Source organism: Apodemus sylvaticus, chromosome 6 (genome assembly GCF_947179515.1).
Source record: "Apodemus sylvaticus chromosome 6, mApoSyl1.1, whole genome shotgun sequence".
NCBI lineage: Eukaryota > Metazoa > Chordata > Mammalia > Rodentia > Muridae > Apodemus > Apodemus sylvaticus.
In genome coordinates this window covers 75924148-75996236 of record NC_067477.1, presented here as the reverse complement: position 1 = coordinate 75996236, position 72089 = coordinate 75924148, and the positions used below count along the sequence as shown (strand labels likewise).

General features: G+C 35.9%; 1 pseudogene; it reads left to right on the top strand.

Moving 5' to 3' along the window:
- The first annotated feature begins 36642 nt into the window (after window positions 1-36642).
- LOC127687943 (60S ribosomal protein L19-like) lies at window positions 36643-37271 on the top strand (annotated as a pseudogene).
- The last annotated feature ends 34818 nt before the right edge of the window (window positions 37272-72089 follow it).

The window sequence follows — 72089 nt, the reverse complement described above, 5'->3', positions numbered from 1 at the left end:
CTTTCTATTACTCTGTAATGTTGCAGTTGACTTGATAGGAAATCATTACTCAACAATGCATAAAACCCACCATTATATTTTCTAATAAACTTTTATACTATTTAAGTAAGTGAAATTGGGTTCCAAATATAATATGCAGGGTATAATTGTTTTGCAAAACTTACATTAAAATGTTTTCTCTATTAATTATACAATATTTCAATTTGATAAAGTAATTCCTTCTTTGAAAAAATACTATTCTCTTACAAATATTTTGAATACTTGCAAATTTTGAGTAAAATAACTAAGGTGAAAATAGTAATTTTTAACTCATCCTTTATGTGACAACATTATGTTTGTTATTTTTTTATTACCATTACTAAATATATTTTCTGGACTTTTTTTGTGCTCTCGTAGCTTATCTGAGATTGATTCTAGTGTGTGACTGGTTCCAAAGGCAATTTCATTTCATTTTGAATTTCATGAACTCTGAGGAGTCTAACCTTCAGTATCTTTGGTTTAGAAAGAATATATTTGCATAAGTGTATTAAATCTTATTTTACTCTTCTCTGAAAGCAAATGTTTCTACATTCCGTTCAGTTTGACAGTAAAGCTGCAAATCGAAATCTCTAAATAAAGGACTCTTCCTTCCTGGTTAAAGTGAAAAATATGGTTTCTTGTTTACTTAATATTGTCAATGATAGAATGACTCTTTTAATGTTTCTTTTTTCACAAGTTGTATCTCACAAGAAGCTAGGCATGATGAGTCACATAACAAAGTATCTTGATTAAGAGTCAAGATGACATTGAATATCATACTTATCTCTGATTTTTCAAGACTCTATTTTTTGGTATTTTTAGTCCCCCAGAATCTATGTCAACAAGACAAATTTTATATCTTTTGTGCTTATAGATAATTGAGATATCCTTATATTTTGGTTACCATTGAAAAGTGTTTTCCAGCTTTTATTTTGGCAATGCTGGCTAATATTGAAAAAATCAAAAATAATTTAAGCAGATTAGGTGATATATATCTATAATCTCAGCATGCACCAAGCTGATGAAGGTGAGTTCCAAATTCAAAGCCAGACTAGCTAATCTACCGTGACCACCTGTTCCCAAGATTAAAGTAAGGAAACGATGTAAAATGCCTCTTGAAACTAGTGTAAAAAAGTAAACTAGTGTAAACAGTGTCCAAAGGGCGATCATGAGTCTGGGTCTTATTTCAAGACCCACCAAAAGCAGAGACATTGAAAGCTTCAAGTGTGACTTGTCACTGCGTCAAAGCTAAAAGCAGTAACTATGTTAGTCATTTAACACTACCAAATATATACATTTAATTTTCTTTCCAATATATGTCAGCACAAAATCTATATGTTATACTTTCCTTTCCAACTTTTGCTTTGGTTTTCATACAATTATATTAACCATGTGTAGCAGGCGATGCTCATTTGCAATACAGATAGCAGTTAAATCAAGATTTCTCATTAGGTTTGATGAATACTCTAGAAACTAGGATTCATACTCTCTTTGTTGGTTTCTTCTCCAATTTAATTGTTGACAAATCATCATAGAGTAAGGTGTACAAATCATCCTGGGGTGGTCATATAGATGTTGACCTGATGTTTCAATATTTGAATTGTGATTTTTTTTGACTGCCTAGTGTGACCAGTGCATGTAACCTTTATACATTTCCTATCAACATCTCATTCCCATAAAGTGAAAACTCATTTTTGATAATCCTCAGCAGTAATTCTTAGTTTGCGATTCTACAGATTTTAACACATAATTATTATGGTTTGTGCTTTTGTTCCTGTTGTACTTGTCTATATTTATCATATTCTCTGCTCCTGAGTAAATAGATTGTGTATGTGCTAAACATTGAAAATAGCGCAATTTCTTCAGAATTTCATATATCTGTAAATCTAATCAGCGACTAATGAATTGCTTTTTTTTTTAAATGCAAGCGTTATTTTCTATTTTCTGTTTCCATCCAGGAATTACGGCTATGCACTGAATGTAATATTAAGATATTTTCCAGTTCTATGATTTCCTGAATTGTTAATTGACAACTGTGTATAAGAACAAGATGATTTGTCCTGATTTCTCTTTTACTTCCTTCTTACTTCTATTTCTCACAGGAAAACCATATTTCTTTCCCATATGACGACATCTTGTTTTCAGAATCAAGAGCATTCAAGGGCTGAGTGACCCTGACTGCCACTGACTATCAAGGCTCCCAAAGAAATTTCACTGAGTTTGAAGGCTTATACAGATTCTTATTCTATTTCTCCTTTAAACAACACCAACAGGGTAATTATGAGCATGGAGTGAATATGTAGGCTTTGTTCAAAATTCCTTTCAATGCTCATTAATTAGTCTGTGAATTTTGATGAAACAACCAAAAGTTTTCTGAAAACTTTAGAATTATGTATTTTTCTTCCTGTTGTAAAAGCAAGGTCTTATGTAGAGGAACAATTTTATTTAGTATATTAGTCTTAGTACTTTTAGTGAGAAAAACACACTTTTCTTAGAGTAGCTATATCCTTACCTTTTAAAGGCAGAAGAATCATAAATTCAAATAAGGTTCCTGGAATTTTATTAAAATTTAATGTTTATATCTTTCAAATTATTATGGATCCTTTTCTCAAGGAAATAAGATTTTTGCTAGAGTTAGGGTAATGGGACATAATTGTCTGTGGTGACACAGGGACCATGTAAGAAAGTAAGGCAAAAAAAAAAAAAAAAGAAAAGAAAGAAAGAAAGAAAAAAGAAAAAAGAAAGTAAGGCAACTAAGCACAGCATTTTGAAAGTGCTCTGTGCTCTTAACTATTGGATTTCCATTTCTAGAAGACAATGGCTCATTTGATTCTTTATTTTAAAAAAAAATCTTCTAATTTTACAAAATATGTTTTCTTCCTGAAAAACATTCTTCCATCAGATTTTGAAAATTTAATATTAGGTCTCATCTTCTTTTATTTAAAATAAATAAAATGACTTGAAAATAAGAGTTTTGAAAGCCATTGCTGTTTCCTGCTTCATTTATATATATGAATCTCTCTCTCTCTCTCTCTCTCTCTCTCTCTCTCTCTCTATATATATATATATATATATATATCAATAGATAGACAGATAGATAGAAAGATAGATAGATCATTATTGCCATGTGGTCAGGTCAGGAAGAGGGAAAACAAAGGTGGGGCTGGGTAATGTACCAGAAAACAGCAAGAAGAAATCTGCATTCTGCATTTCTCAGGGTATAGGGAAGAAACCAAATGGGAAAAATATATGAATAAATACAATTTACACTGAATCCTAAAATCTCATTACAGTTTACAATATTTATCTCTAGAAATACAATTCATTTGCCAAAAGCTTGTAATTGCAAAACTTACCAAATTAAAAGATCTAATTCTCCTTTCTGCTGATTCTCATTTCCTAACAAATATAATTAGCAATCACACATAAGACATAAGAAACAAAAATACTCCTAATCAGTAGCCATTTTCTACAATGGTTATTGGACTGCTTGTTGTTGTTAATGTTGTTGTTTTACTATGGCTGCAAGTTTTTTTCTTTCCTTCATGTAAACTTCTTATGTTCTATTTTTATCTTTATCAAAGCATCCAGCACCTGATGTATCCCTAAATGCAAATGATAGCATCGTGATTCTATTATCTATGCTTCTTATTAGTTTTGGAAAGTAGCACATAACATCATCCCTTTCCCTACAGATGAAAGAGAAATAAATAAGTAAATTAAATGACTGAGTTACTTAGAATAGACCCAGACGTCCTTCTAAAAACAAAACCTATTAAGAAGTGGAAGTCATAAAATGAAATCTCAAATTCTAATGAAATTAGCTGATTTCCCCATTCCTGATTGACTATGTGTTTACTTATTCTTCAGAAGCAATAGTACCTTCTCACACTAACTTAATAGTAAAATCTAAGGACAAGAGTAAATGATCTTTAAAAGTCTTAGACGAGGCTGTGAATTTGTCATAAAATAAAGGACTTATTTAGGACTTAGTTCCAGGCTCAGTGGGGCACTATCACCTTAACACTTTTACAGAAATTATATAATTATCACCAGAAAATCCAGTAAACCCAATGCTTTTGTTAGCTGGATGTTACAGGAAAACTGAGGTTTAAGGATTCATGTATCTTGTATAAATTATACATGCTTTTCAAACATGAGAATTTAGCTTATAATTTAACCCTTCCTGCCTCAGTCTGTCAGCTTAAAGGCTTGGCTTTGTGCATTATTCCTCCCATGTTCTTCCTATGCCAATCAGAACCTGCAAGTCAGAGATATGTAAATATATTTTGTCAGATATTTTTGCCCATTAAAAAGTGGTTGTTTGTCCATTAGGTCAGTCTACATTGTGCTACAATGGGTCATTGTTGCTCATTGGCTAATGTGTTTTACCTTTGCTACTCCTTCAGCTGTTATCAGGGAAAGTATATCTTCTAAAATGATACAGTTTCCCAAAGGCTGTGCATAGAGTCAATGAGCATGGATGAAAGGGGGGCAGGGTTCATGGAAATCATAAATATAATTCAAGGGAAATTTTTTTGTGGTAAAATTATAGGAATTTCTCTTCAGGTCAAAGTCAAAGTAAGGAGGAATTAACTCCCAAAGCAATTTCAAAAAGGTGAAATTCAATGATATTGCAGTTGTTGGACCAGGTGTTAAAATGTTATTGGGTGTTAATTTAATTTTCATCCTGTCAACATTCATCTGAACTGTAACAGCTGCTAAACACTGTTCCACTAGAGCAAACCATTCTAACAGCAGAAGCAGATGCCTAATCAATAGGGCCAATAGAATTGTATGGCTTAGCTAGGCAACCACATGACAGGGAGTGAATCCCACAGGACTCTGTCTAACCTGAATGGTAAAGAACTTTAATGATAGTGTGTCCGTTCAAGCATAAAGAACAAGAGGCTGAGAGTGCTGGACTGGTTTCCTATTCATTCCCTTTCTGTTTTTTTCTTTTTAATAATTATGCATGACCTTGTGATGGGCAGCAACCAGGCTCTGTTCCTCCGAGCTTTGTGAGGTATTGTAGAAGCTAGTTCAAGGCTTTTGCTATTTTTACTCCTCCTCTCATCTCGTGGGACTTTTACAAATCATGTTAAAAATCAAGTTTTTAAAATGGTATTTGCATCCATATCGTTTCTAATGTTATGAGATATTAATGATGATGCATAATTATTAATACTAATAAGGATCACCATTATAAAACAGGTGGATGCTAGCCAATGACATCACAGCTAACAAAGAACAATTCGTGATATGACTAGTTTCTTCATATCAAGAACCTAAGATCTATAACAGCTTAATACTACATGTACAGGCCTGAAAAAATTTATGGGAGTCATAAAAATGATCAGAGAGTTAGAAAATCCTAGATTCTAACATGGTCAGAAGATTTGAGATTTTAAGTAGAGGAAAACATCTATGTATTTACACAAGTAGAATACAAATATGGCACAAGTGTTAAAATAATGTACATTTCAAAAAATTAAATGCTTAGGTAGGATACAGACCCCTTTACTCATACAATATTATTTGGCAATTTTGCTTTTGCAGATCATCAAGGTACAGGTGGCAGTGGTTGCTTGTCTAGAATGTTATGCTGGAGAATATGGCCTTCCTGTTTGCATACTTTCGAAGAAAATCCAACGAGTCAAAACTGAACATGACAACCATGCAGATGGAATCTCAACATCTTCAGCATAGAGTTTCAGTGTCCTTTTCTGTTTGCATACCTACTGAAAGTATATCATTTAGTGAGTAGATAAACTTGTGACCATAAGACTGTCACCACACTTCAGAAAAGTCTACATTAAAGATGGCAAAAGGAGTGGCAACCAGGCTTAGTATTAGTTCAGAATACTAGAATTCATACTTTCAGGTTCATATTGGTTTGTTTACAGCAGGAAAATCTCATCCAAAGCAACAATGCCAATGGGAACAAGAAGAAAATCTAAGCTATGCATTAAAGAAAACAGCTATCTAAGAGTATCATGTTTGATGAGTCACATGATACTGCATAAAGTAAATAGGAAGTTCTTTAGCCTTTGGAAACGGAGGCAAGAACTATTATTGGCTATGTTAAGCATTACAACATATAAGATAGGTCCTGTTTTGTGTCAAATATTTGTGATTGTGGGGCAGACAATATGATTAGGAATTCCTTCTTTCTCCTCACTGTCCTCTAGTTCTGCTCCCCCTCCCCCATTGCTTTATTTTTCTCATCATTAGAAACTAAATGCAGAAGACATTTGGTGAATGGATTTTGAGCAGTTGCAGAGAAGAAGTATGGGCTTACAGGTTAAATTGGGTTTCTCAGTGTGTTAACACATTATCAGGCTCATTTATAACCCTCTTTCTTATGGATGCAAATGAGTTTCATTATATAATTTATATAAAAGATAATAGATTAATGAATGTTATTATTTTTTTACTTTCACTAATTAGGTTATTACTACATAAGATTAGTTAAATTGTGAAGCTTTTAATGGAAAATTAATGCAGCTATTCTGAGTCCTGAAAATCCTATTTTTTGTTCTTTTACTGGAGTACATGTAGAGTACGTGTGTGTGCACATGTGCGTCTGTGTATGTGTGTGTGTACAAATGTCTATTCATTCATCACAAAAACATATTTAAATTAAATTAGTGAAAAATTAGTAAGATCATCATTTTTTATAATTTATGCATTTAGAATAATACAGCTAATAGAGAAAATTGAGAAAACTATGGCTCATTTTTCTTCACACTAGATAACTCTCTAGGGAGAAGACAGTTTTTATCTCTTTATTGAGCCTTGAGGAAGGACTTAAGTACAGCACAGAGCGACGGCAGGTCCTTCTTTATCTTGATGATTATAGTAACTAGTAATGTTGATTGAGGAAGGAAAATAAGGTATGCAAAAATTACAGAGCAAAGGGGGTGGGGATATTACTCACCTATTCTCCAACCATAGACAGAGCTATTTTCTAAATCTGACACTTTATGGTTCAGTTAATGATGCAGTGTCAAGTCCCTTGATGGCCATTCTGATGTTACATAAATGGGATTAAGGATTGTTGTGAGTTCTTTGATAATATGTTATAATAATATGACCTACATGATTGTTGTCATATATCAGCTTGTTGTCTTTCTCCCAAGGAACCTTAAAAATACAAGTATGTCAGTTCTTTCTTTAACCTGTTCTTCTCCTTAATATTGATGGCTAGCCTTTAGAATGTTCTGTCTTTCCTATTGTTAGAAGTTGACCTTCACTTTGTAACAAGTGAAATGAATTGTTTAGTATTTGCCATTCTCAATACACCTTTATACCTATAAATTGCAGTAAATTCCTGTAAATTGAACAGAATTTTATAGATAATCTTTCATATTTAATTAAAAATAAATCCACATTTGCTAGTTGGGAAGAAACGAACACAAAGAGATTAAGATTTTCTCACGATCTCATGATCTCTTGAAACTTCAGAATCCTCATTTACTGAGTTTTATTCTAATACTCTTCTGAAGGTAATACTATAATCCTTAAACCTAAGTGTAGCCGATGGCTAGTGAAAACTGTGACACACATCTAAGCATGAGTCTAGCATTTTAAAATATTGTATCTTTTGTTAATCCTATTACTAACAAGTTCAGAAAAGTTACTCATCTAAGTGTGAATAAAAATGATCTCTACGAAAATTGATTTTTATTTTGTAATTCTAATACATTATACTAAAGTTAAAGTATATTCTTAAGACATATGGTATAATGTGGATACATACATTGTATAATAACATACATTGCTTTGCCTTCAAGCAGTTTGAGATAATATGTGTACATGTGTACATGCATGAGTGTCTTGCTGATGTATAAATTTTTATTTGTAATGATTGATGCATTCAACATGGAAATTCTATGAATGCATGGAATGTTGGATTTCTTCTCTTTTCCCTGATGTGTTCCACCTTTTACAATAGAGCCTGGAGCAGCAATGGGATGTCAAAAGATTGAATTGATGAATGAGGTAAGGAATGATTAAGAACAACTCATAGCGTAGTCATGGTCCTTGGGCAACCAACACCTACCTTACATGACTCTGTTGAGTACCTTGAAAAATAACTTTGGGTAATTTTTCTGAAAGTATCCTCATTTGGCTTTTTCTTTATTTCTTTTACTTAACCTATTATCCAAATATGTTAACTGAATAAGCGTGTGGTGTCTTAGCACTAATGTAACTCTCTTCCACTGTTGCTGTGGCATTATAGATTGTGGTTTTTTTTATTTTGCTTTTAAGAAATAATTTTTAGGACAAACAGATCAAGCATTACAATTTACTAATGTTCTGTGCACAAATTCAAGGATTTGTCTTCAAAGATTTTACTAGTCAATTGTACTTCAATACTCATAACTAAAATGGTTCAAGCAAACTACTCTTGAAATAAAATAGTAGTGTGTTTTTACTAACTGATTTCTGGGAGAAAGGAATTGCTTTTGTATAACAAATACTCAATTATAAATGATCTAGCTCATCCTTTGTTATAAGAACTACTCATCAGTATCATAGGATTTCTATACTAAATTCCAAATCTCAGTACCCTGCTCAAAGCACATCTTTCAACTACCTTACAGGCCTTTTTTCCCTAAAACATAAGACGTTTTTCCAACACGCAAATACTGAATATACTTTACTAGGCCAAATTGTGAGATTCTAATGTCTATGTTTTCAAAGATCATAAGAGTCACATAACTGGATGCATTCATAAATCATTTATAAATAGGTTTTATTGAACAAATTTATTCATAGCATATGACTCCTCCGTAAAGTTTGGACCACAGGAGGAGAATGTGCATTAGTTTTCTGATTGATGCAAAGGAGAAGAACAAAAAAACTCACTGCTATGTGTTGCTAATGATAAGTTTCTAAAGGGCTAGTAGGTTTAAAAAATTCATATAAACTGCCCATGATTTATACACATTTCTGAGATCCATTTAGAACACAGCCATTGATTTAAAATTTTGATTTGAAAAGGCAAAAGATGCCAATTTTCCTGCTAATAAATGAAGAAAAGAATATTGACTTAAGGAAAACTCCTTATCCACTGAGAAATCAAAAGCAATGAGACTTTGGGAAGTGAATCAACTATCTATTCAGATAAGAATTTTCTGTATACTTTCTTATAACTTTTAAAATTAATTATTTTATTTACTTATAGCCCAAATGTTGCAGACCTCTCCCAATCTCCACTCAATGAGTTCTTGGGCCATCCCTTTACCTCTTCACCTCTGGGAGGGTGCTATTCCTGGTTTCACCCCACCCTAGGAGATAACTCTCTTCAGGATTAGGCTCATCCTCTCCCACTGAGGCCAGATAAGGCATCCATCCAAGACATATGTATGTGCAGGGGTGGGGAGGGGGGGCTCCGACCAGCCATGTAAGCTTTATGGTTGGCAACTCAATCTCTGGGAAAGCCCAGGGGTCAAGGTTAGTTGTAATTGTTGGTCTTCCTACAGGGGTAGCAATCACTTTAGTGCCTTCAATCCTTGCTCTAACTCTGTCACGGGGCTCCTTGACCTCCATCCCATGCTTGGCTGTAAGTATATACCATTTGTTTCAGTCAGCTGCTGGGTAAAGCCTCTCAGAAGACAGCCATGTCAGACTCCTATCTGCAAATACAATATAGCCTCAGTAATAGTGTCAGGGTTTGGTCCTGCCTGTGGAACCCATATTGGACCAGTTATTGATTGGCCATTCCTTTAGTCTCTGCCTTTTCTTTTTCTTCCATGAATTTCTTTTACAGAAGGAATTTTGAGTCGCAAATTTTCAGGTGTATTGATATCCCTATCTCTCCACTTGGGGATCTGTCTGGCTACTGAAGGAGGACTCTTCAGGTTTCATATCCTCACTATTGGGCATTTCAGCTAAGGTCACCTGCATTGATTGCTGGGAGACTCCCCAGACCTCTGGGACTTCTTGGAGAATCCTCCCACTCCCATAGCTGTATATTTTCATTCACTCTCTTGGCCCTCAGGGCCATATCCACTGTCTTTCCACATACATGATTCTGACACCTTTTCCATTTTCTTCTTCCACCCAGGCCCCTCCCTTTTTGCCTCCCATCACTATTTTGCTTTTCCTTCTAAATAGGATTAAGAATCTTCACTTGAGCCTTCCTTCTTCTTTAACTTCTTTGGGTCTGTGGGGTATATCATTGGTATTCTGTTATTTTAGGCTCACATCCACTTATCAGTGAGTATATGCCATGTAGTTCCTTTTGGGTCTGGGTTACCTCAGTCAGGATGATATTTTCAAGTTCTACCCATTTGCCTGCAAACTTCATGATGTTCCTGTTTTTAATAAATGAATAGTATTCCATTGTGTAAATGACCTACATTTTCGGTATCCACTGTTTAGTTGAGGGGTACCTAGGTTGCTTCCAGTTTCTGGCTATTATAAATAAGGAAGCTATGATTATGGTAGAGTCCATGTCTGTGGTATGGTGAAGTGTCTTTTAGGTATACACCCAGGAGCAGTATAGCTGGATCTTCACCTAGTACTATTTTCTTTTCCTGAGAAACAGCCAGATTAATTTCCAGAGCAGTTGTACAAGTTTTCAATCCCCTGAGAAATGGAGGAGTATTCTTCTTTCTCCACATCCTCTTCAGCATGTCCTGTCCTTTGAGATTTTGACTTTAGTCATTCTGATTGGTGTAAGGTGAAATCTATGCATCATTTTTACTACATTTCCCTGATGACTAAGGAAGTTGAACACTTCTTTAAGTGCTTCTCAGCCATTACAGATTCCTCTATTTAGAATTCTCTGTTTAGCTCTGTACCCCATTTTTAAAGGCTTATTTATTTATTATATGGAAGTACACTATAGCTGTCTTCAGAGACTCCAGAAGTGGACATCAAATGTTGTTATGAATGGTTGTGAGCCACCATGTAGTTGCTGGGATTTGAACTCAGGACCTCCATAGAACAGTCAGTACTCTTAACTGCTGAGCCATCTCTCCAGCCACTGTACCCAATTTTTAATTTGGGTTATGTGGTTGTTGGAGTTTAACATCTTGAGTTCTTTATATATTTTGAGTATTAGCCCTCTGCTGAATATATTAATGAAGATCTGCTGTTTATTCCTATTGACAGTGTCCTTTGCCTTACAGAAGCTTTTCATTTTCAAGAGTTCCCATTTATCAATTGTTGATGTTAAAACCTCAGCCTTTGGAGTTGTATTTAGAAATTTTTCTCTAGTATAAGGAGTTCAAGGCTAAAAGAGATACTGTCTATATTTATTGTTGATGTTTGTTCCTTGTGTGAAACATAATGCTGGATACTGTTTATATATCTAGTTTATTAGTCTGTGTTCTTTTATAGGTAAATTGAGTCCATTGATGTTGAGACATATTAATAATCAATGATTGTTGCTTCCTTTTATCTTTTTGTTGGATGTTATGGTGTGTGTGTGTGTGTGTGTGTGTGTGTGTGGTTCTTGGGTTTTGGGTTTGTTGTGAGATCACTAAGTTCTTGTATTTTCTTGGGTATTACTCTCCTGGTGTTGGTGTTTTCCAACTAGAATCCTCTGTAGGGCTGGATTAGTAGATGTGTAGATAGATATTGTTTAACTTAGGTTTTGTTATGGGATATCATGGTTTCTCCAACTCTGGTAATTAAGAATTTTGCTGGGTACAGTGATTTGGGTTGGCATTTTTGATCTCTTAGTGTCTGCAAAACATCTGTCCATATTCTTCTGGCCTTTAGAGTGTCTATTGAAAAGTCAAGTGCAATTCTGATAGGTCTGCCTTTATATACACTTGAACCTTTTCCCTTGCAGCTTTTAATGTTCTTTGTTCTGTGTATTTAGTGCTTTGACTATTATGTAGTACGAAGATTTTCTTTTCTGGGCAATCTCTTTGGTATTGTATATTCATGTATCTCTTTCTTTAGGTTAGAGAAGTTGTTTATGATTTTGTTGCTGGTGTTTCTGGCCCTTTTAACTGGGAAACTTCACCTTCTATTCCTACCATTACTAATACATTTGGTCTTTCCATTGTGTTGCAAATTTCATGGATGTTTTGGGTTAGGAACTTTTTATACTTGGCATTGTAGTTGTCCAGTAAGAAGCCTTTGTCAAACTGGGCACCAGAAAAGGAAGCTGGGAATGAAAAAGGATGGGCAGGCTAGAGAAGAATGAAGCCAAGACGAAAGATTCTGATCAAGGCTCAAAGTTTAGTAGTCAGCACTGCATTTATATAGGGAAAGCCCACAGACCCCATTCTTTGATAGCTGGATTGAGCTGCAAAGCAAGATAGTGGACAGTCTATACCTATAGGAAATTGATTCCAGCTGGGTCATTAAGGTCCAACTGTGGCAAACTCTTAAGGTCTATTCAGCCTGCTCTAGGCTGAGGGAAGTGCATAATTTCCCGTTTTTTATTCTTTAAAGATGAGCTGGACAAGGGTGTGGGGGCTGTGGTGGTGCCTGTCTTTTGTCCGTTTCCTTTAACTATCAATTTATTCTATTGTACCTTTTATGCCTGAGATTCTCTCTTTCATCACTTGTATTCTGTTGGTGATGATCTGCAGTTTCAGTTTGCTTTTCTAGGTTTTTCTATTTCTGGGGCTGCCTCCATTTGTGTTTTATTTATTACTTTTATTTCTACTTTTAGATCTTGGACCTTTTTGTTCATTTCCTTCACCTGTTTGTATTTTCCTGTATTTCTTTTATTTTTGTCTCTTTACATGCTTCTACCTGTTTGACTAAGTTTTTCGGTATTACTTAAGTGAACTATTTATATCCTCTTTAAAGGCCTATATCATTGTCATAAGATGGGAATTAGAATCTTGCTCTTCAGGTATGTTTGGATAGCCAGGGCTTGCGGTAGAAGAAGAGCTGTATTCTGATGATATTATATTCTGTTAACCTCTGTTGATTATGTTCTTGTCCTTGCCTTTCACATCTGATTATCTCTTGTGTTAGCTGGCTGGGGTGTTGAGGACTAAAACAGGCCTCTCAGGAGGTAGATGGATCTGTGTGTCCTAGATTAGAGGAAGCTCCTGGGAGACAGGCAAGTGGTGTCTCTGATTCCAGTAGGACTCTTGTGTCCTTGGTTAAAGCAGGCCCCCTGGGAGATAGGAAAGATGTTTGTGGGGATGGGAGTGGGGAAGTATCTCTCTGAGGCAAGTGAAGGTTGAGGTAATGTCTGAAATGAGTTGTGTCTCTGGCAGGTAGGACAGATCCTATGTCTGTTGTGCTCTGTGGGGTCCCATCTGCTATTGGGACTGAGTCAGATGTCTCCCTTGTATCCCAGATTAGAGCAGTCTTCCTGGGAAACAGGCAGGGATGGGGGCATGTCAATCCCCAATGAGTAATTATTTGAACCCTTTCTGGAATGTATACATTTTCACCAGCAATAAAATTGTTGTTTTATAAGAAATCTATGTCAGAACATAAAGGGGACACATTACAATTCTGAACAGTACACATTGTGTTTTCAGAGACCACAGAAATACAGGCTTCTCCCCCAAAACCATTTAACTAAATGTTTCTATGTTAGTATATTTAATTTTGATCCAGGGATGCATGTTCCTCAATGACTAGCTTCAACACAGTAGAGACGGCATCACTTTCTCATCTAAGAAGAATAACCATATTTTCACAGATCATTGTGACACATGCTTGCAATTGTGTCACTTGAGGAGAAATGGAGGAAGAATCCAGAGTGTGATGTTATCTTTGGCTATAGATTTGAGTCCAGCCTGGCCTCTGTCCGATCCTGTCTTGGAAAAATAGCTAACAATTACCAACTTGTCACACTTAAAATTTTGGAGACAGAAAATAAACATGCTTTTAACATAAATAAGACAACAGAATGATATTGTAAGCAGATTGACTTGAAGAAATATGAAATTTATTCCATGTTTCAAGGTTATTTATTTTTGTGTATGAAGTAATTGTTGGAAAATAATGTTAATGGGGAAAATTCTGATAATAGCATCAGTTAGGTCTCAGGTATGTAAGAGATCATTCTTTTTAGCAGTCATAAATTTTTACAGATCTAAGATCACTGCTTTGCTGTTCAAGATAGTAATTCAGAGGGCTTAGAGTAAATACATGTATAATATGACTCCACGTTTCTTACATTCAAATTAATGACATACTCTTTTCTCTGAAATCTTATGAAGAAATGGATAAAATGGGCTTGAGGTAGAGAATAAGTCGCTCTTATACACTTTTAATTTACCTTGGGTTTTACTGAGTACTTCTGTGCCAGGCTGCAGTGAATTGTTGCAAACTGCACTTATTTGTTTTTTAACTCCCAAAGAGGTTATGAACCAACCAATATTGTGATCAATAATTATAACATAATCTCACAGTCATCCATCCTCCCTCCCTCTCTCCATTCTACTATTCCTCTATCTTTTCTCCCTTCTTTCTTTTCATTTCATCCTTCCTTTTCTTCTTTTCTTTTCTAGATCAAGGAAGATTTTATTAGAATTTAAAGAAGAGGAAGAGGAAGAGGAAGAAGAAGAAGAAGAGGAAGAAGAAGAAAAAGGAGAAGAAGAAGAAGAAGAAGAAGAAGAAGAAGAAGAAGAAGAAGAAGAAGAAGAAGAAGAAGAAGAACAAGAGGAAGAAGAACAAGAGGAAGGAGGAGGAGGAGGAAAACTCTTCAAGGCTAGAAATCCATAGCTAGGCAGCTGCCTATAGAATATAGGAGGAAAGGAGAAAAACACACAACTTGAATTACTATGGAGGGTCTTCCACATGACAGAAGAAGCCACAGGGTGGGGACTGAGATTTCAGGAAAAAGTAAGGAATCCTTCAGTATCATGAAAGGTATACATAAGATCTTGCCAGGATCCAAAAGGATAATGTGGAAAAAGCAAAAGGACAAGTTGTCCCTTGCTAAAAGCTTAGAACCTCATGGTTACTTGTACATGTAGGGGGCAATATCTGGAAAGTAAAGGTATAGTATCAGATCAAAGGAATGATTGTTTCACCAATCTGAATACAGCTTCCTAAGAGTAGCCCTTCCTTCCTAAAGGGTACTCCCTTAGCCAGGTGAATAACTGGCCCAACTAGACTATTAAGTCTCCACTCAAGACACGGACTATTTTCTTACTTAGAACACCTTTTTTTCCTAATAGGCCGGAGATTCTATTCTCTTGACTGAAAGGATATTTTTTCCACTAATGGGCCTTTATTGTTCCAGCATTTCTCTAAAGAGATATTGAGAAAATACCAAATTTTATCTCTAACTGACACTGGAAAATAAAATCACCATTTGCATAAAATATTTTTAATTTTTCTTAATTGTGATTGTAAATAACAAATATAATTATGAATGTTTTGGATTTCATTATTACAAAAGTGTCATTTATTTTGACTGAGATATTTGTATCCTAGAAATTAGTTTTGTAAAGAAATTAAGATATTTTCACCCACCCAATATCAGATCATGTTTCCTTCTACCCACATCCATCCACTTTTCCTCCAAGGTCTCTCCTTTCCTGTCCCTTTGTGGTTGCTTTCTTCTCCCTCCCAAGTGGAACTGAAGCACCCTCACTTGGGCTGTTAAGCTTGTTGTCCTTTTTGAGTTCTGTAGACTGTACCTTTGGTATTCTATCCTTTTTTTGGCTAATATCCACTTATTAGTGAGTACTTATCATGAATATCCTTTTGGGTCTGAGTTACCTCACTCAGGGAAGCCCCGAGGGCCAGAAGAAAGAATGGAAACAGGCAATCTCGGGAGGTAGGAGGTTAGTGGGACCCTTCAGAATGTACCAGAGACCTGGGAGGTGAGAGACTCTCAGTACTCAAAGGGAGAGACCTTAGATGGAATGCCCTACAGAAAATGCTGGAGAGGATGTGGAATAAGAGGAACACTCCTTCATTGCTTGTAGGATTACAAGCTGGTAAAACCAGTCTAGAAATCAGTCTGGAGGTGCCTCAGAAAATTGGACATAGCACTACCTGAAGACCCAGATAGGGCATATACCCAGAAGATGCTCCAACATATAATAAGGACACATGTTCCAATATGTTCATAGCAGCCTTATTTATAATAGCCAGAAGCTGGGAAGAAGCCAGATGTCCCTCAACAGAGGAATGGATACAAAAAATGTGGGAAGAGGGAACTTGTAGAGCCCACCTCACGTGAGGGATGGGCTTACCATTCTAAAGTGAAAACTCTGACCCATAATTGTTCCTGTCTGAAAGAACTGCAGGGATGGAAATGGAGAAGGCCCTAAAAAAAGAAGATCCAGTGATAGGCCCAAAGTGGAACCCAAATCAATGGGAGACCCCAAGGCCTGACACTATTACTGAGGCTGTGGAGTGCTAACTAAAAGAGATCTATCATGACTTCTCTCTGAAAGACCCAACAAGCAGCTGAAAGAGTCAGATGCAAATATTTGCACCCAACCAATGGACAGAACCTGCTGACCCCTGTGGTTCAATTAGAGGAAGGCTGGAAGAAGGGCAGGAGGAGTGTGGCCCTGTAGGAGGAAGGCAGTCTCAATTAACCTGGATCCCTGAGATATCTCAGATACTGGACCACCAACCAGGCAGCATACATCAGGGCCCTGATATAAGGGCCCCAACACATAAAGCAGAGGACTGCTGGGTCTAGGGTTAGTCAAAGAAGATGTGCCTAACCTTCAAGAGACTGGAGGCCCCAGGGAGTTTAGAGGTCTGGTGAGGTGGACAGTGCGGAGTGGAAACATGCTTGTGGAGACAGGGGGTTGGGGAGGACGAGGACGTATGGGATGTGAAAGTCAGAGGTTGGACCAGGAGTTGAATGAAATCCGGAGTTTAAACTAACTAACTAACTAACTAACTAACTAACTAACTAAATAAATAAATAAATAAATAAATAAATAATAAAAAATAAATAATAAATAAATTTAAAAAAAGAAAAGAAAATACGATTCATGAATAATTATATGACCTAATTATAAAGACAGTAAATACAAAGGTAAGATGTTAACTGTTGTCAACAAAATATATTGCCAATGTGTTCTCGAGTTTTGCTAAATGATTTCCGGATAAGCTTCTGCTTCAGCTTTCCTTTCCACCCGTGAATTCTTAGCAACAATCATCATAATACTACTCTTTGTCTCTCTATGATAAAGAATAGGTAGTTTTTCCCATTAACATTATATCATATGAGCTTGAAGAAGGCATAAGTACAGGAAAGCATTGGAGAGTCTGCTTATGGAAGATAGAGATCGCTCAAAATTTTTCTCTAAAATAAGTTAGTTCTTAACCTTATCATCTATTCTCATCTTGTGGTTTTTATATAACTCTAGATGAAAGCAGTGAATATTTACACCAGCAGTAGCCAGGGAAAGAAATGTTACATGTGCTGTAATATGCAGTATAATTTATTTCTGAAGCATTTTCAAAACGAAAATGACTACTATACAACACATTGCACTTTATGACCTAGATAGCAATATATTTGTTCTAGGAGTTTAATTAATGTATATATATATATGCATATATACATTATATATATATATATTACATATATATATATAAATTATATATATTACATATATATATAAATTATATATATTATATATATATATATACATTATGTATATATTATATATATATAAATTTTAAAAATTTGAGCGGTGTCATATTAAGCATGCACTAAAATTATAATTGTCTTTTCTCAATATATCTTTTTATAAATTATAATTTTGTATAATTTTAAGCAAAATATAATAATGATATTTTTATCATGTTTTCTTAATACCTGGACATTAATTCATCCAAGTATTTACCCAACTCTATACCTTTATTTTGTAATATTTTTATTTTTTTTATTTAAATTTTCTTCGATATATTTTTTATTTACATTTCAAATGATTTCCCCTTTTCTGGTCCCCCACTCCCCAAAACTCACATAAGCCCCCTTCCCTCCCCCTGTTCCCCCATCCATCCCTTCCCATTTCCCTGTTCTGGTTTTGTCTTATACTGCTACACTGAGTCTTTCCAGAACCAGGGGCCACTCCTCCGTTCTTATTGTACCTCATTTGATGTGTGGATTATGTTTTGGGTATTCCAGTTTTCCAGGCTAATATCCACTTATTAATGAGTGCATACCATGATTGATCTTTTGAGACTGAGTTATCTCACTTAGTATGATGTTCTCCAGCTCCATCCATTTGCCTAAGAATTTCATGAATTGATTGTTTCTAATGGCTGAATAGTACTCCATTGTGTATATATACCACATTTTTTTGCATCCATTCTTCTGTTGAGGGATACCTGGGTTCTTAGTCTACCTAAGTGACCCAAAAAACTCCATTAGAGAACTCCTACAGCTGATAAACAACTTCAGCAAAGTGGCAGGTTTTAAAATCAACTCAAGCAAATCAGTAGCCTTCCTATACTCAAAGGATAAGCAGGCTGAGAAAGAAATTAGGGAAATTACACCCTTCACAATAGCCATAAACAGTATAAAGTACCTTGGGGTGACTCTTACCAAACATGTGAAAGATCTGTATGACAAGAACTTCAAGACTCTGAAGAAGGAAATAGAGGAAGACCTCAAAAAAATGGAAAAACCTCTCATGCTCATGGATCGGCAGGATTAATATAGTTAAAATGGCCATTTTGCCAAAAGCAATATACAGATTCAACGCAATACCCATTAAAATCCCAACTCAATTCTTCATAGAGTTAGAAAGAGCAATTCTCAAATTCATCTGGAATAACAAAAAACCCAGGATAGCTAAAACTATTCTCAAAAACAAAAGAACTTCTGGGGGAATCAGTATCCCTGACCTCAAGCAATATTATCGAGCAATAGTGTTAAAAACTGCATGGTATTGGTACAGTGACAGGCAGGAGGATCAATGGAACAGTATTGAAGATCCAGAAATGAACCCACACACCTATGGCCACTTGATTCTCCACAAAAGGGCTGCAAACATCCAATGGAAAAAAGATAGCCTTTTCAACAAATGGTGCTGGTTCAACTGGAGGTCAGCATGCAGAAGAATGGGAATTGATCCATCCTTGTCTCCTTGTACTAAGCTCAACTCCAAATGGATCAAGGACCACCACATAAAGCCAGACACTCTGAAGCTAATAGAAAAAAAAACTGGGGAAGACCCTTGAGGACATTGGTACAGGGGGAAAGTTCCTGAACAGAACACCAATAGCTTATGCTCTAAGATCCAGAATTGACAAATGGGATCTCATAAAATTACAAAGTTACTGTAAAACAAAGGACACCATCAAAAGGACAAATCGGCAACCAACAAATTGGGAAAAGATCTTCACCAGCCCTACATCAGATAGAGGGCTAATATCTAATATATACAAAGAACTCAAGAAGTTAGACCCCAGAAAACCAAATAACCCTATTAAAAATGGGGTACAGAGTTAAACAAAAAATTCTCACCTGAAGAACTTCGGATGGCAGAGAAACATCTTAAAAAATGCTCAACTTCATTAGTCATCAGGGAAATGCAAATCAAAACAACCCTGAGATTTCACCTTACACCAGTTAGAATGGCTAAGATTAAAAACTCAGGAGACTACAGGTGTTGGTGAGGATGTGGAGAAAGAGGAACACTCCTTCTCTACTGGTGGGGTGGCAAATTAGTACAACCACTCTGGGAATCAGTCTGGGGTTCCTCAGAAAACTGGGCATGTCACTTCTGAAAGATCCTGCTATACCACTCCTGGGCATATACCCAGATGATTCCCCAGCATGTAATATTTTTTTAAAAAAATGTATTTATTTGTTTACCTGGTTAATTAAGATAAATATATTTTATTTTTATTTATGCTTGCTTTTGTGTGTGTATATTTTTGTATGTGTTTGTATGCCTGCTTATGTGTCTGTGTATATGTGTACATATGTCTGTGTATGCGTTTGTATGGGTGTGTGAGTGTCTGATTCCTGAATGCGGTTGAGAGAAAGCTAGAAAAGAACACTGAATCCCTTGGAGATGGAATTATAGGCAATTAAGAGCTATTTGGTTCTCTGGGCTCTACCATCTTGAGTTCTTTGTATATATTAGATATTAGCCCTCTGTCGGATTTAGGGTTCGTGAAGATCATTTCCCAATCTATTGGTTGCCGTTTTGTCCTTTGAGAGTATCCTTTGCCTTACAGAAACTTTGTAATTTTATGAGGTCCCATTTGTCAATTATTGATCTTAGAGCATAAGCTATTGGTGCTCTGTTCAGGAACTTTTCCCCTGGGCCCATATCCTCAAGGGTCTTCCCCAGTTTCTTTTCTATTAGTTTCAGTGTGTCAGGTTTTATGTGGAGGTCCTTGATCCACTTGGAGTTGAGCTTAGTACAAGGAGATAAGAATGGATTAATTTGCATTCTTCTGCATACTGACCTCCAATTGAACCAGCACTATTTGTTGAAAAGGATTTCTTTTTTCCACTGGATGTTTTCAGCTCCTTTGTCGAAGAGCAAGTGAACATAAGTGTGTGGGTTCATTTCTGGGTCTTCAATCCTATTCCATTGATCCACTAGCCTGACATTGTATCAATAGGGGTACAGAGCTAAACAAAGAATTTTCACATGAAGAACTTCGGATGGCTGAGAAGCACCTTAAGAAATGTTCAACATCATTAGTCATTAGGGAAATGCAAATCAAAACAACCCTGAGATTTTACCTCACACCAGTCAGAATGGGTAAGGTTGAAAACTCAGGAGACAGCAGGTATTGGCATGGATGTGGAGAAAGAGGAACACTCCTCCATTGGGATTGCAAGATGGTACAACCACTTTGGGAATCAGTCTGGCGGTTCCTCAGAAATCTGGGCATGACACTTCCAGAGGACCCTGCTATACTACTCCTGGGCATATACCCAGATGATTCCCTGGCATGCAATAGGGACACATGCTCTACTATGTTCATAGCAGCCCTGTTTGTAATAGCCAGAAGCTGGAAAAAAACCCAGGTGTCCCCCAATGGATGAATGGATACAAAAAATATGGTATATTTACACAATAGAGTACTATTCATCCATCAGAAACAATGAATTCATGAAATTCTTAGACAAAAGGATGGAGCTGGAGAACATCATGCTAAGTGAGGCAACCCAGTCTCAAAAGATCAATCATGGTATGCACTCCCTGATAAGTGGATATTAGCCTAGAAACGTGGAATACACAAGACATAATCCACATATTAAATGATGTCCAAGAGGAATGGAAGAGTGGCCCCTGGTTCTGGAAAGACTCAGTGCAGCAGTATAGGGGAATACCAGAACAGGGAAGGGGGAAGCGGTGGATGGGGGAATAGAGGGAGGGAAGTAAGCTTATGGGACTTTAGGGAGTGGAGAGCCAGAAAAGGGGACATCATTTGAAATTTAAATAAAAAGTATAACGAATAAAAAAAGTTATTTGACATGGTGCTGGGCACCAAACTTGTATCCTTTTGAAAAGCAGCAAGTACTTTCATTATTTTCAGATTTTCTCTGCTTCGATCATAAATGTTTTAGTTAAATTTTATGTATATGGATTTTTATATTTTCATAGTGATTTTCCATTTTGTAAGGTATCAACGTGTATGCAAGATCCTGAGTTCTGTAGATTTGTTTTAAAACTATATTCCTTGCTAAACCCTCTTATTCATTTTAGTGAACTGGATGTGGCTAAATTCATCTTAAGTCTTTGTGTGCTCTCAGGGCTGCTTCTGATTGCCAAGTGTGCTTTTCTCCAGCAGGCATCTCAAGCTGTATCCATTTGCAATATCTGATTTTAACCACACACTCTTCATCCTATTGACCCAGAGTGAAAATTGATACTCTTATCTGAAGGACTGTTCCCTTGAGTATATTTAAACCAGACCAATCTCTGTATTTAATCTAGGTTCATCAGGAACCATTAGCTTTGATTGGTTTGTTTTTCTCCCCCTCCATTTCTAGACTTGATTTTATTGAGTTAACAACTATTTTCCCCTGAGAATATCTACTACTAGACTGTCCAAAGTAATTCTAGTATCTTGCTTATAGAAACTGAACTCATCTTCCCCCCTTTCGTTCTATTTGAATATCTGTTAAAAATTAAACAGTTACTTGTATCTGTATCACTTTAGCATTTTTATCGAATATCTCCTTCATTTTTGTATTACAATCCAATTAAAAAGAATAAACATCATTTATTTAAAATGTACATGTTTTTCTTCAATTAGTTCTCATCAATTATAATTTGGCTACCATGATTTATGATATTTCAAGAAAAAAGTATTTGTTAACATGTTCAAAATACCAAAAAATAGATTAGTAATCATTTTAGTATGTAAATAAGACTGGAAAGAATTATTAAGAACTGAGTATAACTCTGAAAATATATACAAGCTTACATTAGTCTGGAAGTGATGAGCTATTAAACGCTGGAAAATTTCAATCTATGAGACTTTTGTAATTGTTATAAGAATGGTGAGTTGTGCTACAGGCACCTACATTTTGTCTTTCTGTAAGGTGAAAGATCTCATTCATATTTTGCTGTTGTAATTTTGAAGTTATTAGCAAACAGAAAACTCTAAAGTTATTATTCATAATACACACTCCTAGTTCTTTAGGAGTCTGTGACTTATGACTTCAAGTAAATAGTGTACCTCTTCTGAGTCTAATATTTTATCTCTTCAAGGAAAATCCATCACTCAGTGCTTCAGAGAGTGACTTTTAAGATTCAGGTAAGCTTGAATCTGGGAGCTACCTTGGAAACTATAAGTCAATTTATTTATTATGTAGTGGGCTGCTCTTATTATAAATTCACAGGATGATTTTGTTCTTAGTTTCAAATTTCTTATGGCAAGGAACATACTACCTTTTTCTAGCTTGTAAAATCATAATTGCTGTAAAATGGCACTGATAATGACCTTGGCTACATTTATTCTGAATAATCTTAAATTTCAGTTTAACTGTAATTAATAAATGGTTATGCACTCATAAATAGTACCAATATTATGGAAAAATAATAAAATTTATGATAAGGATTATTAATACCGTTATAAGATACCATGCCCAAAAGCAACTTGGGCAGGAAAGTGTTTGTTGAGCTTACATTTCCAGAGTCCCTCAGTCCTGAGTGAAACCAAGGCAGGATCTCAAAAAGGGCAGATACCTGTAGGGAGCTGATGCAGATGCCATGGAGGAGTTTTCCTAATGGTTACCTTTCATGGCTTACTCAGCCAGCTTTCTTACAGCACCCATGTCCACCATGCCAGCTGTGGTCCAGCTCACAATATATTGGGCCATTCCACATCAAACAATAGTTAAGAAAAATTTCTGTGAGTTTGCTTATAGCTGGATTTTACAGAGGTGATTTCTCAATTGAAATTCTCTCCTCTCAGATTACTCTAGCTTGTGTCAAGCTGACATAAAACTATCCAGTACAATTTCTTGTTTAAATCCCAACCCTTCAATATTCTGTAAATTAAACCACTTAGCTAGAGTTGAGACTGAATTCTGAGATGGCCCCACTTATGCCTTCACCATTACAGCTCAAGCTACAGTTGTAACATAGGTTTATTTAGTTGAGTATTTTATATGAACATAGGAACATGAAGGAAAGTTAAGCTACATCATTTTATGATATTTGTAGTAAAGACTAATAGGAATAAGTTTAGATTAAGTTTAGGGAAGTATCCTATTAACAGTAATGAACACCAAATATTTAAAGTGCTAAATACTAAGACAAGAAGAGTCAAGAATATAAGTAGATGACCAGACAATAGTAATTATTACTCTGAACTCTCTAGGCTACCTGAGAAGAGGATTCTGCAATAAAGATTTTAATGGGTTTTTCTCATCTCTTCTTTTTCATTTGACTTAAGTATAAACTGTTGGGAAGTAGAATCTCATGATGATATAAGGAATCTGTCATTAAATAAACCATGTGATTTCAATATCATGTCTTTTTCTTAAGGGACAATAACAATGAAATATCTAAATCACTGCTACATGTATCAGCAAAACATGGAGAAAAGTATCATACTCTTTGGAAAAGGTTATCATACAGGCCTGCAGTAACGTATATGGCAAGGGTTACATGATAAGAGAGCACATAAGAATTTGATACTCCAAATTATATTATGTCATCACTAATTAGATTGGAGCCTCTCTCTTAGCTGATATCACAATGGACAGAGATAAAGGACAAAATGTTGCCAACTCCCTTTTCCTTCCCCTTCAATTGCCTTGATATTTGTGTGCAAGGTAGGAGGAATACCAAGTCAAATGTAGTTTTTACCTACTTGGAACCAGACATTGATGTTCTTACTCTTGTGTGAAGAATGGAATTAGGACTGGAGTTATTTCATGTTATAGAAATCAGAGAAAATTAAGAATTTTTTGTTACAAAATTTAAAAATACTATACCTGCTATACTAGTCTTCATCATAGTAGTATGCATCCTGACCTGCATCTAAATATTCTCCTGAGTTAGCATTCTCATTGTTGCAATTTCAGGCATGTATTACCAGGCCTGGCTCACATTACCTCATTTTGATTAATGTAAAATACATAGAGAGAAATATAAGGAACTTGAGAAATTCAATTACCATATTATTTTCTCTTACATTTTGGGGATAAATATTGTTAGTATGCAAGGATTGTATTTAATACTGTGTAATTTATTTAAAACTTTATTTAATATTCATGCATATATTGTTTTTGGATACAATTCACTTCACTTCCCTTTCCTGCAATTGTTCCACATCCCCAATGTTTATTCTCCTAACAACATGGTCTCTCTCTCTCTCTTTCAAAATTTAATGCCCACCAAATTTATTCAGTGGTGCCAAATGTGCACGGAATATAGGACTATCTTTTAGAACATTTATGATTAACCTCTCAGGGTCTTCATACTTAAAAAGTGATTCTTGTCCCTGTAGGCCTTAATTACTATAGTTCCTCAGAAAGGAGTATGGCTTCATGGGCCGTTTCTTGCTCAATGCTGAGATTTTGACTGGCTTGATCTTGGGCATGAAGTTACTGCCATTGAAAGTTCACATATGCGATTCACTGCCTGCCAGAACAGAAGAGCATCACTAGGTACTGTATCACCCTGAGCTTTAGATCCCTGGGGGTGCAAACCTCCAGGGGTCTGCCTGCACTCAGGAACAGAGCACATAGGCAGTTCTTCTGCCAGACCTCCAGGCGTAGGGCCTGTGTCCTGCCTGGAGACCAGCAGAGGGAGAGAATCCCCGCTGCCATATTCGCTGCCTGCCAGAGCAGAAGAGCATCACTAGGTACTGTATCACAGAGAGCTTTAGATCTCTGGGGGTGCAAACTGCCAGAGGTCTGTCTGTGCCCAGGACCTGAGCACACAGGTGGTTCATCTCCCAGTTGGTAGGTCATGGGGCCTGTGTCCTGCATGGAGAACAGCAGAGGGAGCAACTCCCCGTGGCCATCTTCTTGGCCTGCAGGGGCAGAAAAACATCCCTAGGTACTGTATTATCCTGAGCTTAAGATCTCTGGGGGTGCAAATCTCCAGGGGTCTGTCTGCGCTCAGGACCTGAGAACATAGGCGGGTTATCTGCAAGCCGGTCGGTTGTGGGGCCTGTACCCTACCTGAGAATCAACAGAGGGAGTGACCTTCCCCCTCCTCCATCTTTGCTCTCTGACAGAGCAGTCTGGGAACACCTGGTTCACCTTGACAACCCAAGTATAGCATTGCTTGAGGCAAGACTGAGCTGGGCTCCAAAGGCATAAAAGAGGAAAGCAGCATAGCAGCAATCTGTGCCAGAGGAAACCCAGTCATCCAGTGTCACAGAAATAGCCCTAAAGGTCCACAATAGGTTGAAGCACCAGCCAGTGACAATAACACCATCTAACACCAGTGAGAACTAGAAGGCTAAAGGCAAGTGTAGGAACATTACTAACAGAAACCAAGGCATTATGGCAGCTTCTGAACCCAATTCTCCAACAATAGCAAGTCCTGGATACCCCAACACACCAGAAAAACAAGAGTTGGATTTAAAAGCACTGGTAAGGATACTGTTAGAGGAACACAGGAAGAACATAAATAAATCTCTTAAAGAAATTCAGGAGAAAAATGATTAAAAGCTAGAAACCCTTACAAGGGAAACACAAAAATCACTTAAAGAAATTCAGGACATTATGGGTCAAAAGTTTGTAGCCAATAAGGAGGATATGCAAAAATCACTTAAAAGAATACAAGAGAACTTTGATCAACAGGCAGAAGTCATGAAAGAGGAAATACAAAAATTTCTCAAAGAATTAGAGGAAAACACAAAGAAGCAAATGACAGAACTGAGCAAAAACTTCCAGGATCTGAAAACAGAAGTAGAAACAACCAAGAAAGCACAAAGGGAGACAACTTTGGAGATAGAAAACCTTGGGAAGAAATCAGGGACCACAGATGCAAATATCAACAACAGAACACAAGAGATAGAAGAAAGAATCTCAGATGTCAAAGATACCATAGAAACCATGGACTCAACAGTCAAAGAAAATGCAAAATGCAAAAAGCTTGTTACCCAAAACATTCAGGAAATCCAGGACACAATGAGAAAGCCAAATCTAAGGATTATAGGCATTGATGAGAGTAAAGATTTACAACTTAAAGGGCCATCAAATATCTTCAACAAAATTATGGAAGAAAACTTCCCTAACCTAAAGAGAAAGATGCCTATGAATATACAAGAAGCCTACAGAACTCATAACAGACTGGACCAGAACAGAACTACCTCCCGTCACATAATAATCAAAACCCCAAATGTACTAAACAAAAAGAGAATACTTTGGGCAGTATGAGAAAAAGGGCAAGTAACATATAAAGGCAGACCTATCAGAATTACACCAGATTTCTCACCAGAGACCATGAAAGCTAGAAGATCCTGGGCAGAGCTCATGCAGATTCTAACAGAACACAAATGCCAGCCAAGACTACTATACCCAGCGAAACTCTCAATCACTATAGATGGAGAAACCAAGATATTCCATGACAAAACCAAATTTGCACAATATCTTTCCACAAACCCAGCCCTACAAAGGATAATAGGGGGAAAACACCATTACAACGAGGGAAAACTATACCCTGGAAAAAGCAGGATATTAAGTTTTTTTTCATCAAACCCAAAAGAAGATAACCACACAAGTATAAAATTAACATCAAAAATGATAGGAAGCAATAACCACTACTCCTTAATATCTCTTAACATCAATGGACTCAATTCCCCAATAAAAAGACATAGACTAACAGACTGGTTACGTAAACAGGACCCTACATTTAGCTGCATACAGGAAAAAAACCTCAGTGTCAAACACAAAAACTACCTTAGAGTGAAAGGCTTGAAAACAATTCTACAAGCAAATGGTCTCAGGAAACAAGCAGGAGTTGCCATTCTAATATCAGATAAAATTGACTTTCAACTTAATGACATCAAAAGAGACATGGAAGGTCACTTCTTGCTGGTCAAAGGAAAAATCCAAGAAGAAGAACTCTCAATCCTGAACATCTATGCTACAAATACAAGGGCAGCCTCATTCATAAAAGAAACTTTACTAAAGCTCAAAGCACACATTGCACCTAACACAATAATTGTAGGTGATTTCAACACTCCACTCTCATCAATGGACCGATCAGGAAAACAGAAACTAAATAGGGAGACAGTGAAACTAATTGAAGCTTTGGACCAATTGGATTAAACACACACACACACACACACACACACACACACACACACACACACACACACATATATATATATATGTGTGTGTGTGTGTGTGTGTGTGTATAAAACTTTTCATCCCAAAGCAAAAGAATATACCTTTTTCTCAGCACCTCATGGTACCTTCTCCAAAATTGATCATATGGTTGGTCACAAGACAGACCTCAGCAATATAAGAAGATTGAAATAATCCCATGCCTCCTATCAGATCACTATGGAGTAAAAGTAGTATTTAATAACAATAAAAACAACAGAAAGCCCACATACACATGGAAACTGAACAATAGTCTACTCAATGATACTTTGGTCAAGGAAGAAATAAAGAAAGAAATCAAAGATTTTTTAGAATTTAACGAAAGTGAAGGCACAACATACACAAATCTATGGGACACAATGAAAGCAGTGCTAAGAGGAAAATTCATAGCTTTGAGTGCCTCCAAAAAGAAATTTGAGTGAGCATACACTAGAATATTAACAGAGCAACTGAAAGCCCTGGAACAAAAAGAAGCTAATTCACCCAGGAGGAGGAGAAGACAAGAGATCATCAATTTCAGGGCTGAGATCAATCAAGTGGAAACAAAGAGAACCATACAAAGAATCAACAAAACCAGGAGCTGGTTCTTTGAAAAAATCAACAAGATAGATAAACCCTTAGTCAGACTAACCAAAGGGCACAGAAAAAGTATACAAATTAACAAAATTAGAAATGAAAAGGGAGATGTTACAACAGAAACTGAGGAAATTCAAAATATCATTAGATCCTACTACAAAAGCCTGTACTCAATACAACTGGAGAATCTGGAGGAAATGGACAATTTCTTAGACAGATACCAAATACCAAAATTAAACAGGATCAAATAGATCATCTAAACAGACCCATAACCCCTAAAGAAATAGAAGGGGTCAGAGCAAGTCTTCCAACCAAAAAAAAGCATAGGACCAGATGGTTTCAGTGCAGAATTCTATCAGAACTTCACAGAAGACTTAACACCACTACTCTTCAAACTTCCACCAAATAGAAACACAAGGAACACTACCCAACTCCTTCTATGAAGCCAAAATTACGCTGATACCAAAACCGCACAAAGATCCAACTAAGAAAGAGAATTTCAGGGCAATTTCCTTTATGAATATCGATGCAAAAATACTCAATAAAATTCTTACCCACCGAATCCAAGAACACATCAAAACGATCATCTATCAGGATCAAGTAGGCTTCATTCTAGGGATGCAGGGATGGTTCAATATAAGGAAATCCATCAATGCAATCCACTACATAAACAAAATAAAAAAAAAAACCAAAAAACCACATGATCATTTCATTAGATGCTGAAAAAGCATTTGACAAAATTCAGCATCCTTTCATGCTAAAAGTGTTGGAAAGGACAGGAATTCAAGGCCCATATCTAAACATAGTATAAGAAATATATAGCAAACCAGTAGCCAACATCAAACTAAATGGAGAGAAACTTGAAGCAATCCCACTAAAATTAGGGACTAGCAAGGCTGCCCTCTCTCTCCATATCTTTTCTATATAGTTCTTGAAGTCCTAGCTAGAGCAATTAGACAGCATAAGGAGGTCAAAGGGATACAAATTGGAAAGGAAGAAGTCAAACTATCACTATTTGCAGATGATATGATAGTATATTTAAGTGACCCAAAAAAAACCTCTACTAGAGAACTCCTACAGCTGATAAACAACTTCAGCAAAGTTGCTGGCTACAAAATCAATTCAAGCAAATCAGTAGCCTTTATATACTCAAAGGATAAGCAGACTGAGAAAGAAATTAGGGAAATGACACCCTTCACAATAGCCACAAACAGCATCAAATATCTTGGTGTGACTCTAACCAAACAAGTGAAAGACCTGTATGACAAGAACTTCAGATCTCCGAATAAGGAAATCAAAGAAGATCTCAGAAAATGGAAAAATCTTCCATGCTCATGGATTGGCAGGATTAATATAGTTAAAATGGTCATCTTGCCAAAGGCAATCTACAGATTCAATGTAATTCCCATCAAAATCCCAGCCCAGTTCTTCATAGAGGTAGAAAGAGCAATGCTCTAATTCATCTGGAATAACAAAAAGCCCAGGATAGCTAAAACTATTCTCAACAGTAAAAGAACTTCAGGAGGATTCAGTATCACAGACCTCAAACTTTACTACAGAGCTATAGTGATAAAAACTGCATGGAATCAGTAGAATGTCAGGCTACCGGATCAATGGAATAGGATTGAAGACTCAGAATTGAACCCACACACCTCTGGTCACTTGATCTTTGACAAAGGAGCTGAAAGCATCCAGTGGAAAAAGATAGTCTTTTCAACAAATGGTGCTGGTTCAATTGGAGGTCAGCATGCAGAAGAATCCAAATAGATCCATTCTTATCTCCTTGTACTAAGGTCAACTCCAAATGCATCAAGGACCTCCACATAAAACCTGACACACTGAAACTAATAGAAAAGAAACTGGGGAAGACCCTTGAGGACATGGTCACAGGGGAAAAGTTCCTGAATAGAACACCAATAGCTTATGCTCTAAGATCAAGAATTGACAAATGGCACCTCATAAAACTACAGGGTTTCTGTAAGGCAAAGGACACTGTCAAAAGGACAAAACGTCAGCCAACAGATTGGGAAATGTTCTTCATCAACCCAAAATCTGACAAAGGGCTAATATCTAATATATACAAAGAACTCAAGAAGGTCGAACCCAGAGAACCAAATAACCCCATTAAAAGTGGGATACCGAGCTAAACAAAGAATTTTCGCCTGAAGAAATTCAGATGACGGAGAAGCACCTTAAGAAATGCTCAACATCATTAGCCATTAGGGAAATGCAGATCAAAACAACCCTGAGATTTCACCTCACACCAGTCAGAATGACTAAGGTCAAAAACTCAGGAGACAGCAGGTGCTGCAGAAGATGTGGAGAAAGAGGAACCCTCCTCCACTGCTGGTAGGATTGTAAGATGCTGCAACCACTTTGGAAATCAATCTGGAGGTTCCTCTGAAACCTGGGCATGGCATTTCCTGAGGACCCTGCTATACCACTCCTGGACATATACCCAGAGGATTCCCCAGCATGTAATAAGGACACATGTTCCACTATGTTCATAGCAGCCCTATTTGTAGTAGCCAGAAGCTGGAAAGGACCCAGGTGTCACTCAACAGAGGAATGGATACAAAAAAATGTGGTATATTTACACAATGGAGTACTATTCAGCCATTAGAAACAACGAATTCATGAAATTCGTAGACAAATGGATGGAGCTGGAGAACATCATACTAAGTGAGGTAACCAGGTCTCAAAAGATCAGTCATGTTATGCACTCACTGATAAGTGGATATTAACCTAGAAACTTGGAATACCCAAGAAATAATCCACATATTAAATGATGTCCAAAAAGAATGGAGGAGTGGCCCCTGGTTCTAGAAAGACTCAATGCAACAGTATACGGGAATACCAGAACAGGGAAGTGGGAAGGAGTAGATGGAGGAACAGGGGGAGGAAAGAGGGCTTATGGGACTTGTGAGGAGTGGGGACCCAGAAAAGGGGAAATCATTTGAAATGTAAATAAAGAATACATCGAATAAAAAAATTTTAAAAAAAGGCCATAGCACATTATCAGTGGAGACCAAATAGTGAATAAACATATTCTATTCTTGCTTGAAAAGTAAAAAGAAAGTTCACATATGCAAATATGAATCCTAGAAAATATTGTTGTGATATAGAAATTTACACTCTCAGCTTCTAAAATCCCTTTGTTGCAGTCGCCCCCAAATAATTCCTGAGCCTCAGAAAATAAAGGTTTGGAAATAGTAATAAAATTCCCCCTAAGTTCCTATCTTCATACCAGGTGCATTATTAAAGCTCTTGACCCTGTTTTTATAGTATATAATAGTTAACTCAGAAACAAACATTTTGTCAAGTTAATAAATGCATAAGACATTGAGGAACAGTGACAGACACAATGAAGACACTTCGAAGAATGTCAAAAAATAAGGTTTTCATTTTTTATATGAGGCACTTACAACTCAAAATTAAATTTTGAAAGGGAAAGAGAACATATTGTTGTGAAGAATAAAAGATTGTTGCAGTTCTAAATGGGACACCTCATTTCATGCTTTGATGCTACCAGAAATATATTAATCACCCTACCCACACTGACATGTCTGTTGGTATCATCCTTGTTCAGATCCTGCCTAAGGAGCCTTGTTGTTGGGTCTCTACAGGTGTAGATTTTGAGATTGTTAGAAGACAAACCTCACAGCTAGTTCTCTAATCCTCCAAACCTTAAAATAGTGTTGTCTCTTATGCTACAGTGATTCCTAAGGAGTTATATATATATGTATCCATTCTTGCTGGGCTCTCTAACTCTGATTTTTGATTGGTTGTGGTGTTTTGTAGGTATTCATCTGTTGCAAAGAAAGACTTTCTTGATAAAGTATGAAGGCATAAAAAAAAACATTTCACTAGTCTTTTTTTTTCTTATTACTTTGACAAAGATTTGAGAGGCATTTCTGCACTCAATTATGTTCGTTTATGTGATGACTTTCTAGTTACAAAAACCCTTTAACTGTTAGCAACTCTTAAATTTCTATAAGCAACAGCTTGCCAAGGGGTAATTTGGCAGAAGGTGGTAGAAGCTGTTGCCACTGTAATGGTAGCACAGTAAAGGACATAGTCAAAGTGACATGGATAAGCAGACATGCCTGCAGATTTGGTCATGTGATTTTCATTCTCAGTTATTGTTTGTTTCCATATACTTATTGCTTGTATAGATCTGTCAATTCTTCACCAAATATGGTTATGGATTTGATTGTGATGTTGATTTTCAGTGTGCTTATGCTGATGAATAAGCTAATTAATAATAACCATATAAAACTAATTATACATGTTTAAAATGGGCTTAAGTTATAAAATCATCAAATAAGAAATGAATGCCATATCTTTTTATATTCTTCAAAGTGTCTTTATTGTGTTTCTCACTGTTCCTCAGTGTCTTGTGCATTTATTAATTGAGTCCACACACCTCCTTTTTCAATTAATTAAGGCCAATTATTAATACATTTAATGGGAAGATTTCCTTTCTGTACTAAAGATCTAAATCTTGGCTATGGATATATAGTAGAACTCATGAACCACATGACCTAATAAAACTGATTTAATCTTGTCAATGAAAATATGATGATTTTAGTTAAAGTACTATAAAGTGTATTAGTGCATAGAATCAAGACTGGCCACTGTCACATGAATCAAATACATAACAAGGAAAGGGCAAAGTTTGAAAATTAAAGTTTATTTCCCTTATGAATATTGATGCAAAAATATTCAATAAAATTCTTGCCAACTGAATCCAAGAACACATCAAAACGATCATCCACCACGATCAAGTGGTCTTCATTCCAAGGATGCAGGGATGGTTCAATATACGGAAATCCATCTATGCAATCCACTACATAAAAAAAACTCAAAGAAAAAAAAGCATATGATCATTTCATTAGTTGCTGAAAAAGCATTTGACAAAATTCAGCATCCTTTCATGCCAAAATTTTTGTAAAGAACAGGAATTCAAGGCCCATACCTAAACGTAATTAAAGCAATATACAGCAAACCGGTAGCCAACATCAAACTAAATGAAGAGAAACTTGAAGCAATCCCACTAAAATCAGGGACTATACAAGGCTGCCCTCTCTCTCCATATCTTTTCAATATAGTACTTCAAGTCCTAGCTAGAGCAATTAGAGAACATAAGGAGGTCAAAGGGATACAAATTGGAAAGGAAGAAGTCAAATTATAACTATTTGCAGATGACATGATAGTATACTTAAGTGACCAAAAAACTCCACCAGAGAACTCCTACAGCTGATAAACAACTTCAGCAAAGTGGCAGGTTATAAAATCAATTCAAGCAAATCAGTTGCCTTCCTATACTCAAAGGATAAGCAGGCTGAGAAAGAAGTTAGGGAAATGACACCCTGCACAATAGCTACAATAATATAATGTATCTTGTGTGACTCTAAACAAACAAGTGAAAGATGTTTACGACAAAAACTTCAGGTTTCTGAAGAAGGAAATCGAAGAACTCAGAAAATGGAAAAATCTGCCATGCTCATGGATTGGCAGGGTTAATATAGTTAAAATGGCCATCTTGCCAAAAGCAATATACAGATTCAATGCAATCCTCATCAAAATCCCAACTCAGTTCTTCACAGAGTTGGAAAAAGCAATTCTCAAATTTATCTGGAATAACAAAAAACCCAGGATAGCTAAAACTATTCTCAACAGTAAAAGAACTTCTGAGGGTATTAGTATTCCAGACCTCAAGCAATACTACAGAGCAATAGTGTTAAAAACTACATGGTATTGGCACAGGGACAGGCAAGTGGACCAATGGAATAGAATTGAAGACCCAGAAATGAATCCACACACCTATGGTCACTTGATCTTCGACAATGGAGCTGAAAACATCCAGTGGAAAAAAGATAGCCTTTTCAACAAATGGTGCTGGCTCAACTGGAGGTCAGCATGCAGGTGAATGTGAATTGATCCATTCTTATCTCCATGTACTAAGCTCAACTCCAAGTGGATCAAGGATCTCCACATAAAACCAGACACACTGAAATCAATAGAAAAGAAACTGGGGAAAACCCTTGAGGACATAGGCACAGGGGCAAGTTCCTGTACAGAACACCAATAGCTTGTGCTCTAAGATCAAGAATTGACAAATGGGATCTCATAAAATTACAAAGTTTCAGTAAGGCAAAGGACACCATCAAAAGGACAAATTGGGAAAAGATCTTCACCAACCCACGTCTGATAGAGGGCTAATATCCAATATATACAAAGAACTCAAGAAGTTAGACCCCCAGGGAACCAAATAACTCTATTAAAAATGGGGTAGAAACCTAAACAAAGAATTTTCGCCTGAAGAAATTCGGATGGCCGAGAAGCACGTTAAGAAATGCTCAATATCATTAGCCATTAGGGAAATGCAGATCAAAACAACCCTGAGATTTCACCTCACACCAGTCAGAATGGCTAAGGTTAAAAACTCAGGAGACAGCAGGTGTTGGCGAGGATGTGGAGAAAGAGGAACACTCCTTCACTGCTGGTGGGATTATAAAATGGTACAACCACTCTGGAAATCAGTCTGGCGGTTCCTAAGAAAACTGGCCATGACACTTCTGGAGGACCCTGCTATACCTCTCCTGGGCATATACCCAGAGGATTCCCCAGCATGCAGTAAGGACACATGCTCCACTATGATCGTAGTAGCCTTATTTATAATAGCCAGAAGCTAGAAAGAACCCAGATATCCCTCAATGGAGGAATGGATACAGAAAATGTGGTATATATACACAATGGAGTACTATCCAGCAATTAAAAACAATGAATTCATGAATTATTTAGGCAAATGGATGTTACTGGAAAATATCGTCCTAAGCAAGGTAATGCAATCACAAAAGAATACACATGGAATACAGTCATTGATAAGTGGATATTAATTAGCCCTGAAGCTCTGAATACTGAAGATACAATTAGCATATCAAATGATTCCCATGAAGAAGGAAGAAGAGGGCCCTAATCCTGGAAAGGCTTGATCCAGCATTGTAGGGGAGTACCAGGACAGAGAAAAGGGAGGGGGAAAGACAGGAGAATGGATGGAGAGGAGAGGACTTATGGAACATATGTGGGGGGGACTGGGAAAGGGGAAGGCTTTTAGAATGTAAACAAAGAATATAGAAAATAAATAAAAAAATTAAAAAAATAAATTAAAAAAATTAAAGATATACATGTAAAAGAATTGTCTCCACAAAGCGTTTATATCCTTAAAGAATGAGTAGATGGAAGACAGCAAGATAAAAAAAAATAGGCAAAATTGTGACAAGAATTTTGAAAATATCAGCAGGATATAGACATGGAAACATTGCAATGGGGAAACTTTGAAAGTAAAGGAAATACTACATGAACAGAAAATGTACCATGCTGACTGAGAGAATCATGTTCAGAGAGTATGGGTAGACATGGGTACAGATATTAGGGAAATCAACATGATTCCAGAATCCATGTGTACCTACTTTAAGAACGTAAGTTGATTCGTTTGATGGGTGAAACATATTGTCCTTTTCATGCAATAATATCAAAGCTTACATAATATGTCTGAAATGTATTCAAGAAACATCTGGGGAAGTAGAGACTAATGATTTACTGAAAGAAGATTTTCTATGTCTGAAAACTGAAGTCAGGTATATAAAATCAGTTATACTGTGGCCTCTACTGTATTTACTTGAAGGAATTCATAATATACATGTTTAAAAATATAAATTATTATTTCATCTGCTCTAAAAAGCAATCTGGTAGTCAGAGTTCGATCAGTAATACTCACAGCATACCCTGCTAAACAGTCATAGGTCAGGAATATAGATCAGCAAATAGTGGCATTTATAACAAGGCAAAGCCATGCCAGTGAGCTGCAGAGTAGAGAGGGCACTGGAAATCATACATCCTCTGATAGTTTTTATGAGAGGTTTCAATAGTCTTGAGCATTTGAACACTCGAGAACCACCACTGCATTCCTCAACTAAGAGCACTGTTTGGAAGGCTTAGTCAGTGTGCCATTGTTGGAGGAGGGTTAAACGTGGAGGCAAACTTTGAGAGTTTAAACTAGCATGATTTTTGAGATTTTTTCCATCTATTTGTCTGTCTTGTCTGTCTGCCTGCTTGCCTGCCTGCTTATCTATTTACCATTTATCATATATCTTACGTATCTATGTCTGTCCGTCACTCTGTCTATCAATCTATCTATCTATCTATCTATCTATCTATCTATCTGTCTGTCTGTCTGTCTGTCTATCTTCTTCATCATCATCAATAATCATCATCATCACCATCAATTTTTTATTTATTTCTGTCCTCTCTTTTCTTTTTCTGCTTCATAATTGAAGTTCAAGATGTGGATCTCGCCTTTTCTTTTCGCTGCGGCATCTGCAGCATTGAGTACGCTCAGGCAACAGAAGAAGCTTGCCTCTAGTGTCCTCCACTGTGGGAAAAAGAATGTCTGGTTGGACCCCAATGAGACCAACGAAATCGCCAATGCCCACTCCAGTGAGCAGATCAGGAAGCTGATCGAAGATGGGCTGGTCACCTGGAAGCCTGTGACTGACCATTCCAGGGCTTGCTGCCGGAAAAACACCTTGGCCCGACAGAAGAGGGCAGGCATGTGGGCATAGGGAAGAGGAAGGGTACCGCCAACATTTAGATGCCCAAGAAAGTGACCTGGATGAGGATTCTATGCTGGCTTCTCAGGAGATAACGGGGATCTAAGAAGACTGACCGCCATATTTATCAGAGCCTATACCTGAAGGTCAAAGGAAAAGTATTCAAAAACAAGCGGATTCTCAAGGAGCACATCCACAAACTGAAGGCAGACAAGGACGCAAGAAGCTACTGGCTGACCAGGCTGAGGCTCCCAGGTCTAAGACCAAGGAAGCCTGAAAGCAAGTGTCGGGAGGAGCGCCGCCAGGCCAAGAAGGAAGAGATCATCTAGACTCTGTCCAAGGAGGAAGAAGCCAAGAAATAAAGCTTCCCTCATGTCTGTACATAGTGGCTCAGCTGTGGCCTCACGGGGATCAGTCATTAAAATAAAACAAGCCTTTGTCTGTTAAAAAATAAAATAAAATAAAATAAAATAAAATAAAATAAATAAAATAAAATAAAATAAAATAAAATAAGATGTGGATCTCAATTTCTTGGTCCATCTCACATACCTGCTACCTGTGAGCTACCATCATGGACTTTAATATTCTAAAACCGCAAGCTTTTTCTGTTTTAACTTTCTGTTTTAAGTTACATTGGTTAAGGTGTTTTGTCACAGTAACAGAAAAGTAGCTAGTAGAAATTCCTTTCTGTGTTTAATAGGATGAGACACACCTTTCCACCTGGGGCGATCGAGAACCATCACTGTGTTTGAGAATCTCGAGTTTGGTGAAGGATTGGTGATTTGGAAGGGGTGTGTGTTCCCTTTGCTCCCCTCCATCGTGTTTCTGTATGTGCAGAACTCACTTTGGATACATGGATGTCTTTAATGATAGCGTGTGAGAAAACTGAAATTTTCTATATCAGAGCAAAAACTTTAAGCATGTACCCTCATGCTTGAGTTCATGTTCTTTCTGCTCCACGGTAAAGTTAGATGTCACAATGATCTATTTCCCAAACCTGAGGTCTGACATTGTCAAACACCTGAGGCTAAGCGACACTGGCCAATTACATCAGTTGAGGCACTCCAGTAGAAAGCATAAGAACTAAGTGTTCCTGCCATGGTTGACTGAGAAAGGGGTGAATCGAATGTTAAAGAACTGGTCTTTTTTATTGTAATTAGGTCATGGATCTAGGTGAGCTGGTGAGGTTTAGATGAGGATATAGGTGAGGAGGTTGGTATGCTTCAATTGCTTTTAGGTTCAGTAATGGGATCAACACAATGACATAAAAATGGCAATGGAAGCTTCCCAGTTCCCTATCTTCTTGGATGTTTTTTCGTAAATGAGCAATTATTAGTTTCTATAATTTTTAGGCGAGTTTTATTTCAAAACTTATAAAATGAGTACTTTAAATCATTATTAGAATTTGTTTCCTTGATTATATGCTAATTTAAAAGATATCAAAAGTCTGAATCAAATTGTTTTGTTTATCTGAGAAATATAACCTGTTAATCTAATAGTTCTCACTTCTTTTTTTTTTTTTATTTTCAACTTCTAACAATGAAATAGAAAATGGAGAAAGTTATCATTTGGAATAAGTTCATCTCTCCTTTAAAAAAAATAAGTAACTTGCTTTAAGACATAATGAGTGTAGATTGCATTGTTTCTTGGTTTAAATTTCTACCACAAAATGTATTAAGCTTTACTTTAATTAGATGAAATAAGGCATTTCTAAATTGATGATAAATGTGGCTTTAAAGTGCATATGAAATTATGCTCATGGTAATTTGTTAAATTATTATGGAAATTTCACACTTCCACAGTAATCTGCTTAATTTGCATTTTATTTAATGTAAGAGTCCTGTCATAAATTCCACACTCTCTTTCCGTTTCCACTTTTTTTTCTTTTTTGCTCTGTTTGTTTTGTTTTTTGCTTTAACAGTGGCTGCACAGACAACTAACTACAGTAAGGAATTTTGATAATGCTGTGTCCCAAACTAAATCAAGGTAGGTTGGTGGATTTATTCAAACTCTTTTAAAACTTCATGCTGCATTATGTCCTTGGAATGCTTTTCAACTACTCCTTGAATTAATATTATTATTAATTAGCATGTCTTTTTAGGGCAGTCCCCATGCTTAATCATTTTTATAGCATAGTTGGAGTTTCTTCTCATTTTTTTCTTTCTATTCAGTTAATTAAAAACACACAGGCATAATCCACAAAAAAATGGTCTTCTGCTAATAATCCATCCTGTTGAAATGTATTTGATTGTTGAATGGCTTCTTTCAATTCATCTACCACTACCCATATAACGATTTCTTTTCATAAGCATTTCTCAAAGTAAGTATGGCTTTAAGGTGTTTTTCTGATTTGCATATTTTAGGTTGCTGAGTGGTCAATAACAATTTCAACTACAATTTTAATTTTTTGTGCTTTAGCTCTTACTATGACAACATTATACAATATTTTAAAGCTTGAAATAACCTTTTTAGTATGTTTTTAGAACAGTTCTACTTAGTAGACAAAGGGAATGATTAGATTGCCTCCCTGACATTTTAATGTTACAAAGAATACAGGCAAGAGTTAAAGCTCCTCATCTTACACTGATGTTTTAAATACTGAATTCTACTTTATTTAGCTCATTTTAGAGTAGGCTAGCATTTACATCACACAACATCAGCATCAGTAGTCTGTACGGTAAAATTGCATATCTAGCTCATGAGACATGTTCCCTCATTTAGCATTTTTGCATTTCCCTAGAGCTGTGCAATTTAATATTGGAGGGAGACATTAGTTACATATAGTTATTAGCAAAAATAAAATTTCATTTCCTCAGCTGCAAATGCTATATTTTAATATTATAACTTCAGTAGCTTCAGTTACTAAATACTATTTAATTGAAAAATGTAAGCATTAATCATTTTCATTATGACACGAATTTCACACAATATCTTGAACTAGAAACTTCCAGTCCCTACTCTGGGACTCAAATTCAAATTTAAAAAAGAGATAGAGAAAGCAAATTGAGTGAGCAAGAATTAAGTCCTAGAGGTGACATCTTTCAACTTTCATTGGCCAAAACTTGGAAAAACAGCTAAATGCAAGAGAATCTGAGGAAAAGTAGTTGAGGCGTTTTCAATAACCAAAGGCAAACTGATGGTGAACAACCCACTAGATCCTGAAGTTTTTGCTACAGCATTTTCTGAAAGAAGGGATGAGGACTCGATGCACTGCCAAGAGTACTCAGGAAGCCTGAATCAGGAGAAGTAATTGAATAAGAAACACAGACAGCTTGTAGTTAAGAAAATGCTGGTGTGGTTGTAAAACGTTCTTTACTTGGAAAGGATGAGGATTCTACAAGTTTGTTTCATGGTTAGGATGCGCAAACCACATCTGAGAAAGGTGATTAAAGCTATCAAAGTATCCCACTTCCCTGTGAACTTGTTTTTGTGAGAGTTTTATATGCCATTGTTTGTTATCTTAGGCAAATACTACGTAACTCTATAGCCACTGTTAGAGTAAAAATTTAATCAGAAGAAAATTTGTTTGCTTGAAGTGAATGAAGCTACTTTTCCAGTATGGCTTAAATATTCCACTAATATTGGTATCACCAAGGAGATGTTGGAATGTTTAATTACTTGTCCCACCTAAGGCAAACTGATTCAAAATACTCATTTTATCCAAAAAGTTTTCAAGTTTTGGTGAAAGATTGAAAAAGAAAATTATCTCTCATTGTCTAGCTTTTACCACACTGAAATTTTGTTTATATGATTGATTTTTATACATGCAAAAGGAAATGAATTATTTACTATGACCAAATAGAAAGTAAGATGAAGAATTGTTAAGAACAGTTTTTCAATATAATGTCTTATTGACTATCAGTCAACGAACAGACAGTGAGAAAAAAAAAAGAATTTTATTACTTCCAATGGCTGAAATAGATGAAAATGTATCAAATTCATGATTTTCCATTTATAATGTTGTTACCTTATTAGTCCATTTTAAGGAGAGTTGAATAAACACAAAGAAAAATATACTCTACTTTTACTAGATCCCTTACAAAACATAATTAATGAGTATAATGTGTAGGTTTGGAAAACAGAAGATAAATTAATTTTAATATCAATAATGTGCTTATTTTCTTTTCTTGTCCTGAATTTATGAAAACTTGGGGCATAAATAAATTTATGAGAACATGTTCTTTGATACCTAAATTTATATTTTTCAATATTCCCAAAACTTGATTGTTAAAACAATGTTAAATTTAAAATAGATTTAAAAATCACTTTTCCCAGAATTAAGTTCTGGGAAAATTTTTTACAATAAACATGTAGGTTAAGATGCAATATAAAATGAATATAAAATTATATTATAAAATTCTTGCTTTTGTTTTATAGTCTGAGACATGGTTTCTCTGTGTAGCCCTGACTGTCTTGGAACTCTAGCTACAGACAAAGTTGATCTCAACCTCCTAGATCCTCCTGCCTCTGCCTTACCAGTGTTGGGATTAAAGGTGTGTGACACCACCTGGTTTTAAAATATGTATAATAAACATGTAGGTTAAATAGATGGTAAATATTCTTCGGATATACTCTTTTAAAAGTATATTCATAATACTAGTTTAATTTAAATAAAATTTGTCACAACTGCATTAAAGAACTTTTCTAAAATAGGAACTTTATTATTTTTTTTTCTTTCAGAATTGGACAATATTAAGGTCATGGGCCCTGCTATTATAAATGCATTCTTGATCAAAAAAAATTTGCTTTAATCTAAAAAAATTCTTAATTGGGTATCCAACATTATTTTTCAGGGGCACACACACACATACATGTACGGACACACACACATGTGCACACACACAGACAATACACACACACACACACACACACACACACACACACACACACAGAGTTTTTCTATTTTAGTTCCATGATCACTGATAATTGGTGAACCACATCTCTATGTAGGTACACGGAGAAAGAAAACATTGAGATCAATTTGTTTTTTCACTCTGAGAATGTGAGTGAATTCTAGTAAATTTTCAAAAAACTAATCACTATTTGATGTCATTTGTCCAAACCTTGAGGCTGCCTCTACAAAATATCTTCTTTGTAGTGTCAGAGACTATATTTATTCTCTTTATCTGACATCCATCTCCTGATACTATGATTTCATGAATATCTGGAGAATCTCCTTGCTGTATAATATCATCTCTACTAAATAATATTTTTTCCTCCCACGTGTATGACATACAGTTTCTAAAGTAATTTATATGAGACATTATATATAATAAAGAATGAGCTTTCTAATGACAAATTTAACTATTAATATTCTCAGGTATGTGTCCTCTAAATTCATTTTGAGTACTATAATTTGTCAGCCATTCCATTTTGTTGTAGAGAACAATCTATCTTAGAACAAATTGTATAGCATTGCTTGAAAACTTAATTATTAAGTAAACTACATGTTTATAGGAGACTAAATGCTGACTGCTAAATTCCAAGAGAAATGCCATCAGAAAAGCAAAAGGAGGTTATGACTAGAGACCCAAAAGGAAGATGTAAATGTGAAAATGAGGGAAGGCATTAGATTCCTGAAGCTGTAAGCCAGGAAATGCTACATTCTATAGGAATCACCAAAATGTGAAAGGCAAAAAAGGATATTCCATGGAGCATTTGTATAACTTGACTCTGTCAATCCTTCCATTCGATTTCTTATCTCCAGAACTGCTAGAGAGTAAATTCTGTCTGCTTTAAGCTAGTAAGTTTTCAGTAGCTTAACACCAGTCCTGAGAAATTAATGTATTGCTATTCTAAGTAATTTCAAAATCCGTGTGTATATGCATGCATGTGTCTATCATAGTCCAATATGTTGAAAAGTTTGACTCCATTCTATGCAATGCTTGGTGATCCAGACTTTATCTGTCACATGACTGGAATTCCTAAGAAATGAATCATACACATTTTTAAAACCATATTTTGAAAAAGTGTAAAAATTTTCTCATGTGTAGACTAAAACAATAAGAACTCAATTAAGTATCCTAAACCTAATCAGAAGGGTTCATGAACAGTATGCTCTTTCCTGTGTCTGGAATGAAAGAGTATTTTCATTTCCCTAGGAAATCTGGGCATGACACTTGTGGAGGACCCTGCTATAGCACTCCTGGGCATATACCCAGAGGATTCCCCGGCATGCAATAAGGACACATGCTCCACTATGTTCATAGCAGCCCTATTTGTAATAGCCAGAAGCTGGAAAGAACCCAGGTCTCCCTCAATGGAGGAATGGATACAAAAAAATGTGGCATATTTACACAATGGAGTACTATTCAACCATTAGAAACAATGAATTCATGAAATTCTTAGACAAATGGATGGAGCTGGGGAACATCATACTAAGTGAGGTAACCCAGTCTCAAAAGATCAATCATGGTATGCACTCACAGATAAGTGGATATTAGCTTAGAATACCCACTTGGAATACACAAGACATAATCCACATATCAAATGATGTCCAAGAGGAACGGAGGAATGGCCCCTGGTTCTGGAAAGACTCAGTGCAGCAGTATAGGGGAATCCCAGAACAGGGAAGTGGAAAGGAGTGGATAGGGGAATAGGGGGAGGGAAGAGGGCTTATGGGACTTTCGGGGAGTGGGGAGCCAGAAAAGGGAAATCATTTGAAATGTAAATAAAAATATATCAAATAAAAAGAAAGAAAGAAAGAAAGAGTATTTGGTAAATACTAAACATTTTCTTTCCCCAAATTAACCCGTCTAAAATGGAACTTCTGCTGTGTTTTTAACTGTATTATTATTATTATGGATGTTTTTATTTACATTTCAAATATTATCCCTTTCCTGGTTTCCCATCCGCAAACCCCCATTCCATCCCCCTCCTCCTGCTGCTTTTATGAGCATGTTCCCCCAACCACTTACCCACTCACTCCCACCTCATTTCCCTGCACTGTGGCATCGAGCCTTCACAGTGCCTTCACTAAAGGCCTCTCCTCCCATTGATGCCAGATAACGCCATCCTGTGCTATATTTGCGTCTGGAGCCGTGGGTCCCTCCATATGTACTCTGTGATTGGTGGTTTAGTCCCTGGGAGCTCTGGGGTGTCTGGTTGGTTCATATTGTTGTTCTTCCTATACGGTTGCAAACCTGTTCAACTCCTCTAGTCTTAACTTTTATACATTAAACCACTTGATATTTCCAGAAAGGCAGAGATCCTGTAAGTTCATCTAGTCACTACCCCCAACTACAACTAGAATCTTCAGAGGCATTGTCTTTTTCACAAGCTGAACAAATGAAGTTTACTTATCTGACCTCTACTCTCAAATCATCATAGGTATCACAGATTTTTCTTATGAAAAGGGCAGGAAGGAGACCACACAACACATATAAGCACAAAAAGACTGACAGTCTTTGGAAAAGTGTTGAGGAGGAGAAGGGTTTTACTTGATTAGAACTCAGACCCCAGTCACTGCTGCCTGTATCTTCCACTGGGTTATTTCTTTTCTATTACTTCCTTGTTGACAACCAAAATAGGTGCTAGATAATATGCTTTCTGTAAGCATACAACAGGTTTGTCTTGTGTTTCTTGGCTGGATGGCTGTTGTTGAAATAATTCTCAAGTCTTACACTTTTTAGAACAAAATGATTTGTTTTTCTTGTCAAAGTCTTGTTGTGAGCAACCACTTCAAAATGTTTTGCCCATGACTTTCATGAACTAGGAGCTACACTTGAGTAGTTTAACATACAAATTAAAAAGAATTAAAAATTTAAAAAATACTCATTTCTCTTAACTCCCTTTTAATTTTTCATGCTTACTGCCAACTCTTTTGAGGCAATCATAATCCAAATTTATGTACCATGTTGATTGAGTTAGTTCAGTGGAGAAGTTTCACAGAGTAATTGGCATTTTTTTAATCTGTATTATTATTTGGCATAGAGGAGACTGCAGATTCACATCCTCTTTCCTTTTGTATCTCTAAGCAATGTCTTCCTTGGTCTTTTTTGTTGTTGTTATTAAATCACTCAGAGTTAATGACAGGTTTTTCTAAACTCTCCATCTAGAATATTTCCAATAGATAAATGACAGAGGAAAAATTCATCAAATGTCATTTGTACTCTAACCATCTATCCAGTGATAGCTTATCTTCTACTATCTAAATATCTAAACTTATTGCAGGAATTTTGTGCCTTTTTTTTTTTAGCAACATGCTACTGCAGTCTTCCAATTTCTGTATTATTCAATGTAAGACAAGTGCTGAATAAGTCACTTTTAAATCAGGTGACTTACTAATAAGGACTTACCTCACAGTTAGTCAATGCTTGCCTACTTCATCATTCTGAGGAATCTGTATTCCTCACATCTTCACTGTACAGTTCCCAGAAACAACAAAACAGCACAGAAAATTCAGGGTCATTCAAAGAGTGTTCTTGCTGTGTTTGAAAATAAAATACATTAATTGTATCCAAACACTCTTATCATGAACGTATAGATATATACTTAATCTAATTGTCTTTTTGGGTGCCCTGAAAACAATTGGAGAGCACACAGCATTAAAGAATTCTTAGGTCAAAAAAAAAAATAACAATAAAAAGACACATAAAAGGGTAAAAAAAAAATCCACTTGAAAGTCACTCAGTCTGCAGACTGTCTCTTCCCGGGAAGGTGTGCTCAAATGTTTATTCTATTCACCCCAGATAACACACCAATGGCAGGTCAAAGAAACAGTTCCATCTATGTCTGCTTTTGCTAACCAGTGTGTTTATTGGTTTACAGGAACAGACCTGATTCAAAAGCATCTGCAACACCAAAAGCACATGGAAATGTGGAAGGCAACATACAAATATGTACCTTTGGAGTGGCCTATACAACCTGACAACATCTGCCACCCGAACAGGAAGCCTTCCTCCAGAATTGCATTACTGTTTTCTACACGTGTGAGATGTCTTGTGAATCATATGAGTGAGATCCATCAAGCCTGACAAGGTTTGTTAACTTCTTTAATTGTATAAGCCTCCCTCATCTATTTAGGAGAAAAGTGGTTCTGTTCAGAGGAAATAGTTACTTCATGGGGACCAACCTGCTTAAGAAGCACTAACACCCTCCTTGATCTGTGAGATTCACCAGCCATGGATCACATAGTGCTTCATTTTCAAACACCTGGAAATGGAAAGAAAACACTTTCACAGTCTACATTCAGCTAGTAGAGTGAAGCTGAGAGCCCACTTAGATCCTACTAGGGCTCAGACAGGAAATGCCACTATGTGTCCTTGATTTCCTAGCAGCAATGTCTTACTGTAGAAGAGTGATCGTGATTCCTACCAGAGCTTTCTGAATATTGTTGCCTAGAAATAGACTGTATTAATGAACATTTGAAAGTCAGTGTTGAATTATATTTCCTTATATTTTGTTTCTGAATTTATAGTACATTTGAGATACATCTCTTTAAAATATATTTAATTAACTTAATAAAAATATATACTTATTCATTAATAATAATATATTATTAAAATAAAAGTTATATATGGTGTGTGTGTGTGTGTGTGTGTGTGTGTGTGTGTTTTAGTTGTATCGTGCCTGGAATTACCATGTGGTTGTGGGTATGACTCTGTATGCTCTGAGAGTGAGCAGTGGACTCTTTCTTGGCACACTTCACTTTTAAATATTTGTCTATAAAATATAAATAAACTTGTGAAGATTCTCTGGATGTAAGAGTAAGAGCATCATCATTGTCAGCCATCAACTTCCTTAAAGGAAGCTCTAGTTACCTAATCCATATGATTAAATCGTAGCCTCATTTTTGTAAATAATATTTAATTTTAAGGCAACCAGAGAGTAGACCATCTGTGCATGAGGGAGAGGAGTGTGAGACGTTCAAAGATCAAGATGGAATTAGACATTAGATTATCTAAAGCTTTTAATAGTTGAGTAGTATTCCATAGTGTAAATATATCACATTTTCTTTATCCATTCCTCCGTTGGGGGACATCTGGGTTGTTGCCAGCTTCTGGCTATTATAAATAGGGCTGCTATAACATAGTGGAGCATGTGTCCTTATTACATGCTGGGGAGTCCTCTGGGTATATGCCCAGGAGTGGTATAGCAGGGTCCTGTAGTAGTATCATTCCCAGTTTTCTGAGGAACTGCCAGACTGATTTCCAGAGTGGTTGTACCAGCTTGCAACCCCAGCAGCAGTAGAAGGGTGTTCCTCTTTCTCCATATTCTTGCCAGCACCTGTTTTCTCCTGAGTTTTTGATCTTATCCATTCTGACTGGTCATAAAATTCTTAGGCAAGTGGATGGAACTGGAGAATGTCATCCTGAGTGAGGTGACCCAATCACAAAAGAACACACATGGTATGCACTCACTAATAAGCAGATATTAGCTCAGAAGCTCAGAATACCCAAGAAACAATTCACATATCAAGTGATGCCCAAGAAGGAAGGAGAGGCCCCTGGTCCTGGAGAGGCTCACTGCAGCAATGTAGGGGAATACCAGGACAGGGAAGACAGGGAAGTGGGAAGGGGTTGATAGGGGCATTGGGGGAGGGAAGAGGGCTTATGGAACTTTCAGGGAGAAGGAATTCAGGAAAGGGGAAATCATTTGAAATGTAAATAAAGAATATATCAAATAAAAAAGAAAAAAATTATCTAAAGTTTAGAAGTTTGGATAAGACTTTTGCATTGCAAATTGGCATCTTGTAATATACATAAATTTAATTGGCTAACTATTTAAGATTAAGAGTTGTACTTTACCTGGTAATTGGAATGAGTGGGCACTGGGTGGAAGCGAGAAGAATTCGAGGGAACTGTGCCCATAGCCCGGAACCTCTGCTGGAGAGACTGCCATGTTGCTGGGAGCTTAGGTCACTCAGAGTTAGCCTCTCCCCAACCCCTGGGGCATTTTGCAGAGGCCTGGTAGGGAAGGAGAGGCGGTGGGGCTTTTTTTTTTCTTAAATAATTCCTGCTTCATGTGTTCTGTTGAAATAATGTAGAACAGGAACACATGCTAGTGTTTAAGATGATAATGAGATAATCCAGAAAACAATATTCTACAAATTACTTGAGGATGAAACCTTAGCAAAGATACACAACATGTAAAAAAAATAAATACAGTAAAGACTTATACATTCAAATTATTTTATTTCTCCCTTAAATTAAAAGGGTGACAACTAACAGTTATATAAAATACAGTATAGCTATGGATGGTTTCAGCAAGAAAAATGATGTGCTCTTCTTACTAGGAACCTTCCTTTCAACAGCAAAAGACACTGTTTATGCAGCCTTGTGTGCACAACAATGGCTGCCTTGTCTGGCCTCAGTGGGAGAAGAATCACATAACCCTGCAGGGACATGAAGTGCCAGGGTGGGGTATATCCAGTCTGCCCCCCCCCAGTCCCCAACAGCTCAGAGGAGGAGAGGAGGGGAAGTGGGAAGGATTGTGGGGGAAGCAGGAAGAAGGAATGCCATTCTTGTGTACTGTGCATTCACCTGAATGAAACTTCATATTACTTCCCAGAACTGTTATGGCATGGTACATCTATTGTCTGTGTATCACTAACCCTCCCTCCAAGGGATTTCTTTAAGATTATGAGACCACATCTACTTCTAGGACTAAGTTCACCAAAGATCTGCAATTTAATATACAAAGGGTAGCTTGATTTAATAAGGCATAGAAATCTGAATAACAGTGTAGTCAGCAGTTCCATTCCCAGTTAGAACCACCTTGAGGCAGTGCACAGTTCCTCAGAGGATCCTAAAAATGACTGAATTTCACTTGTTACTGAGAAAGCTACACCTCCTTGGCTGTTGTCCCATTTCTAAATCCCCTTCTCTGTATTCTTAGCTTCAGCTTCTGAGATCCTTTCCAAATAAACCGCCAACCCTTAATCCTTACCTCAGCACTTGCTTGTGGGGAATACAAAATAAGATGCCTGCCGAGAGGAAAGACTGGTCATTTATGGGAATATTGAGGAATCTGTGCATTTGTCAACTGAAACTCTATAACCATTTGCCTTCTACCTGAACAGGTAGATACATTTAAAGCTTTTTGTAAAAAATTTGACTGTGTTTTTCTGACTAAATGATGAACTTCTAGTACTAATCATGTAGGATAAGATTTCAATCAAAGGTTTTCTTGAAATTCAAATGAGTAGAGATGTTTAAAAACTTGGACTTTGGATTCAAAATCTGAGACCTGCTATTCTTAGGAAATACAAGTTTGTGAAAATTACTTATTTTTTCTTCACCCATTTTATAGGTTATAAAGTGGACATATTTTTCTAAAGTTTTAAGATTTATTTATTTTATGTATCTGTCTTCTGACACACCAGAAGAGGACAGCAGATCCCATCACAGATAGTTGTAAGTCACCATGTGGTTGCTGGGAGTTGAACTCAGGGCCTCTGGAAGAGCAGGTGTTGGTCTTAACCACTGTGTGATCTGTCCAGCCCCTGTAAACATAGTTTTTCACTGGTGCTACTTATTGCCTGTAGTTGTAAAGTTTAAATTGACTAATGTAGAGGATACATTGATTTCCTCAGTTATTACTAGGTTGTTATTTCTTTCTTTCTCTTTATATTCTGCTCACTGCTCACCTGCCAGTCACCCCCTCCCACAATCCTTCCCCCTTCCCCTCCTCTCCTCCTCTGAGCTGCTGACCTGAATATACCCCACACTGGCACTTCAAGTCTCTGCAGGGCTATGTGATTCTTCTCCCACTGAGGCCAGACAAGGCAGCCAAGTTAGAAGAACATATCCCATATACAGGCAACAAATTTTGGGATGTCCATGCTTGGGGAAGAAAACAAAGATGCACATCTGCTCCATATGTTCAGGAGGTCAAGGTCTAGCCCATATATGTTCTTTGCTTGGTGCTTCAGTCTCTGAGCCTCAAGGAACCAGGTTAATTGATTGTGTTTATCTTCCTATGGAGTTACTATCCTCTTAGAGGCCTGTAATTCTTCCTCATATTCCTTATGAGTCATTAAGCCCCATCCACTGTTTGGCTGGGCATCTCTGCATCTGTCTGAGACAGCTGCTGGGTGAAGCCTCTCAAAGGACAGGCATTCTAGAGTCCTGTCTGCAAGCATAACAGAGTATAACTGCTAATGTCAGGGACTGGTGCTTGAATGAAGGATGGGTCTCTAGTCGGGCTGTTTTTTTGCTTGGCCATTCCCACTGTCTCTGCTCCATCACCCATCCCTGTATTTCTTGTAGACAGGATAAATTTTGGGTCAAAAGTTTTGTTGGTGTTTTGGTGTTTGGTTGCTCTATTGGGGGTTCCTGTCTGGTTACAGGAGGTAGCCTCTTCCACTCCCATATCTCCAATGCTCCAAGTCACATATAAGGCTACCCACACTAATTCTTGGGAGCCTCCCTTATCCCAGATCTCTGTCTCTTCCTAAAGACACCACCCACCTCCACTGTCCTTTTAGTTCCAAATTTCCATTCATTCTCATATGGCCATATCTCCTGCACCTCTCCATACCTTATCCTGAGCTCCCCCAATAAAAATTGGGTAAACACCAATAATCCCAATAACTCAGTTAAATGGGTGCAGAGCTAAACAGTGAATTCTTAACCTCTCCATCCCCTCTTCCTCTCAGTTTCCTCCCTCCATCTGCCTCCAATGACTATTTTATCCCTCCTTCTAAGTGATATCCAAGCATTGGGCTTTCCTTCTTATTTAGCACGTTTTGGGTCTTTGGAGTGTAGCATGGGTATCCTGTATTTTATGACTAATATTCACTTATAAGTTAATACATACCATGCATGTCCTTTTTGTACTGTGTTACCTCTCTCAGGATGATATTCCCAAGTTCTATCCATTTGCTTGCAAAACTCATGATGTCTTTGATTGGGAAAAGATCTTCACCAAACCTATGTCTGCCAGAGGTGTATAATCCAAAATATACAAAGAATTCAAGAAATTAGACACCATTACCCAAAATAACCCTATTAAATGGGGTGCAGAGCTAAACAGAGAATTCTCAACAGAAAAATCTCAAGTGGCCAAGAGCACATAAAAAATGTTCAAAGTCCTTAGTTATTAGGAAAATAAAAATCAAAACAACTATGAGGTTCCATCTTACATCCACTAGAATGGTTCAGATAAAAACCTCAAAGGATAGCAGATACTGGTGAGGATGTGGAGCAATGGACATACACCTTCATTGCTTATGGGAGTGCAAAGTATTACAACCACTTTAGAAATCAATTTAATGGTTTATCAGAAAACTGTAAATAGTTTTATCTTAAGACCCAATACTACTACTGGGCATATGGCCAAAAGCTTTTCCAACATTCTACAAAGACACTTGCTCAACTAAGTTCATAGCAGCTTTAATTGTAATAGCCAGAAACAGGAAACAAATTAGATGTCCCTCAACTGAAGACTGAAAGAGGAAAATGTTGTATGTCTACACAATGTAATACCATCCAACTAGTAGAAACAAAAAAAATCCTGAATTTTTCAGACAAATAGAGTTTGTTAATTCTTTACTTTAAAAGCATCTGAGCTTTCCAAAATGATCAAAGGATTTCATATCAGAGTAGCATCACTGAGCCTATCATATGAGTTACAATATTTGGGATGGCATGCATTCTCAAACCTGTGTAAGAACATGATGAAAATATTAATATGTCAGGAAGCATATTCCATCATTTACCTTGAAATCCAGCAGAATATTGTGGAATTTGTGTCAAAATCCAAAAATCTTTTACCAACCATCCCTTTTAATGAAGAAAGAAAATACTTTATATCTTATCTATGGTCAATGTTATAATAAAATATTTTGTTATTTTTCAACATTTAGGTCTTGAATTTGATAAAAAATATTATTTTGTAATTGTGTTTTTGCAGCTTCTTAAATCACATATTAGCATCATGAGGCATTTATTCTGTTTTGGCCAAAGCATATATGTTGTTGTTTGGAACCAGGAGGAATCACAACACACCTGTATATAAACAAATAGATCTCACTTTGCAATCTTTCTAATACTGTGCTGATCAGACTTAATTCAAATTTTGTTTATTATATCATATGAGGATTTTAATTAAAGCCACAAAATTATTTTAAAATTATAATGTCTTTAATATCAAGATATCTCAGACAAAGAACATTTCTAAAGATTAACATATAAAAGAGGTAGTTATATAAATCCTAAAAACATCACTATCTACTTAGGATAAAGCATTTATAGCTCGTTTTATGTAAGTACTGATAGGGAAGGGCTGAAGTACAAGTGCTAATCCTGAAGTGGTTTTTCGGCATGGTAGAAGTGTACTGGGGAGAAAAAAAAAAGCAGGGAAAGGAAGATTAGTTTTCTTCCTTTTGTATTTCTTAGTCATGGGAATCTGTGTTAAGAAAGGGGATTTAAAGAATCTCTGAATAAGAAGAGAGAGGAAGAATAAGATGACTGAAGCCCAGTGCTGGTGAGCAGCATCTCACAAATGCTTTGAGCAGAACAATTGCAGAGTACAGAGAAATCTGTGACAACCCAGTAGGATCACAGAGTGAATTTAAGTAGTTTCTTTTGCCTAGAATAAATGTGAAAGGGATTTAAATTCTAACCAGGTATTAGGCATAAAATGACTTTTCATTTTACTATTTAGCTCCATTTTCTGAAAGTGTAGAACTTTGCATGTACCTGCAAACTGTAAAGAATAGCCTATAATTTTCTTGTCTATTATATGTTGATTTTTACATGAAATAAGAAAAGAAGATATTCAAATTATCATAAAATTCCTCAGAATAAATTGTGATGGTTCTTTGGTGAGATATTTGGGCAACCAAAGTATGAAGTGTTTCTTTAGGAATATAATTCCTGAAAAGAAGCTTTTCAAAAGTTCAAAATTCTAGCTCACTGTAGGTAAACCATGAGGGTCAACCAATTAGGGTTTCAATTTAACCACATCTAGTACTTCTGCTCTTGCAGTTTCTTTAAAAGTTCTTGACTCATTAACAAATGATAATTATGAGTAATAGAAGTCAAAATAGCTTTCATTTCTCAAATGACTGCTTCATATTTGCAAATAAATTGAATTAATCTAAATTTGTTTAAATAATAATTTGTTTTCATAACAGCTAAGCAATAGGTGATACTTCCACTTATTCCAATTACATCTTTGCTTAATGTTTTCATGTTTTTAATCTATAAACCACTTTAGCTCAATATAAATTAAAAAATACTGCAAAATATCCTGGAGTTGCTTTTTAAACAAATCGATTACCTATCAGACATGCATCTAACATTCCTGATATCAAATGTAAAGTACAAATTATTTTAACAGTCACTGCTTTATTTCACACATTTTATACTCCTTGCCTATAAATTGGTTTTCCACATTTATGAAATCTACATATGATGGCACTGTGATTTTCTATGATCTTTTCTTTGAATCAAAGGTATTCCTTTGATTTGAATCAAAGGTTTTTTTTCGACCGTGTGTGTGTGTATGTGTGTGTGTGTATGTGTGTATGTGTTATTGAGGATCATAACTTGTTCATCCTTTTCCAGTATTCTACCACTGAGCTACAACTCTAGCTCCTACTTGTTTGTTAAAAATTCAGAAACATAAAAAAAAAGAAAACTCATGTTTCTAATTAACTTACCTTAAGTAACTCCAAGACAAGAGTTGTACCTTCCTACTTTAGATGCAGTGTTCTACTGGACTTACAGAATATGGTCATAGGTAGCAATCCAGCTCCATGCAGGAAGAAGAGGGAAGTAGAGGGAAATGTACCTATCAAATGTCATTTTCAAGTGGTATATTACACATGTAAGGGAAGTAATATTAAATATTCCACTAAAAATCTTTTGAGGGTATTATCTTGTGCAATATCATATAATAGTTCCATCTTGAAGAGCATCTGGAAGACTCCAGAATTTCAAACTTAAAACATTGCATCCTAAAAGAATCCTTGTTAATACTCAGGAAGTAAACAGCTCACAAGTCTCAAGAAGTTCCTAATACTTTCTTGATTTATAATGCTCTTCTTTCCTCGGGGTTCTGTTCATATAACTCCAAAATGTTGAGCCACCTTTAACTTATAAAGTGTTTATGAGCCATCACAAAGACTGAGGTAAAATAGCTAGTAATATAGTTGATATTTTGTAATTCCTGCTTCTACAAGCTACCCTTCACCTATATGTCTGTAAATAATTCCAGAAAATTCAGTGGGATATCAAATTTTTCTTTGGAGGATTTGGTTGTTTGATCTGTCATCAGTACCCTAGACAGACTAAATAAATATCCATACTTATCAAGAAAGAATTACTCAACAAAGAGTTAGAAAGTTTATATAATTAGAGGTTATGGAATAAATTATCATTTGTAAATTAAAATTAATAAGCTATGTTATGTGTTTCAATCAACGTAAAAATTAACTCTTTTATTCTAAACATTATCTGTATGGGTTTATTGAGTTTTGATTTTAAAAAAACACACTAACCTTTTTTTTAAATGAAAATTAATCTCTTTTATCAGTATTTAGGTTTTATTCAATGAAGAAATAAGTCTTTTAAATCATGTTGACACTGATATCAACTTTCTTATCTTTGAGTTCCTTCTGATCTTAGTATTTCTTGTCTCCATTAATTTTGTATTTTGAAGTTCAAATTTGAATACAAGATTATATAACACTGTAAATTTTCTTTCCCTTAGAGATATTTGACATAAAACTTAATCCATCTAATGAGTACTTCTAAAAACACCATCGATTCTCTCTTACCTTTCCTGTACTTAAAGCCTTTAAGAAGAAAAATACAAAAAAGCCATCATTTTTATCTTTTTTGCTCGTTGTTTCATTTACATGCATATAATTTATATATTTTCCTGGCCTACTATTTTGACACAGAATGTTTAAATGTTCAACATGCAGATCTAATATAATATTGAAAATAAATCCTGTATTTATATACGCTCTTGCTTTGTAATTTAGACATCAGTATACTTTTGAGGACTCATAATACAAAAGTAAAAGTTATTTAGACATACTTTTATGGTGTTTTATTCTTTTTACTAGATTTTATATAATGACAAGAAATTAATTTTCACAGAACAACAATATCAGTTTTCATTCTCTCTGGTGGTTGCAAACAAAAGTCTCTTATCTTTCCTGAAGGTATGGTTTGTGCCAAACTTTTCTCTGAAATTTTCTTGCAGTCCTATAATAGGCAACAATATCTCTATGTGTCTTTTTTTGTCTCTGTCTCTGTCCCTGTCTCTATCTTATCCTCCATCTCCATCTCTACCTCCATCTCTATCTCTATTTCTGTCTCTGTGTTTGCTAATGACAAGAAATCAATTCCTAATTTTATGGGTTGGCTGACTAGAGATCTTATGGATGGATTCTGTGGGACATACTGGTTTTCTGTCTGTCTGTCTCTGTTTTTCTTTCTTTCTTTTTCTTTCTGTCTCCGTGTTTCTCTCTTCCTCTTCTTTTTTCTTTATTTCCTTTCTCCCTGCCAATTGTTCTTTTATTTCTCACCAAAGACATTGTCCCCCTTTTAATACAGTCTTCTGAAACAACAAACTACTTTCCCTTGTGTCACAGTAGATCACCTTTTTGATAGAAGAAAACTTGAATCAATTAAGGAATAAGATTTAAATTTCTTCAATTTTCCAAAAGGAAGCCGAACCTTGCAATATCATTCACTAGATACTGAGAAAGCCTTTGAAGAAATCTGACTGACACTCCTTCATGTTAATACTCTTGGGAAAAAATCATAGATACAAGGTGTGTAGTTAAACATAATGAAAGCAATATACATAAATATAGCCAAAATTAAATTAAATGAAGAGTAACTTAAAGCAATTTCACTAAAATCAGGGACAAGAAAAGGCTGCTCCCTCTCTTCCTATCTACTTAACATAGTACTGGAAGTTGTAGCTAGAGAAACAACACAATGAAAGGAGATCAATGGGATACATATTGGAAAAGAAGAAATCAAAGTATTGATAGTTGCAGATAATAGTATACATATTCTATACTACCAGAGAACTCCCACAGCTGATAACTACCTTCAGCAAAGTTATTGGATACAAAATTAACTAAAAAAAATTCAGTCATATATATATATATATAATGGACTGAGAAAGAAATTAAGAAACAACATCCTTTATAATAGTCACAAATAATATAAAATGTCTTGGTGTATCTCTAACCAAGCAAGTGAAAGCTATGTATGACAAGAGCTTCCAGTCTCTGAGCCTTCGGAACATACCAGAAGATGGAAAGATCTCCCACAGTCATGAATAGATTTGCCATCTGACCAAAAGTAATCTACAAAGTAAATGCAATTCCCATCAAAATTCTACCACAACTATTTACAGACCTAGTAAGAACAATGCTCAACTTTGTTTAAAAAAAAACCAAAAACCCAGGATAGCTAAAACTATCCTGAACAATAAAAGACCTTTTACAGGTATCACCATGCCTGAACTCAATCTGTGCTACAGAGCAATAATAACAAAACCTGCATGGTATTGGTAAAGAAACAAACAAGTTGATCAATGGAATCAAATCGAAGACTCTCCTCTCTCTTTTAATAGCAGGCTTCAAGAATGCACATCTCAGTAGACTACTTTTGAAGAAATATAGACAGTGTATAAGGAAAGACTAATTAAAGCATGATTGTTCTAGAATACTTTAATGATTCAACACTGAAACGTTTATGGAAAAAATACTTATATAGTCATAAATGCAGTCAATTATTGGAATGTGTTGTCTATGCATATTTTAGGGCATAGTAGGATAGTGTTTGATATCTATGTATAATGCTCAAATCAAACTAATCAGTACTCTATCAGACATTACTGAATTCTAGGAATTGAGACGTCATTACTCCTTTATATGCTCTTCAACTTGGTGTGCTTTTGGAAACCAATTGCAGTAGTCTTGGTTCCTATTCTATTGGAGGCTTTTTGAAAAAGTCATTTTTCTGACCTGAGTAGAGATACAGCATTGCAATCTTCCCAAACCATTAGAGCCAATCCAGTTAGGCTTGCCAATCATCTGGTCAAAAGGCCACTCCTCAAGATGATGAGTTGATTCTATGTCATGCCAACGAGATAAGAGAAATAATTATCCCAATGTATTTTTTGGTTCTCAGAGTCCATGTTCTTTGTGGAATTTTTTATCTTCTACCTCTACTTTAAGAATGCTTTTCCTAACACTGACTTTACAGTTTTCCTGAGGCTTTGCCCCTGTCATGTTTCTGCCCATCTGTTACATGGCTGACCTTCAATGTTTGACTAACTAAAAAGGGATACCTTTCTCTCTTCCCCTTTTGCAATTTCTCCTACAAACTCTTCATATACATAGTGGTCTTGATTTTTCTTTTAAACTCTAATAAATGGTCTTTTACTTAAGTTCATCCTTAAATTCTTCATCAACAAATTATTAACACAGATAGAACTCCACCTTTCCCCTTAGCATTTTCTTCTTTCTACCTATATTTTGATTTGAATTATCTTTTTGCGTCTCCTCTCTCCCTGCAGTCTCTAGTGGTTGCTATTTCATAATCTTCTATGAGATCAAGTGAGTGAGGGTATGTGTTTGTCTGATTCATTACATGTAAGGATCATATTTCATTCCATCCATACTACAGATGCCATTCTCTTTTGTCAAGTAATATTATGTTAGATAGATATGCCTCAGTATCTTTATCATTCAACATGGGATTATAGGTGTTTCATTGCTGCCATGATTTCTCTTCCTTTGGCTATATACCTGGCAATGGGTATGTCTCATATGGTAGATATGCAAGAAGGTTTTAATTATCTTGTATATTGTTTTAATTACTTGCTCTACTAAATCCTATTCCTACCACCAATGTGTAAGAAACCCTGTGTCTCCAGGCCTAGTGAGGATATGGAACTTTTTTGTGCTTCTTATAATAGATATCCTAACTTGGGTAAAATGCTATGTTCTTAACCATTTCATTCTCTGAGTTGTCTTCATTGTAGAGGAATTTTAATCCAGCATTTAATCCCAACACTCAGAAGTCAGTTGAGAGGCAGTTCAGGGGATTTAAACTGCTGACAATTCACTTGGTGGCAGTTTAGTTTTTGGAGTTCATCCAACAGCAGTTTTCAGCAGGACAGTTTTATAGACACATTACAAGGAGAACAAGTTAGACACAGGTGAAGACAGATGAGCCAAGGAATGAGAATGAGCCAGAGGATTACACAGATTGCCAGTGTTGCCTAGAGGGTAAGCAGAACAATTCATTCAGAATCTGAGAGAAGCCAGTTTGAATCAGTCAACTTAGAGAGGTGCTTGGGTCAGAACAGGAGAGTTGAACTAGACAGCCAGAGTTCAGAAAGATCTAGAGTGAGCTTATTCAGCAGTAAGTCTCTATGAAGACAACTACAGTGAGCAAATGAAAGTTACATTTATACTTCACAATAAATTTTCTCTACATGCTTTTTGGCGATTTGAATTACCAAGGGTATTTCAAACTTAATTTAGTTTCATGTATTATAAAAGTAATGAGTCAAATTCTCTCTCAGAGTAACTATTTTTTATCATTTGCCAGTCTTATTCTGAGACAAAAACAATTATATAAATGTTGATTAGTAGTAAGGTAATATTTATGGTTTTTGAATTTTCTGAAATTAAAACTAGATTTGGAAATTGGGGATTCTGTTCTAATCCTATTTTTGAGAAAAATATTTGAGATCTAGTTTACACATATTTGATGATTCTATTGATCACACTCATTCCACATACTTTATTTCTAGTTTTCAAGGACAATAATGTGCTCTTAATTATTCTGCACTATGCTCTTTGAAAACAGACAATGGATGACTTTATTTCTGTCTGAATGCTTGAATATTTACATTACCAGATGCTGCTTAGGTTTTATCAGTTTCTGTCTGACAAGAAATAGTTTGAGTTGGCACTAAATAGAATGGGCCAATAACTGAGATAAACATCAAATAATGTGTGAGCCCTTAAGACACTTTTAAGATATGATAACTTATGTCAAGGCACGGAGTGCCTAACTCAGCAACCTTTGAACTATAAAGTATTAGTTTTGGAAGATTAATCTTAATAGATTTTTGAATCGGTGTATGACATTCCCTCACAGGATAAGACAGCAAGGTGCTTCTCTCTATTCTATTTATATTCTCTGAAGGTTGACTTTAGAAATGTATGTGTACTTTGAATTTGGAGAGCTGTCAGATGATTTTGAAGACTAGAAAGAAGATTAGATTTTGAGATTGAGTTTTCTATCCCACAGAGAGAGTTTACATTTGAGCAAGATGTCAGTTTTATATATAAAATGAAAGGAATTTTCTGTTTCTGTTTAAAATTTGTATAAAGCCAAACAACAAAGAACTATATTAGCTAAGCAATAAAATAATTGTTAAGCAGAAAAACAGTTATAGTATTTACATATACAGTAACATATGGTGTGCTCCTAAATTTCTGTGAATGTGCATTTTAAAACATTTGATATTCAAGGGCTCATATTTTCATGGAAGTTATGAGGTTCAGCTTATATGTTTTATGCATGAACACTTGCAGTGGCAAGCCAAATGATTTATTGGAAAGGATGTATTTTCCGTGAGCACCTGAGCATTCGGGTGATCTATGCATTTGGTGCAGCACTAACTTAACTAGATGTGAACCGGTTAGATATTTTGGGAAGTTGGGTTATTAGCATAATGTGGGTTCTTCTGAAGCAAGGGGGAGTGCAGGTGATCTCAATGCAATCAAGGTCATGAAACAGCAGCTGATGTTCACAGCAACTCACATTCTTTCTGATTTAGGCCACCTTGATGGAAGGATTTTTTTTTTCAAAGTATGTGCAGCCATGCTAAGCCCATCACCAGATTATATAAAGAAAGTGATCATTATACCAGCAAATATACATTTGGAAAGCCTCTCATGTGACTGTTTGTGATTTCGCAGATATGCAATTAAGACAGCAAATAAGTCAGTTTGATGAAAAGGCAAATTCAGTGTCACAGTATGAAGTCAATCTTCTTAGTTCATGAAGATTCTTCCTTAGCAATGATCCTAAATGAGAGTGAAGAAGTTGCACAGTCTTTTTAAAAGATGAAGTGACAAGATAAGATGGCTTCAGCATGATTTATAAGAAAACTACATTCAGGTTTTTTTAAAGTTAATAAATAAACTTAATTAGAACTTATAAGAAATTATGACATTTTCATGTTGGTGGCTGCTAAAACTGGATAGGATTGCTACAAATTCCAGAATCCTCTCTGTGTTACTTTAAGAAGTCTGTGAAGCAAGGATCAGTCAGTAAAACCAGAATAACATTTATCTATAAGGAATTTGAGAAGACTAAAGTTTGAAAATTACCACATTGCAGGTTTATATGAATATTGAGGTTCAATACAGATGTGGTATTTGATTGGGACTTCATATGACCCCTGGAGAAACAATCAGACTTATAACTATTTAATTTGGAGAAATTACATCTGTAGGATATGCTTTAACTTGATATTTTTGATGGAAGAATTAATGTGTAAGCCTGTACAAGGTTTTTGATCCACATCAATTCTTTTTGCCTTTCTTCATGATGTGCCTTCTCTAAGTTGTTTTCATTAATTTTCCCTGGACATTTTTTCATAGCATCAATAGTGCTCTTTATATGAGCAATGTTGAATGGAATCTCACTTGTTTTCCCTTCTGTTGCAACAACTCTGTGGGACTGTCAAGGAGAAAATAAATATTTGTTACGTCTGGTAACCAAAAAAGTATGTGTGACTCAGCAACACATGGAGAACAGATGTGTTGAGTAAGAGCCCACTCCTGTGCAAATGCTCTGTCACTGAGGAAGTTATAAATAGAGAAGCTGGAGAAAATACACTGCATTTCTGCTTCTACTCAATTGCATTTTAACTACAAACATTAATATATGGAATTCTGATGTAAGAATGACTTTCTTCTTCATAGATAGATGAGTGGTTGGTACAAGGATAAGAGATCTGGGTAACTGAAATGCAACCTACCTTTAATCCCTCCCTCACACAGAGACACACACAAGCACACATGTCAATGTCAAAAATGGGATTCTTTGGCTATTGGGAATAATGTGGGGTCAAATGATATGTGTAATGTTTTATGAAATATTGAGTTTGCCTGGTTATCTGAATGCTTGGGGAATTTCCATTTTAGTCTTTTTTGGCATTTCTCGTATAAGAGAATACTGAAGAAGTGGATAAAATAAATAATTTAAAAAGCCATCTCTACTTGATCAGAATCTACTCTAGCAGGCAAACTGCTGCATTCCTTTTCCAGGTGATAATGTTGATCAGTTTCAAGATTAGCTAAAAGAAATTTAATTTGAGCTAAGAACTCCAAGAATTCAAAGGCTTTCTAAGCAATCATTGTTTAGACAATGTATGATTCTATCGGTATTGTCAAGAAACACTTTACATTTAATTTTTCAAAAATGATTTTCAAATTCTATTTCTTTTCAAATGCTAATTTGAAGAGGTTTTTATAACACTTGTAAAAGGCATGGAAAATATTTGCTCCTATGTGTTACAACTTGTTGAATAATTATAATATACATATATAAATTTAATAGAAGTGAGACAAGAATTCATGAGGGTTTTTTTTTTTTTTTGCCACTTTACTATCTCTCCAAAGTCCATTGAGCAATTGAATTCTTTATTATTTCTAGAAAAATACTACCACACCATTTAGAACACATGCTCTATCTGTATTTGTCAATTGCTTTCACAATTCTATGGCAGTTAGCTACTATTAGAATAGCATTTGGAAATCTTCCAAAGCATACACCCGAATAATCTTTTCCCCAAGTTTACCCTTCTCACTTTTTTCTTTAGTTATATTTATAACCTACCATTTAAAGTGTTTAATGTTAAGGATATTAAAAATAATAATTTGTTGAGTATCACTTGGTGTTGCTTTATTTTGTAAAAAATAAATAATAAAAAAAAGAGTAGGACTATGAATGGTGCTCAGTTATAGAACTCCTGCCTAGCATGCAAGGGGCTCTAGGCTTAATCCCATGTAATAAAAAATTGGTGTTAACTGAATTAAATACTTATATAGCTATCCTCTGATGAGATAAATTCATCTTAAAATTATTTTAGCTGCATTTCAAGGAAATAAGTGTTTAGCTGAAATACACACCTGTGCCTTCCACATCTAACACCAAGCAGTAACTGAGACACTGTCCCACAGTGAAAAGTTGACTCCATATGGATTCATTTAGAAAATGCTGATCAACTCTCATATTCTTTAGGAACAAATGTCAGCAAGGAGTCAGAATTGATTATAGTGGAATTCTTTGCAGTTTCTCTTTCCTCATGCTTTTATCTTTTGACAAAATTGCTTACTCACTAAAAATTACTCGTACTTTGACCTCTTGCTTCAGAATGCCTTACTGATAGACATAAAAGGGACAGATAATTTGCAGAATGACCTAACTAAACTGCACTGTAAGGAAATATAGCCACCAGTGTTTGTCAACAGTAGATACCTGAGTCATTATCTTAGCCAGAGGAATTTTGCTCATCAAACCATTGGCTGATAGCATTTTTTAACCTATTGATTTAAATGCAATAAATTTTAAACCAATAAACCCAACAAACTATGGTCAATAATTATTTCATTTTTATTTGGTTCAGGAAAATTAAATAAAAATAAATATTTTCTATAAAATTAGCATTTTCCTGGTTTTCAGCTCTTTTCTAATATTTGAGAAAACGTTAACTTTATCTTATTCCACTTACTATGCTCTTTTTATTTATATTAAATACCAACTGCACAAAATGGCTATGCTTTTGTAATCCTTTACCCACATACAAATCCTCTTTCCTTATTATGTGGAAGAAGAAAGACCCTTTCAATGAAAAATATACAATAATATGCTATAATAAATATACTATAAATGCTATAATATAATCATCCTCATAAAATTAACATGATATTGCACATTATTAATGTGTCAGATCTAGAGATGGCACATTGATTAAAACATTTGTTGTTATTGTAGAAGACCTGGGTTTGGTTTCCAGCATTCAGTTGTTCATAACTATCTGTAATTCCAGCTCCAGTGGAACCTATTCTGGCATCCAAGGGTACCAGTCACATCTATGATGCACATGCATAATATAGTCAAAAACTCATATGCACAGATCTATTTAAAATTATTATCTTTAATCATTTTTTACAGCCAAGTCATTATTCCCCTCCCGTATTGCTCTCAGAAAGTTCCTCATCCCATTCCTCCTCCCCTATCTACAAGAGGATGTCTCAACTCCATACACCCTCCACTTCCTGCCAGGCCTCCCCATTTCCTGGGGCCTGAAGTCTCTCAAGGGTTAGGTGCATCCTTTCTCATAGAGGCCAGACCAGGCAGTCTTCTGCTATATTTGTGTTGAAGGCCTGAGACCAGGTAGTGTATGCTGCCTGGTTGATGGCTCAGTGTCTGAGAAATCTCCAGGTAAGCAGGTCTGTTGAGACTGCTGGTCTTTCTATGGGGTTGCCCTCTTCCTCTACTTCTTCCAGCCTTTCCCTAATTCAACCACAGGGGTTCCAGATTTCAGACCATTGGTTGGGTGTAAATATCTGCTTCTGTCTCAGTCAGCTGCTTGTTGGACCTCTCTGAGGACAGCCATGTTAGGTTTCTATCTGTAAACACACCGTAGCATCAGTAATAGAGTTAGGCCTTGGAGCCTCCCCTTGAAAATGGTTTAGTTGCAATTTTAATGGATTTCCCCTTTCATAACCAATATTTTTCCCTTTCAGCTTCATTTTGGCTCACTTTTTTAGTCTGTATATATCCTAAGCCTTGCTAGAGAAATCATGTGCTATCTGATACTCCAAGATTCTGGGGTATGTAATGTACATCTTCACAAATTTCCTACTTGTAATCTGTCTTATCCCAAACTAAGTCTTGCCCACATTAAAAATTCTGTAACTGTCATCATCTTAGAAATGCTGTGACATTCATGGATCAATAAGATCTTTTCCCTGAGAGGTTGCAGAAAATATGAAAATAGCTTACTAAATACAAATGGCTTCTTTCAAAGATTCAAAGACAGAGTAAGAGGTGGGTCCGAGCCTAGTTTGAAGGAGGATGTGTTGGGTGCGAGAAAGCAGGATGCCACTGAAAGGATGAGATGAGAGCAAGAATGGGGGAAGGGGGCTGGGCGGGGTGACGAGGAGTTGGATATGAGATACCAGCCAGGCGAGTTCATCCTGGAGATTATGTTTTCTGTAAGAGTATATGTGAGAGGATGAAGAAATAAGGCATGGGTGAGGGCAGGGGCTCCTCAGTTGTCACCACGTATCTGAGATTTACTAGCCATGCGGATGTGTAATGAGGTGCTTTGTATGCACTATGCATGAGACGGAAAATCAGCTCACCAAATGACTTCTTTTTCAATAATGACTTACAGTCAGGGGGCAGGGCAATTTTGTGAATTTGAGGGAACATAAAGATGCTGGAAGAAGCACTGTGTATCCAGGGAACCAAACAGAAAACTAGAGGAGAGAGGGAGAGAGAGAAAAAAGGGATTTTGAAGTATGTGCCCTCAATGTCACCCTAGAGCAAAAAAGGGAAAGGAAGAATTGTATTATAAAGTCTGTGACATCAGAAGGACGAGCAAAGCAATTTTCCAGTTATAGTTCAAAAAAATCATTAAAGTCTGATGCTTAATAGGTATGTGTGCCGAGGAATGGAAGCAGAATGTCAAGGCCCTTTAAAAGAGCTTGAGGATTACAAAACAAATCACAGGTCTGGCAGCTTCTCAGTCACTTGCTGGCTGGAGACTTCACAGAGCAGCAAGGCACTTGGTGTTTCTCCCTGGCCTTTTCTTTGAATAAAACCAAATTTGCATAGGAAAGATACTGTGTGTACGCAGCCATGATGCCAGATGGGACCTTTACATTTTTACCTATTTTTTTAAAAATCAAATGAAGATATTTTATCTTTCTATAGATTTTAATTATATATATGCAAAGAAAGTTCAAAATAAAAATATCGAAAATTGTAAGAGACAAATTTTAAGATTTCACCCAAGAGATAAAGCTCTTACCTTACAATTTTGCCATATACATTATAAAGCATAAGATGTCTCCTAGTGCCTTTCGGACTAAAGATGCATTTTGCATATTCAGAATGAAGGAAGATGTTGAAAAACTAGTAACTGTAGGAAAATTGGCTTCATGTTTTAAGATGTTATAGAAAGAGGAAAAAAAGTACCTTCCAATCATCTGGGGAGAGGAAATGGTTTTAATTTGAGTGGCATTTCTAAAACATGTAAGCTTGGATCATCACTTTACAGCACTATAAGTGATACTTTTATTCATTACAACAAAACTAAGACATTATTGTCTCATCCTGCTTAAAGCAATAATGTAGATTGCAAATGAAAATACAGTTCTAATTTTAGGCAAAAATAGATGCACTTAGCTTTTAAAAGTGGCATGTTTTGCCTTTTAACTTAACTGGGGTTTGCATTTTCAGAATAAATCTTTTGCATAAACTAAAAGCTGGGAAAAATTTTTAACTTTTGCAAAGTTAAAAAGGTAGATATGCAAGAATAGATGTTCTCTTATGAAGATTGTTTCTGTTGTTTAGATGTCATTGGTGACAGTTCCTCAAGTGTTTAGCCCATTATGATTTGACTTTTCTGGTTTCCTTTACTGGGTTCATGGTTCAACTGTTCTCAAATATTGAAACCATATCTACTATTAAATTCATAGCTAGTGTTGTAATTAAAAGGTGACTACAGAAAACCTATAATCTCTCATATATTCTCCCAGGAGCTCCATGAGTAGACCTACTCTTGTAGTTGGAAGGGCTTGATTTAACAAATTGGTTGGTAGCCAGGCAGGCAGTGGTGGCACACGCCTTTAATCCCAGCACTTGGGGGGCAGAGGTAGGCAGATTTCTGAGTTCAAGGCCAGCCTGGCCTACAGAGTGAGTTCCAGGACAGCCAGGACTACACAGAGAAACCCTGCCTCAGGAAAACAACAACAACGGCAACAACAACAAACAAAACCAAAAAAAAAAAAAAAGACAAAAAACAGATTGATTGATAGCTTAGTCTCCATCTCATACAGCCAGTCTAAGTCTCCCACAAACATGCATAATAAAACAGTATGGTCCATTGGCTTTACCCACGTTTGGATAACAATTATAGCTGAGTGATGTACAGATCTTCCACAGTTATTTCTTTTTTCCATTTTTAAAATTTCTCCCTTTCAAATTAATTTTTTATTACAAATCAGTAATGGTGAAAATCTTTACTTTTGTTCACCAGGCTTATACCCTCTCACAGCCTTTAACTTACAACTGAATTTTTAGATAATGCTTTGTACGAATAAATTGCACAGAGAACATTAAAATGAAATAATTCATTTTATTTTTTACATTGAAATATAAATGAAATAATTGATTTTACATTGAAATAAAATGAAATAATTCATTTTATTTTTTATTTTACAATGCTTCAGAGAAAATATCAGTCAACCAGTAATCCAGCTACCCAGTAAACCTGATCCCACTTCTATTCTTATTCAAAAAACAAAACCATGTAGTCAGGAGGTATCCAGATTCACTGTAGTGGGTCTGTACAGTAGATTTGTTTGTTCTTCTTCTTCTTCTTCTTTTTTTTTTACATGTAGACTGTTTTGTCTTCAAAGGGAAAAAGTTCAGAGACACATGAGTAACTTAAATTTTTTTGATTTGCTAGTTCATCTTTGTCACATAGAGAATTCCTTGAACTACATGAAGGTTCCAGGCTTCAGTGTGATAAATTGTGTGTTGGCTTTACATTGCACAGGTAAAATCAACAGTGCTTAAACTGGAGCATCACTATTGACTGGATTTTCTCTAGTTCAAGCAGGGAGGTGTTCTATTAGCACAGTGTCAGGAGGATGGGCATTTTATAGCCAGTATGCCATCAATGACTTTTCAACTGTTTTCATAGTGCTCTTGGAAATTTCTGGAAAGAAGGTTGTAGATATTTTTTTGTCCCAACAAAAGTTTTAATGATAAAAATATTGTACTTTTTATGGTTGTGAAATAATGAGATGAATGAAAATTTACTCATGAGTGAATACAAAGTTTTTTCAAATCACAACATTTCTTGGCATTTAAAGAGATATTGAAACACATACTTGGTGGACTTGTATTTTTCTTCTGTGGAGGCAGAAGCCAGAAATGACATACAAAGATTGATGTGCTGTTCCCAGTTCCTCCCAGTTTTTAAACTCATCTCATGTGGAAATTCTTGGCAAAATCACTAAATAATTGTTCTTCCAATTTTTCTCCCATCATAAGTAATTTGTTTTTCCTTTGAATTCTCTAAGGAATTTACTTCTTTCATTTTAAACACATTTTCTTTAAATGTACAAGTGAATTTAAAAAAATGCTCTTATGCATAAAGAGATGTTTGGAAGTGTGTGTACAAAAGTTCAATGAAATGATCAATCCTAACTAAGAGTATCTCCCTGTTATCCTGTCTTATTTTTTAAGTAAGAAGGCTAATATTTAATTCTCTTCATTTTTAAAGCTTATAACATAGTGTTATTAACTACAACCAATCACTGAGCAACATCTACCTACTTTTCTTTTTCATATCCTCTCAGCCCTAGTTGACAACTTTTATCCTCTCTATTTCCATTTGTCTCTACGTAAAAGTCCATGCAGCTTTTGTTTGTCTGTGTCCCATTGATTAAAATTAAAAAATGGCCATCCTACCAAATGCAATCTACACATTCAATGCAATTTCCATCAAAATCCCAACACAATTCTTCAAAGACATGGAAAAAGTAATTCTCAAATTCATCTGGAAAGGAGAAGAAGCTGAAGAAGAAGAAGGAGGAGGAGGAGGAGGAGGAGGAGGAGGAGGAGGAGGAGGAGGAGGAGGAAAAGAAGAAACCAGTGAAAAACAGTTATTAACACTAAAAGAACAGCAAAGCAGAGGGAATCACCATCCCTGACCTCAAGCTCTACTACAGAGCAAAGTGATAAAAAAAATTGCATGATATTGGTACAGAAACAGACAGTTTATCAATGGAATAGAACTGAAGACCCAGGAACAAAACTACACACTTATGCACATTTGATCTTTGACAAAGAAGCCAAAAATATACAATGGAGAAAAGAAAGCATCTTCAGTAAATGGTGCTGGTCTAAATGCCTGTCTGTATGTAGAAAAATGAAAATAGACCCTGTACTGGCTGGTTTTGTGCGTCAACTTGACACAGGCTGTGGTTAACACAGTAAAAGGAGCTTCAGTTGGGAAGTACCTTCATGAGATCCAGTTGTGGGACATTTTCTCAATTAGTGATCAAAGGGGAAGGTCCTTTTGTGGGTGGTATAATCTCTGGGCTGGTAGTCTTGGGTTCTATAAGAGAGCAGGCTGAGCAATCTAGGGGTAGCAAGCCAGTAAGAAGCTTCCCTCCATGGCCTTTGCATCAGCTCCTGCTTCCTGACCTGCTTGAGTTCCAGTCCTGACTTTCTTTGGTGATCAACAGCTATGTTTCTACAGTATAAACTGAATAAACCCTTTCCTCTCCAACTTGCTTCTTGGTCATGTTTGTGCAGGAATAGAAACCCTGACTAAGACAGACCCATACTTGTCACCTTGTAGAAAGCTCAGATCCAAGTAGATCAAGGACCTCAACATAAAACCTGATACACTGAATCTAACATAAAAAAGAAAAGAAAAGAAATTCCTTACATTGGGGAGAGGGAACTTATAGATGCTGCCTGCAGCAGAAAGACAGAGCATCAAGTGAGAGTTGGGGTTGCCATCCGCAATTAAAACTCATAATTGTCCTGTCTGAAAGAACTGCAGGGATGGAAATGGAGAAGAGCCTGAGGAAAAGAAAGTCCAGTGACATGCCCATCATAGGATCCAGCTCAAGGGGAGGCCCTAAGGCCTGGCACTACTACTGAGGCTATGGAGTACTCACAGAAAGGGGTCTATCATGACTGACCTCTGAAAGACCCAACAGCTGAAAGAGTCAAATGAAGATATTCGTACACAACCAATGAACAGAAGCTGCTGACCCATGTGATTGAGTTAGGGAAAAGCTGGAAGAAGCTGAGGAGGTCAGTGAACCTGTAGGAGGACCAGCAGTCTCAATTAACCTGGACCCCTGAGATCTCTCGGACACTGAGCCCCCAACCAGGCAGCATACACCAGCTGATATGAGGCCCCTAACACATATTTAGCAGAGGACTGCCAAGTCTGGGTTCAGTCAGAGAAGATACACCTAACCCTCAAGAGACCCAGAGGGCTTAGAAGTCTCATGAGGTTGGTTTGGGGTGTGGAGATGCTTGTGGAGACAAGGATGTTGGGAGAAGGGGATGTGTAACAGAGGGTGGACCAGGAGGGGAATAAAATCTAGAGTGTTAAATAATTAATAATAATAATAAATATAACAACAACATACTACCCACTGGATTCTATTTTGGATCATATTCTCTTCTATTGATATATTTACTTACTTCTTATAATATTTGATTATATAAGAGAATATAACAGGAAATGCCTCTTAATTAAGTAGATTGAATGTCCTGTAGTCAATGGCCAGCACACAATGAACTCAGTGTCACCTTTGTGGGTCCTTTGTTTCATAATGTTGAGTCAGAGATCAGGGTTCTTTGCTTGCTTGTTTGTCTGTTTTACCTTACAGGTCCTTTGTGTGTGTGTGTGTGTGTGTGTGTTTGTGTGTGTTTGTGTGTGTGTGTCTATATGACTGCTGGTTTTGTGTTTTTATGGTAATCCAGTGTATGTGAAAATGTATGTCTATACTTTTGGGTAGTATAAAAAAGTAATAAGAATAAAAATTTTATTAGTTTTATAAATAAGTCACTGATGTGTTATAATATCTATGAGGACTAATGCAAGGAAAATAAAAGTATCAAATTGTTTCATAGTCTAGAAAAGTAAATAAAAACATTTTATTGTATCTAAAGGAAGTTCACAGGAAAAAGAAATGCAAAGCCCTTTTTATATAAAATTATAAAAAGGCTTAGGTAAACTAAACCATAGCATCAATTTCCATAAATTTGTTAAATTTTAGGTAGAAATTATTTTGATGAGATTAAAGAGTACAACTATATAATCCTTATAAAATAAATATTTTTTAAAATAAACCTGTAACAAAGTAAATAAATGAAAACAAGCTATACCAGGCTATTTCTCAAAAGAAATAGTTGAGTCTATATTTACTAATGTCAGATAAAAACGTGGTAATCCAATACTATCTAAACATAAGTGGAGAGACTAAGAAAGCAAAGGAGTAAATCTAGCAAGCTCTAGGAGTGTCAGCATTCAAGACATGATTTCAGACTCCTACTCAGCAACTTAGACAGTGGAGTTGGCCTATCCCATCTTATATTAGGACATGCTAAAGCACCATTCTTATAACACTGACAAAATCAACATCCTGGAAACAACAAACATATATGTGTATATGCATGTGACTACTGTTGGGAAACATGAATTTTTCCAAAGCCACATGAAATATTTACCAAAATTGTCCATTTGCTACAGCAAATCCTAACAAATATGAAAAGGCTGAGATGACACAAATTATGGGGTAAGACTATATAATATTAAACTAGAATAAATAGCAAACAGTTACAAAAACTCCCTGGGAAGCATGTGATAGACTTGCAAATTATTCATAAATCAAAGATGAATTTAGAGCCCCAAATATAAACTATTTGAACTGAATATGAATGATGGAATACCATATAAAAATTCGTAAGAGGTAGATAAAATGGACACCTAAGGTAAATTTATAGCCTTAGAGCTAGAAAAGCAATCTCATTCCAAATGCAAGGGGAATGAAAGCAGTAACATAATAAATACAAGAGAATAATTAGAAAATCAACTATAAAGTATAGGTAATTAACAGAATTTAAGCTAGTTCTTTTAAAAGTTGAATTAAGTTGGTATATTTTAATGAGCTTTAAGTTATGGGAAGGAATTAAAAGATATCATTATCAGTATTAATAATTAAGTATTTAACTTAGGTTTCAATTATCATCCAAATGCATAAAATGTTGCCCATAACTATATACTAGTAAAGCTGACAATTTCTTAGAGGAAAATCATTATACAAACAAAAAATTGATATCTATGAAATAATTTTATCTCTTGTTAAATATATTTCCTGATTCTAAGAAGTATATGTATTTCTTCAGTTATTTCAATAAATACAGTCTGTCACAAATGCCTTCAGTGATCAAACAGGATCCTGGCATAGTGACTCATATTTGGATTCTCAGCACTTAAACGTCTAAAGTAGGAGTGCCAGTAATTCATGATTATATTGAGCTACATGGCAAGTTCAAAGCCAATGTATGCTACAAGATACACACCAAATCAGTCAATCAATCAATCACTGATTAATTAGTACTTCCAGGACTATGAGAAAGATATAGTGAGGTGGGGATTTGGGGAAATTTTCTTAGAAATCTGACATCAAAAACTATTTGAGATGTGCATTATTATGCATAAAAATTTCTTATCTATAATCCAAACACATCAGTAAGTGTATTTGTGTGCCTCAAGTTCAGATCAATCTAAACAAAGTGAAATGTGTTCAACTATTCCAGCTACAAATAGAAAGTGGAGTAATGTGGCATTTCCCACAATGTGAAAACATCAAATACTTAGAAACATGACTATTGAAAATATCATATAAATCTTAAATCTGGTTTAAGCATATGCTTAAAAGCACTTACTGCTATTCTGTAGGACCTGAGTCTGGATTCTAGTCCTGTTGTTGGGTTGGTCAAAACACCTATAACTGTGGCTCCAGGGGATCCTGAGTCATGTATGTGAAAATATGCACATACAAACATAAAATTTTAAAAGTAATAAAATAAAGTTATTGACAATATGGGGTTGTAAAACATTGTGTTACGAAACATTAAAGGTTTTAATCATACATAAATTAATGTACATTCATTATAGTTAGCCCACTTTTATGATGAAACCAGGACATTCAAAATATGGTTTCATTACTTCTTTGAGAATTTCATATGACCTATTTTTATCACAAGCACTTCTCCTCAAGATCCAACCAAACATTTGTCTTTCTTTCTCTCAATTTTGCATTCTCTCTTTCCTCCCTCCCTCCCTCCCTCCCTGCCTCTCTCTCTCCCTTCCTCTCTCTCTTTCCATCTACC